The sequence below is a fragment of the Rhinolophus hipposideros genome (assembly GCF_964194185.1).
Source record: "Rhinolophus hipposideros genome assembly, chromosome: 14".
NCBI lineage: Eukaryota > Metazoa > Chordata > Mammalia > Chiroptera > Rhinolophidae > Rhinolophus > Rhinolophus hipposideros.
In genome coordinates, this window is record NC_138060.1 from 59,509,026 (window position 1) to 59,580,778 (window position 71,753).

The 71,753-nt window shown below is 43.6% G+C and overlaps 3 protein-coding genes across 10 annotated transcripts; 2 read left to right on the top strand and 1 right to left on the bottom strand.

The window, feature by feature from the left end:
* Window positions 1–3,765: 3,765 nt before the first annotated feature.
* Window positions 3,766–7,867, top strand: RTP3 (receptor transporter protein 3; the record flags this gene model as incomplete). The annotated part of the gene is made up of 2 exons (XM_081072840.1): window positions 3,766–3,908; window positions 6,418–7,867. 2 exons carry the CDS (start codon window positions 3,766–3,768, stop codon window positions 7,139–7,141), a joined length of 867 nt encoding a protein of 288 aa, XP_080928966.1. The 3' UTR covers window positions 7,142–7,867.
* A 1,256-nt stretch (window positions 7,868–9,123) lies between these two features.
* Window positions 9,124–39,457, bottom strand: LRRC2 (leucine rich repeat containing 2). 8 transcript variants are annotated; one of them, XM_081071416.1, is made up of 10 exons: window positions 39,278–39,447; window positions 28,631–28,673; window positions 28,362–28,505; window positions 25,989–26,196; window positions 23,895–24,051; window positions 21,856–21,992; window positions 20,230–20,375; window positions 18,692–18,847; window positions 14,427–14,563; window positions 9,125–12,099 (listed from the first exon to the last, which is right to left on the bottom strand). In XM_081071416.1, exons 3-10 carry the CDS (start codon window positions 28,484–28,486, stop codon window positions 12,050–12,052), a joined length of 1,116 nt encoding a protein of 371 aa, XP_080927542.1. In that variant the 5' UTR covers window positions 28,487–28,505; window positions 28,631–28,673; window positions 39,278–39,447; the 3' UTR covers window positions 9,125–12,049. The 8 variants fall into 8 exon arrangements, with proteins under 8 accessions (XP_080927537.1, XP_080927542.1, XP_080927543.1 ...); XM_081071417.1 differs by lacking the exon at window positions 28,631–28,673 and adding an exon at window positions 32,302–32,601 and having other exon boundaries at window positions 39,278–39,445; XM_081071412.1 differs by lacking the exon at window positions 28,631–28,673 and adding an exon at window positions 32,298–32,601 and having other exon boundaries at window positions 39,278–39,359.
* Window positions 39,458–49,407: 9,950 nt separating this feature from the next.
* On the top strand, window positions 49,408–52,626 carry CRIPTO (cripto, EGF-CFC family member; the record flags this gene model as incomplete). Its single annotated transcript, XM_081072383.1, has 6 exons — window positions 49,408–49,496; window positions 50,276–50,328; window positions 50,413–50,547; window positions 50,984–51,098; window positions 51,195–51,304; window positions 52,517–52,626. The coding sequence occupies 6 exons, from the start codon at window positions 49,408–49,410 to the stop codon at window positions 52,624–52,626; spliced, it is 612 nt and encodes a 203-aa protein (XP_080928509.1).
* Between the last annotated feature and the right edge of the window lie 19,127 nt (window positions 52,627–71,753).

Sequence of the window (71,753 nt, forward strand, 5' to 3'; positions counted from 1 at the left end):
AACTTTCAGCGATGGCCTCTTCCCAGCAGCAGGCCTGGGATCCAGCCCAGTGTTCGGAGTGACGGTGAGTGTCCAGCAGAGCCCTGACCCTGTCCAAGGAGAATGGACTCTGGGTTGGAAAATGAGAGTGGAGGGACGTGCCACAACCATTCCCCACGAGGAAGGGAGTGACAGAACCCTGCGGCGCCATTGCCAGGTAAGAGGCAGTGAAGCAATCTCGTGTTTATGCTTATAAATATCCATTTCCAGAGTGGATGGGTCTCTGTGAGAGTTCAAGGTATTCCAAACGAGATCCTGGAAATTGTTTTTGTCAAGCTTGAGAGACCAGCACTGGCTTACAAGCCTTTCTCTGCACTAGGCATGCAGAGCATCCCTCCACATAAGAGGGACCATTTCATCTTCAAAAAGCCTGAAGGGACTTGTCCACTGTCCCACAGCTTGTCAGAGCCCCAGACCAAAGAGCCCCTGACTTCCAGCCCAGATTCTCTCCCCTTCACCCTCATTCCCTTTAGAAATCTCTTAATCTGCCCTGAAGTTGGCAGTGGATGGAAGGAGCTGAGAGAAAGAGGTTGAAAGAAACAGATTAAGAGGGCCCCCCAGGGGAGAACGAGTGGCTCAGTTGGTTAGAGCCCAGGCTCTGGGCAACAGGGCTGCTGTTTCGATTCCCACATAGGCCAGCGAGCTGATCCCTCCACAACTAGAATGAAGTCAATTAGCTGTCGCTGAGCTCCCAGTGGTCAGATGGCTCAGTTGGTTGGAGCGCATCCTCTCAACCACAAGGTTGCCGGTTCAACTCTCGCAAGGGATGGTGGGCTGCGCCCTCTGCAACTAACAACGGTGACTGGACCTGGAGCTGAGCTGCGCCCTCCACAACTAAGATTGAAAGGACAACAACTTGACTTGGATGGAGCTGATGAGAGTCCTAGGGAAAACACACAACTGTTTTCCAATAAAAAGTCCTGGAAATACACACTGTTCCCAATAAAGTCCTGTTCCCCTTCCCCAATAAAATCTTAAAAATAGAAAAAGAGAGGGCTCCCCAAATCTAGTTAATTTATGATCTGAGCAAAATATGTTGAGAAACAAAATTGGAGGAGGGAGGGCAGACTTCCAGTTAGGGTCCCCCTCCCCCATGTAGGAGCTAAACTTGGGAGCAACAACGAGGGCAGGAAGGAGGTGGCTTGGTGAGATTGCCCAATGCTGCCCCTGCCAAGCCCTCCCTTCCTCTGACTCCTTTTCTTTTCCTCCCTCCCTGTCTTTCCTCTCTCCTATTCACTCTGCCCCCTCCCACTTCCTCCCAGACCCCTCTGGCCTTCCCTGTGGCCCACTGCTCAGACTGCCAGCATCTGACCCAGCTGGTGGACGTGACCAGGCAAATCTAGGACTGACTCGCCCCAAGAACAGCTTCTGCCACAGCCTTGCAGCGGAAGCAGACACCTCTGGCTCTGGGTCTGTCCCCCTCCTGTGTGATTGCTGACCAGGATCTCCTGGGTTTCCCTTCCCCTTAACCTCCCAGGGTGGCCTCCACCATAACCACTTGGGGGAGTTTTGTAAAAATGCTGACACTTCGAGACCAATTCAATGAGACCTTCTGGGGCTGGGACAAGTAGTGTCCCTGTGATCCCTGAGGACAGCTGCTGGGACGGATATGAGCACTGGGCTCGCTTCAGTCCTGCCCAACTGTGTGCGTTTCCCTAGGCTTTGGCATGCCCTGTCACCACCCCAGAAAGCCAGAATTCTCTGGAGAATCAGGTAAATGATGTTACTCGTGATAGTTAGAAGGAAGACAGTTTGCCTACATTAATTTAAATGTGACAAACTTTCCCATATTCTTAAACATTTGTGTTCAAATAGTTATATCCTTTAGGAACGCAGAGTTTTTCAATTAGAATATTCTTATCAGAGGAATAGGCCAAAGGTTCCCTTTACATTATTCATCAAGGCCCGGCTATTTGGGTATCTTTCAGAATCTCCTTGCTCAATTACTTCCAAGGGTGGTTTTAATTCAACAGAACAGGCTATGACATTTTCCCACAAGATTTCTTTCACAGCAGACCAGATAGTAAGACAGATTCTTTGTTTCAAATTCTCTGGTCACCACTTCCTCTGAACTGGCTCTAATATTGATGCAGGAACTGGAGGGGGAGGTTTCTTTCTCCAGCAGCAGTTAGGAGGCGGTGCAGGGCAGTGGAGTGGACAACCGAGCAACTCGCAGTTGAGAGGCAACCATGTGAGGGAGGGAGCACAGGTGCTCTGAATGAGGCAGACATGAGGACAGGCACAGGGCTGGAAGGGCAGGGATGTTCAGAGGATGGTAGGGAGTGAGGGCTGTTGTTTAGGATGTAGGTATGAATATGGGCTTGGAGGAGGATGAGCTGGGCAGGGCTGAGGCTGATAGAAAGGCAGGGGTGTCCTGTGAGGGGTCCCAAGGCCATGCTAAGCAGCACTGTGGGAGGGAAGTGGCTACAGCCGCACTGGAGGGGCCAGGAGGCCAGGACAGAGGCTACTGTGTGGCCTGAATTAAGATAAGACTGTCTATACTATTTGGCAGTAAGAAAAGATGAAATAGGAACATTTGTGACAACATGGATGGATCTTGAGAGTATAATACTAAGCGAAATAAGTCAGACAGAAAAAGCAGAGAACCCTATGATTTCACTGATATGTGGTATATAAACCAGAAACAACAAAAGAACAAGACAAACAAATGAGAAACAAAAACTCATAGACACAGACAATAGTTTAGTGGTTACCAGAGGGTAAATGGGGTGGGGGGAGGGAGATGAGGATAAGGGGGATCAAATATATGGTGATGGAAGGAGAACTGACTCTGGGTGGTGAACAGACAATGGGATTTATAGATGATGTAATACAGAATTGTACACCTGAAATTATGTAATTTTACTAACAATTGTCACCCCAATAAATTAAAAAAAAATAAGTCTGTCTGGCTGGAGGACTCACTGAGGTGGGGCTTTCCTCTTGGGAGGGAGTCATCAACACAGGTCAGTGTCTGGCTGTCCGTGGATTTGGGGCCCTGGGGCACAGACACCCAGAGTCTTGCCCACCCTCCCTGCTGCTCCTGTCTCCTTCCTCCTTCTTGAGCCTCTCCTTGAGGAAGTGGGGGACAGTGAAGCACCTTGGGACATAGCCAGTGGTCTCTCACCCACACGGGGACCTTGTAGCCTCATCTCCTGGGTGCAGGGACTGCACCAGCTTCTGTCACCTTGGACAGCTCAGTGTGAATACCCACCTACAGAGACTGGGTGCGAGAAGGAAGGAAAGAGCGTCTCTCCTCCCTGATCGTGAGCACAGCAGCTCAATGGGTAAGGATTTTCAAATGTTAGAACTAGAAAGAGCAACCATAGCCTCTCTCCACCATTTACAGGGGCGTCTGAGATTTAAAAAAGAAAAAGGTGTGTTCCAGGCTAAGGGGAGGGAACAGCAGAGCCAGACTGAGATCCACTCCTCCTGAAGGGTCTGAAGCTCTCCTTGAGTAATATTTTCATAAATAACACTATGCATTCCATGTCTTTTGAAATTCCCCATGGAGCCTGGTGCTGTCCTCTGAACGTGGAGCCAGGCTCAACTGACCTTTGTCCTTGGGCAAACGTCTGGTCCACATGCCCAGTCCGGGTATAGAGGTGAGCAGGTGTGAGCCTGAGTTCTCTAAAGTGGGAGACCTCATGACCTGCTGGAGACCAGTCAGAGCCCAGGAGACCCTGAAACAGCAAGCCCACCACAGAAGTAACAATGCATCACGACATGAAGGTGTGGCAGCAAGTGTTTCAGGAATTAATTCAGGAGGTGAAACCATGGCACACATGGACGCTGAAACTAGATGAAAGCCTCATGCCCAACACCCTGCAGCCAGGATGGACACAGTACCAGCAGTGGGTCTTTGCCAGGTGAGTGGGGAATGAAACAGGGTGTATTCCAGAAAATTCTTCATTACTGTGTATACTTGTCACTTTTCTTGTTCCATTCCATGTTTGTAAACTGAAGATTAGAGAAAGTAAAATGCCCATCACCCGAGAACTTTTAGCTTCGTTAAAGATTGTTTTCCTTAATACAATGAACCCCCCACACAATAGCAGGACTGGGCGCCGGTGTGGGCTAACACTTCGATACAGAGAAATCAGGGTGTGGGGGGTGAGGGTGAAGGGCAGTGAGGCAAAGAGAAGGGGAGGAATGACAGCACAGGAGACCTGCCTTGGGGTCCAGGAGGGAAGGGCCTTGTGAATTGAGGAGACCCCTTCAGGGATGGGGCAGCGGGCAAGGGGAGCTGACACACACAGCCATCTTAGCCTTCTCCACTCTGAGCTAATGGAATCTTTTAAAAATAGGACCCTTAGAAGTCATCCAAAGTCTCACCTTCTCTTTTCCAGGTGGGAAAGCAGAGCCTCAGGGGTGGGGTGTTGCCCACCTGCACAGAGGTTGGGGGCCTGGAACTCTATCCCAGGATGGGGGCAGGGGCTTGTTGTCTGCCCATGGCCCCCTCTCTGGGAGAGGGTCTGGGAAGAAGAAACAGAGCTCTCCTCTCCCTGCAACCTGTGGTTTTCCCAGGACAGGAGCTGGCACCAGGGGCTTCTGAGCAAAGTCTCAGCTCCTTTTTTTTTTTTTTTTTTTTTTTTTTTGAGAACTTTGAACTCTGAGCTGGCACATGAACAGAGTGGCATGATCCAGTGTGGGGGCAGAGGACTGCAGCTCAGAAGAACAGGGCCCAGGCCCCTTTACACCACTGACTCTCTGAATGACCCCCAGCAAGTTCATCTCACTCACGGTGGTCAGAGCTCCTTGGCATCTTCCCTTTATTTCATCCTCACGTTCACCCTGTGAGATGGAGGGCTAGGATCAAGATACGGGAGGGAAACCTTGACTGACTCCTTCCTAGCTCCCTCTGACTCAAAATCCCAGACTCCCGGTGCCTCTGCATCAAGCAAGGCCAGGCTAGGCTTGGATGCTGCAACAAATAAATGCTGAAATATCAGTGATTGAACCTAACACATGGCCCCAAGGTTACCAAGGCACAGGAGGAGAGAGCTGGAGGATCTTCCACAGGCTTCTGTGCCAGCTCTGGCACAGATCACTTCCACTCACATCCCATTAGCCAACTGGTCACATCTCCCCGACCTAACTGCACAGGGGCTGGGAAATGGGAGGGAGGCCATGGATAATTTGCTGAGCACTAACTGTCCCGGCCATACTGCAGCCCTCTTCATTCCCATAAGTCCTACCCTGGGTGCTGCCATGTGCCTCTCTGCCTTCTTCTCTCTTTCCATCTGTCCTGACATGTATTTGTCCAATTCTCTTAGCTCAAAAAATTGCCCTCCTCCCGGCTAAGATGAAGTGTCACTCTCCTGTATTCTGTCTGAGGCAGGGGCATGATGAATATGGAGTTTTTTAGGCTACTCTGGCAATAAATTGGGTTGGAGGGGGGCAAAAGGAGAGATCTGGACACTGATCTCTCTGTAATACTGGCACATTGGGGTGGGGTCCTGGGAAACTGAGAGCAAAGCAATGCTTTTCCCTAGGACACTGGAGCTTTTAGTGTCCCTCCCTGACCTGTGGGCCTATGACTTACTGTCTTAGTCTTTTGGGGCTGTTATAAAAAAGTTTTTTTAAACTCACAGACTGGACAGTACATCAGCAACAGAAATTTATCACTCACAGTTCTGGAGGCTGGAAGTCCAAGATCAGGGTGCCAGCTAGTCAGGTGAGGGCCCTCTTCTGGGTCACAGACATCTCATTGTATCCTCACGCAGCAGAAGGAGCTAGGGAGCTCTGTGGGATATCTTTTATAAGGGCACTTATCCCATTCATAAAGACTCCACCTTCATGACCGAATCACCTCCCAAAGGCCCCATTTTCTAACACCGTCACCTTAGGTGTTAGGATTTCAACACATGAATTTTAGGGGGACACAAGCATTCAGACTGCAGCACCAATATCCACCTGTATTCATTTGTGGATTTCGGTTCACGATTCTTGGGGGCTGATTTAATGGCTAGCACTGCACTTGTAGCCTTTGACCCACTTCACTCTGCATTTGAGGAAGCCTTGGTTTGGAGTCAGGAAACTGGAGTGCTCATGCTGCCTCTTATGCCACTGAGTCTCTGGGCATGACAAGTTCCTAGTATGTGCTCATCTCCAAAATGATCACGCTGGACTAAAGGTGCCCAAGACCCCTTTCAGCTCTGACAGCTTGTGATCTGCTATCTTCCTGATAGACACCTGTGAGTCACAGAGCCTGTGGGTGGAGATAGGAACGAGGGGTTGGTCATTTCTTCCCCCACTAATCCATGACCTCAGTCAAGTTATGTCCCTATGCTGTCAGTAGCTCCTTCTTCCCTCTGGTACAGCCCACACTTTGGCCATATTGAGCCAAGCTGAGGGTCTTGCTTTTTGTCTCCACAGGTTCCAGTGCTCCTGGTGCTCTCGCAGTTGGGCCTCTGCCCAAGTTCAGGTCCTTTTCCACATGCACTGGAGTAAGAGGAAATCCAAGGGCCAGGTAAAGATGAGAATCTTTGCCCAGAGATGTCAGAAGTGCTCCAGTCCTCCATTTGAGATTCCTGAGTTCACGGAAGAGAATATCTCAAGGATCCTGAAAAACCTGGTGTTCCGAATTCTGAAGAAATGCTATAAAGAAGAATTTAAATCAATGAAGGAGATTCGTACAGTCAAGGACAACTATGTCGAAGGACCACATGACATTGACAACTGTGAGGCATGTCTGCAGGGCTTTTGTGCTCAGAGTGGGTTAGGTCTGACCACACAGCCCCCAGTGTCCTTAACACTTCCCATAATAAGCTTACCTACTACAGTCAGGACCCCCATCCATAAGCCTTCTCCCATAAAGAGTAGCACCACAGCAGGTGTAGTGACAGGGGGCGCCAGGGTGAAGAAAAAAGAGGTACCACCCAACCCCTGGTTTCCTAAGCCCACTCAGGCTGCGAGTCTGACAGCAAACACCAATTACCACGTGGAAACGAGAATCCAGGTCCCCCACTCAAGTGGGAATATCTATTCCCACACAGCCCAGAATCCCACGCGTAGGAATGTAGGTATTTGCTGTTGTTTAATCATTCTAATCTTAATCATTGTCATGGTGGTGGTGATTGTTGTAAAAACCAATGTATGAACCTCAAAAACATGATGCTAAATTGAAAGAGTCAGACACACAAAGTCATATATTGTATGATCCTGTTGATGTGAAATAGTCTCATCATCAGTAAATCCAGAGACAGGAAGTAGATTGGTGGCTACCAGGCACTGGGGAAAAGGGAAAATGGGAGGAACTACTTAATCTGCACAGGGTTTTGGGGGGCTTGTGGGGGTAACAAAAATGTTTTGGAACAAGATAGAGGTGGTAGTTGCAGAACACTGGGAATGCACTAAATGCTATTGAATTGTTCACTTTAAAATGGTTAATCTAATGTGCATTTTAATGGTTAATGTGAATTTTTTTTCAATTAAAAAAAAGACTGCTGAAATTTTGTTCATTCTCTAGACAACTGATAGCAAAGCATTTATGGCTCACAGAACCATATCAGGAAATCTCATGAAACCTGGAGCTCTCTCACCAGAAAATTTTGCACAGACCCTCTAATGTCAGTTTGTGGAGGCATTTGCAGTCAAAAGTACTAGGCTGGAAAACTGGGTTCTAAAGTAGTGGCCTCCACATTGTGGGGATACACACAGCTGAGGGGTGAGGCAGGACCATCCACTAAGGTCGGCGAGATATCCTTACAGCTCCATTTATTTTTTCTTTATACTTTAGTATTTCTTGTTGCCTGTTTTATAATGCATGCAAATGTTAGTAGAATAGTGATATGCTGTATAAAGAAATAAATATATACCCATTTGGAGCGTCTGCTCTGTCTTTCATTGACTTAGCTGCACAGTTAAAAACACTGGGGCGTGAGGTGGGGGGCTGCTCTGAGGACCAAGTGTGGAAGTCTGTGCATGGATTCTTACCAGAATTCTGAAACCCAGTAGCTTTTTAAAAAGGTGTCTGTTCTGATTCATGAGAATAATTTTAAGATTCATTCCCACATCTTTTTTATTTTAGCCTCAGTTTATGTGGCTAAAATTAAAACAATAGTCTCTTACTGCAAATACTTCTTTTCCCCGCCCTCTCCCCAAGGACTCCAACTGTTTCCACTGGCACAGGGTTGGCCCAGCCCCTGCCTGCACCCCAGCCACTCCCTCTGGAGCACTCTCTAGAACTTTCCATTCTTCAGAACTGAAACTCTACACACACTAAACAACTTCCCTCTTTTCCCTACCCCCAGGCCCTGCTAACCACCATTCTTCTTTCTGTTTCTACAAATTTGACTACTTTCGATACCTCATGTACTTGAAGTATACAGTATTTGCCTTCTTGTAACTGGCATACTTCCCTTAGCAGTAACGTCCTCAAGGTTCATCAAGGTTGCAGCATGTGACAGAATTTTCTTCCTTTTTAAGGCTAAATAACAGTCCATTGTGTGTGTGTACATAGACCATATTCTGCTTACCCATTCATCCATCGACATACACTCAGGTTGCTTCCAACTCTTGGCTTGTGAGTAGGGCTGCTATGAACATGGTATACAAATATCTCTTTGAGACTCTGCTTTCTTTCTTTTTTGGGGGCGGGGAGAGGAATAGGACTTTATTGGGGAACAGTGTGTACTTCCAGGCCTTTTTTCCAAGTCAAGTTGTTGTCCTTTCAGTCTTTGTTGTGGAGGGCGCAGCTCAGCTCCAGGTCCAGTTGCCATTGCTAGTTGCAGGAGGTGCAGCCCACCATTCCTTGTGGGAGTCGAGAAATCGAACTGGCAACCTTGTGGTTGAGAGGACGCGCTCCAACCAACTGAGCCATCTGGGAGCTCAGCAGCAGCTCAGCTCAAGGTGCCGTGTTCAATCTTAGTTGCAGGGGGCAGAGCCCACCATCTCTTCCTGGGCGGGACTGGAGGAGTTGAACTGGCAACCTTGTGGTTGAGAGGCCACTGGCCCATGTGGGAATCGAATTGGCAGCCTTCAGAGTTAGGAGCACAGAGTTCCAACCACCTGAGCCACCAGGCCAGCCTGAGACTCTGCTTTCTTTTGAATATATACTCAGAAGTAGAATTGCGGAAGCATACGGCATTTGTATCTTTAATTTTTTGAGAACCCGCCGCACTGTTTTCCACAGAAGTTGCACCATTTTACAATCCCACCAACAGTGCACAAAAGTTCCAATTCTCCACATACTTGCCAACATTTATTTCCTGCTTTATTTTAATATATGTAATAGTCATACCAACGGATATGAGGTGATATCTGATTGTGTCTTTGATTTGCATTTCTAGAAAAAATTTTATGGTGCAAATTTACACTTTCAAGGCAATATCAGAATAACTGTACATCTCAGCACAGCGTTAACCACTGGGAACAAAACAGAAATGTGTGGGTAAATTCTTCACAGTCTTGCTATTCATTTTCAGACATCTGAGCACAGTCTGCATATCTATATTAGGCAAACTCCAGGAACTTGAAATGTAATAGTGGGACAAGACAGATACAAGCACACGCCTAAGAAGCATGTAAGTCAAATAAGCATATTCCAGGAGCCCATAAATACCTGGACACTGAGTGACCAGTGAGGTGGGGAAGACATGTTGGGTCGTTAATATAAAAGAAGTTCTTAATGAAAGGCACATCATACAATTTTAAAGATGGGATCAGCTTTAGAAATTGTCTTCTCCAACTCTATTTTTTATAGGTGAGGAAATGAGGCTTATCCAAGTTGAAGTGATTTTTTTCAAATCTCTATTTCCACGAAGATGCATATTCTACTTTAGAATCTTTCTGTATTTTTATTTACATAAATAAATTAAATAGTATATCGACAAGGATCATATTCAATAATATAGTTGGGGTATTATATAACATTAAATAGTTATATATCAATGCAGTGCTTTTTTATTTATTTATACTGGGGGTGGCAAAAGAATTATACAAGTGGACATTTTGGTCAACATTGCTCAAGCAGTAGTTCGCCGTCATCAGAAGTGTCTGGACGCTGAAGATAACACTTTGAGCACCTCTTGTAATTGCAGGAGTCAAATGTGACTTGTATTCATCTTTTGATATCGGTATATGTACTGAGTATTTCAATTTTTATAGTTTTTTTCCTATCTTAAAATGTGTATACATTTTTTGGCACCTTCTGTATGTAACACCGAGACAAGGTTTTTGCACAAAGTCTCGTTTTATTGAAACAAAATTTGCATAAGTTATGGACAGTCAATATGTCTGAGAGCCCCCATTTCCCCCCTTTTCAGATATATTTTCCAGTTGATTATAGTCAAATATAGCACAACCTTGGCATGAAATAAAATTCCAAAATTATTCAAGTAGTACAACCAATAGATATGAATCATATTTTTAAAGAGTGAAAAGAAAAATACAATTGTTTGAAGTTCAATTAAAGTGATTTCTCCCTTTCCTACTCTTTTCATCTCTTCACCTACCTCGCAGAGTTTGTCTTTAAGTTGAACCAATCTTCTACTGTGGTTTTAGAATGCACTGCCTGTTTTACATATGCATATATTGAGGATAAAATATTTGGAATTATGATTAGGCCCATGAAGACAAAATATTAGAGTGTCAGTAGTAGTTCCTCTGGGGACAGACGGGTTCTTCAGATAAGAGTAAATAAAAGTCACCCTTCATTTTTAGCCCAGATTAATTTCCAAACAACCCAACTAGCTAGACCCATGCTGTCCAATATGGTAGCCATCTGTGGCTATTTAAATTTAAATTTAATTTAAAATTTTGTTTTTCAGTCACACCAGTCATTGTTCAAGAGCTCAAGAAGCTCACGTGTCTGGTGGTTACTCTATTGGACACACAGATATAAAACATTGCCATCACTGCAGAAAGTTCTATTAGACATCACTGGGCTAGACCATATAAGAGTCGATTCACACATAAATATATGTGAATATACAGGTTTTTTTTCCGTTTTACTCACAAAAGCTTCTTGTTTAAGCTTATCTTCAATACACACACCATCCTGTTTATTTTAGCCCAAGACAGTGGTATAAAAGTCATTATTTGTACAATTTCTCCAAATCATGTGATGTAAGAGTGCAAAGCCCGCCAGTGAAGCCAATCTTTGCCAATGTAAGACACAGTCTCATAGCTCCCTCTGCACCACAGCATCTTGGCCATGGGCAGAGTTCTCGTGTGGTACCCGCGAGGGAGCCTTGCTAGAGACTCCTCACCAATGTGGACTAGTCATCACTGCTCATCTCTATGGCCCCCTTAGAGGGGATCACTAAGGGCATTGCCTTGGCTCCCCGCTCTCAAGTGGGTCCCAGCACCCCCAAGGTGCCCACTCAGGGTAAGATGACTATCCATGCAGGCCACGCAAAGCTTCCCATGACCAGCCAGACCCACACCTCCTCCACTAGGGCTGCCAGCACACCATCTGAATGTTTCGTGTCCAATGCACAGGCAGACATCCCAGCCCGTCTTTCTACCTTCAAGGCCAGCTTAGGCCTAAAGTCTCTCCTGAGACTTTAAATTACAAAATTTAATTTAAAACATATGGAAATAGAAGTTTGTATAAACCCAAGGAAAATTACTCTGAGTCAAAGAAATATTGCATTATAACTCCTTCAAAACTACAAAATAAAATAAACTCTCATCTGAGTAGTCCAATATCAAAGCCTTTTTCACAACCCTTTTATCCCTTGATTCCTGAAAACAATGCAATCAACTTCAGAATTTGGTCTAAGTTATACTTTAAAAAAATAATGTGCATTATTTGGAAACAAGTATATGCAAATGAACTTTTCAATATCAACACAGAAACCCATTTATCAATTCTCCAGTCCACAGAGAGAGGTAGTCATATATTTGAAATTTAAAAATCATTTTTCCTAACAATTATGACCATGGTGTCTAGACTTTGTCCTTAACCACAAGCTACTATGCCTCGATGACATGACTCACAATGCGAACGAAGATTGATAGCTCCACATGATAGGGAGATTCTGTAGTCTTCTGGTGGATGGTATCAAAGCTGAAGGCTAAAAGAGACTTTGGTGGTATAGCTGGGAACAGATTCTGTAAAAAAAGGAAAAATATACTCAACCATTCTCCATTTCTTTATGAAATGTAACTACATGCTTATATCAGTTCACAAATTATTGCTGCTTCATATTTTGTATGGAGATAAGTGTATTTATCATATTAAGTCAACCATCACAAATGTAGTCATACTTTAGAAATATGTAGATATAAAAAAGAATAAGATAGAATTATTAACGCTCGTTCTTTTACAACCTTTCCAACCAGCGCACACACCTGCATCAGGGTCCTGGAAACTGTATGACCCTACAACAATAAACATGGTATCCCCAGACAGGGTATATGTTGGCCAAGGGTATAGATGGCCAAGAACTTGAGACTGTGGGTACAGGTGGAAGGGAATATGGTTTATAAGAGAAGTTTGGGCTATTCCTAAACCAAGCACGACCCTAGTGAGTAGACCTGTTCTCAATCTTGCTCTTCCCACTGCTTACTTCTCTCTCTCTCTCTCTCTCTCTCTCTCTCTCTCTCTCTCTCTCTCTCTCTCTCTCCAGCCATATTTTGTCAGAGGATGGTCTATACCAATGGTTTGCAGGCCCAAGGCATCAATGTCATCTGGGAACTTGTTAGAAATGCACATTCTCAGGCCTTACCCCAGACCTGATGAGTCAAGAACTCTGAGGGTGGGGCCTAAAGGTGACCCTTATGTTCACTAGCATTTGAGCACCAGTGAGGGGTTTCACTTCCTCACCATTCTTGAATCACACAAGGTTGGAGGTCCATGTGGACTCTAAATCTTTTTGTTTTCCTTATAGCCATGGCCTCTGTGACTGACTCGGACATGAGTCGGATAGAGAAGGAGAGAAAAGAGGGAAGATGAAGAAAAGAAAACAAACTGGAAAAAATTCAAAGCGCATGCCCATCCACATATAGGTTCAACTATTTTTTAAAATTGTCATTTTTGTGGGTCAACGTCAGCTGTATATTGGCAATGTGTCATATGGTTCAACCTCATATGAATATATGAAGGATAGAATTACTATAATTATTTAGAAATAAGTAAATGAATTCAAAATCTATCATCACTAAAGTTAAATTTTAAAAGCAAATTATTTTATTACTAGCCACAATAGAGCCAAAGCTTAATACCTATTTTCTCTAATTCTTTCCTATATTTTTGTATAACAGCACTAACATATAATTATGAATAAATTAATAGAATACAACAATGTTTTTCACATGAGGAAAATTATACAACCCAAAGACAGATTTTGACAAATAAATGGTTCTGTTATTTCCGTTTTATGTTTAACATAAATTTCTAAATTATTTCATAATATTTCAGCATTTAAGATTAGGGATTATTAGATTAGTGGTAACTGTGTAGAAATTTTCTTATTTTAGTTGAAAACAAATGTAATTTGACTAATACATGGTATTTTTCATTAATGTCATGAAACCTCTTAATATCTCAATGTGATGAATTGTCTTCCGACATCTACTAACAGGGAGGATGAATGCATGTCTTCTGAGGGTGATTGAGGGAACCTGCTCTCAGATGGTCTTCAACGTCCTGGGGACCGGGGCAACCTTCTCCCTAAATCCTCATGCATGACATCTTTCTGTCAGGCACACACCTTGTTTACCAAAAGAGAGAACTGAAAACATTAAGGGATAACTCTCAGGCATCCACTCCCAGAAAGCGGGTGGTGATTAGAACAAAAACTGATTTATGTCTTTTTCCTATTTATGTATTCTTGTGACAGGAGGAAGGGGCTCTAAACGATCTGGAACACTCTGGAAATAGCCACTGGGAAAAACACTTCCTGCTTCTCCTGAGGTCCTGTGACTGCCCATCCTCCATATTATCACCATCTTGTGGAAAATCAAAACCTAATGGATCTCTTTACCAATCTGTCATCATCTTGTGTTTTTCCTTTTGTGATTTTGATATAGATGCACCCTGATTAATATAAGAGATGACTTTTTAAAAGTTTAATTTAAATGTATTTTGAAATGGAATCTTATTTTCCTATTAACGTGGATACTCTTTTCTCAATATCATTTAGTTAAAAACTCATGTACAATTAATAACGCAACCCTCACATGTTAAGTGCGTGTTTCTCTGTCAAATACTTGTTGGTGTATCAAGCATTCAAGTGCTAGGAAATTGGATATTTTAAGTAAAACTGTTTGGCTTTTTTTTCCTTTTTTTTTTTTTTTTTTTTTTTGGTAAATGAAAACATAATTTACAAAGCAACTTGCCCTTAACCCATTAACTTTTTGTCAGTTTGACATATTAATAAATGTGTTGCATGAGTTAATAGAATTCTGTATATTCATTTTAAATATGAGTAACTTACCTCTTTCTTTAAGATCTTCAATATAGGCTTTCATAAATTCTTTATCAAAGTGTTGACGATCTTGTTCACTTTCCGTCATTTCTTCACCATCTTGACACTGGGTATTATCAATAGGATTATCCATAAGATTTACAAATCTATTCAAGAAAATATGGACAATATCACATTTTCAACTGTGCATTTTTAACTGCAAAATTCCCCTCATGGGAAGTCAACCTTTGTGGTTCTAAATCCCAAATTCTTACTTGAAAGTCACAGTTGACCACATAAAATTAGGGTCACCGGTGGAATAATCCATCAGGATTATGGAATCGGTCTTAAAACAGACTGTTCAGAGGGAAATGAGAGCTATCTAGCCACAGACAGAGGGCAGTGGGCAGAAAGCCAAAGGGTGGACCACAGTACTTTCTCTCAGTCAGATCTTTAAAACTGTGTGATGTCTTACTATGTTTGATATTATTCCCGATTAGTGACATCAAATTCTAAAACAAGATGGCTTAATTAAAAAGGACTCAAAATAAAATCCCCATGAAAGAAGTAGGTATTTAGAAGACCGACTACTGCTACCAAAAAAAGAAGCTAAAGGAGAGAAACTAAAATGGCAGTTGGTTTTCTGTCTTCACAATTTTGAAAGATGTTTTGATGTGAAAGATGACACAATTATTTCCATTTAAAATAGGAAATCCCTCAATTAGTCTTTGGTTGCAACTGTAGGCCCTACAATCTTCAGTGTTAATGTCATTCTAATTGGTTTGTAGAAGAGTTAACATATATATACATATATCACACATCCACACATATTTGTCATATTTTAGCATATATATTTCCCAGTTCATTTTCCTTTTAATGTCTAAATATGGAGAAAGCAAAAAAGTTTTAATTCTTATGTAGACAGATCCATTCAACTTTTCCTTTGCGATCTCTTTCTTTGGATTGACATTGCTCCTCCCTATCCAAAAAAAAAAATTTTTTAACATAGGCCTATATTTTATCATTCTTCAGTTTTTTTTAATCATAGTAATCATTATACATATTTTAAAATTTGAATAAAGCAATGATACTTTTTATTTAAATCACTAGTCTCTCACCCTATCCTTTGTGACTCTCATATCCTAGAGGCAATCTCTTTCATTGGTCAACCACTACATTAACTTGATCTGTTTGAAATATTTTACTATAGGACAAATACTTCGATGTTGTTTAACCAAGTTGGGGTCTTCTTTCCCTTCTCTTCATTTCCCCAACACTCCCACCTCCCAATTTTTTGTTATCTATACGTTTACTTTTTCAACATTTTATTATGGAAAGTTTGAAATATTCAGAGAAGTTGAAAAAATGTTTACAGTGAATACCCCTGGACCCACCACCTCGGTTCCACATGTAACATTGTACCGCACCTACTTCATCATATACCCACCCATCTCTCCACCCCTCTATCCACCCATCAAGCCATCTTATTTTCTGATGTATCTCAAAGCACATCACAGACATCGTGTATTTTTAGGTTGTTAATGCCAGCATGATCTGCATTCTGATCCGTAACCATATTGAACTTTCCTATCTTGCCTGAAGTTTGATTCTAACATTGAAAATCAATACACAACATTTACATTTTTGTGATAAGTATCCGGCAAGGCTTGGTGAGGCCTTCGTATTTGAGAAGGGGGCAACAAAACGTTGGCTGGCCACCTGTCCATGCAGCCAGTGTTTGCCCTGGGGCCAGCCTCACTGTGAGTGACCACTCAGCAGGCAGCTAGCCAGTTCCCCAGGGCCACCCTGAAGGAAACCTGAGGGTTTGGGTCAGAAGGCTGAACTGCTGGTGCTCAGTGTTCTGCCCAATGGAATCAAGGAGGAGACTGGAGGGTGGGGGATCACCTGTTTATATGAAAATTTCCTTTTTTCCTTCTGTTTTTAGCACCATGCCTCTCCGTCTACGTCTCCCTGGAATTTCTAACCACCAAGTTTCTCCAGAGTTCTCTAAGACTCACTGGCTTAGTTTGGTGTTTTTCCTCTCAGCATCAGCCTATTTTGTCCTCATTTCATTGGTCATCACTGTTCGTCTGTTACAGTGGGTTGGTGCAAAGGCAATTGCGGTTTTTGCAATTTTTTAACCTTTTAAACCACAATTACTTTTGCACCAACCTAATATATCTCCAATAAATCTGTTGAGATTTCTCATTCTGTGAAGGCCTTCCTCTGCTTTCTCCATCTTTGTGGGTTTAGATTGTTTTTTATTATTTTTTCCTCATTTTAATGGAGACTCAAGAAGTATGGGTGTTAAATACGTGGTCAATCCATCACCATTAACACAGCATTTCTTATTCTTTTTATAGTTTCCTTTTTATATTTAATCTGTATCGTTATTTAGCTATTTTTCTACATGCTAGATATACCACATATATAGCTATATGCTAGAAAGCTTTCTTATGCTATAAAGTGAAGAACAGGCTTTTTCTAGCCAGTTTTCTTAGTGCTATATTAAGTCACTGACACCTTCCCCCACTGGTTTATGAAAATCCCTGTATCACGTATTAGTGTCAATTTCAGGACTACCTAAGAATTCATCTACAAACCATTGCCTGGTACCACACCATTTTGATTATTACACCTTTCAACCACACTGTAATTCTTGGTAAGGCAAATTCCGTCACATTACTCTTGTTTTTCACACTTATCATTGCTGTTCTTAGTTTTTTGCCTTTCAGATATACTTTCAAATCAGTTTTTCAAGTTCCAAAAAAGAAATTCCACTGGAGTCATAACTGAAATCATATTATACGTAAGTATAATTTTTAGAAGAAATCCTATCTTGACAGTCTTTACATCCAGGAAAGACACGGTATGTCTTTCCAAATATTCAAGACCTTGGATATTCTTTTGGAACACTTCTTAGTTCCCTTTGTATAACAGAACTATTTTTTTCTGGGTTTTTTCGAGATAGTCTGCATTTTGGGTGATTACTATTACTGCCATCATTTCTTCCATTATTTCTCTATAGGTTATTTCTAAGAAATCAGTAAACTATTGAATTTTTAATGCGAACTTATATCTAGTTTTTCTTACTGTACAGTGATTAACTCAAAGACCTTCTATCTGACTCTCTTAGATCTCCACGTCCTAAAGTTACATTGTTTGAAATGAATTTAGTTACCTGCACACGGGTCACAGTTTTACCCTGATCAGAGGTCCCCCTCCTGCCCTTGGATGTGGACTGCTAAGCCTGCTCCGGTTGCCCAAATGTGTAAGGGATTCTGGGGGTGGATCCTGCTGCCCCTCTCTCATGCAGACCGCATTTCTAAGCCAGCTAAGGACAGTGAAGCCCTATTCCAGTGGAAGGAGTGGGGTGGAGCAGGGGGCAGAGGACGTTATACCCCTGTTAATCCGGTGCTTATCCAGGAATGAATTTTAGTCTGTCTTTGCAAGTTAACCTCTTTATTTCTGTTTGCTATACATCTTATTGTGAGGACCAGAGGGAGGAAAGATATATGCTGATGGTGAGCATTTGCCACTGAGAGAACTGGGAGTCCCAGGGAAATACTCCCTTGAGTGGTGGTTTAAACAAGCAAATGGTGTTCAAGGCAGATGGGTCTGTGGACACAGTGAGGATGTGGTTCCCACTGTAGGGGCCTCATGTGAAGGTTCTTGGGGAGGCTTCCAGCTCCTGGGGATGGGCCAAAATGGTCTCAGGATAGAGATGATAGGAGAACCCCAAAGACCCAAATTCTGGCAGGACTCACTAACAGAGGGCTAAGGGGAGGCACCCTGGAATCAGCTTCAGGGGAAGGTGGAGCTTGGGCTTCTCAAGTCCACTTCCAAGGTAAGAAAGAGGATTCAATATCTCACCCCAGATTGGAATCTGTTTGTATCACATTTGCATGGATGATTTTCCTTGGTTGGGGTGGTCTGCAGGTTCCTTTAAGGAAACCAAAGAAGAATGAGGCAACTATGGAGGATTCAGTAGCCACTGACCCATGCGGGCCAGTGGTAATGTGAGTGCTGAGTGACAGACCCAAAGCCCTGGGCATGTGCCCCGCTGAACCTTCAACCAGCACATAGCATTTGTCCAGAAATCCTATAAGCTCTGCCTCCCATGTCATTGGCCAAAAACTTCAAAATCCTGCAAAAAGACATCAGAATTCCTGTGAGCTGGGAACAGGTGCTCAAAGTATAAAAACCATCCGATCTGGTTCCTGAGACAGGTGCCCAGACTCTAGATGTTCCTCGCTCCTTACCTGTGTCTCTACCAGGACCTCTGGTCTACTCACTTTAAAGGGGTAGATGAGTCACAAAGGGCAGTCGGGAGCTCCACCAGATGGTCCCCACTAACCACCAACAAGGTGAGCTTCTTGAGATTAAGCAACTCATAGGGAAGATAGGTCAGCTTGTTCTTATACAAGAGAAAGGTCTGCAGTTCTTCTAGCCTAAGAAGATGGAAGAGGGATCAGAACACAAGGACTTAGTAGTTAGCTTCATAGCTAAGAAAACCAGAGTGAATTACAAATAAATTATAGGAAATTCCTACTTAGTTTATTTTTTATATGTGACCCTTCTGAGAATAAACTAACTTTAAAATTTAAATAAAGTCGCACCAGGTGACACAATTTCTTTTTAAGTTTTTACTGACTTTATTGCTAATTGAAGACATAGATATAGCAGCAGCATAAGCAAATTGCACAATATACAATAGGCCGTGACCGTGCTGGGCCCTAAAAAAAAAAAGTCAATATATCCCTCCAAGCATCTGCCTCATTCCAAGGGTGAACAGGGCATGGGAAAGACATACGAAAGGTGGAGTGAAAATAAACAAATTTCGGCAACATATTTCCTTTTGCATGTCTTGAAAGCACAGTTATTATTCTCGCATTATAGTTTCTAACTTTACAATAGGAAAGAAATTGCAGAGTGAAAAGGAAATGAGCAACCTATGCTCCAAATACGTTTTACTCTCTTTCCCATTTTATTCTAACCTAGTGACTCCTCCCTCTAGATTTTTCTTTCATTCATTTGCAAAATCTTGACTGATCCCACAAGTATCTCACAAAGCTCCCCTTGTGTTTCAAACTGAAACAATTCCATTTAGTCTCACAAACCTAAAAAGCATCAGTACATATCACATGTAACAGCAGTAGAAAAAGGTCACAGGAGGTGGCCTTCGGGACTAAGCCAATTTGGGCTTCTGTATCATGACAGCTTACTTATGCTATTTTATAAAGAAGATTGTGGATTCCAGGAGGCCAGAGATTTTGTAAAACAAAATCACCACTTCAAACCCAGCCCACTCTCCGGACCTGCCATACAGGAGCCTAATAATAATGGTGGAATGAATGAATGGACCTTACATGATTCAGTGTAATAATTATTTTTTAAACATGAAACAGCTACATGGATATAATTTGAAAAGCTTACTAAGCCGATCGATTTCGTTTGAAAGATTATGTATACTAAATCAATGAAACTAGTAAAAATGATCCTTACTGATATTCTAAACATAGAGTGACCTGTTTCTATTCCATATATAATAATTTTACTTTTCTACTTCTGTGGAGTAAAGAAAGTTAATGATGCCATTCATTGGGGACTGAAGTAAATTAAAGTTTGCCACGACAATGTAGATGTATGTGTATAATGTAGACTGGAAATTGTCTTATACAACGAACCAAATTCATTTCCTGGAAACAATGAACTCTGGAACATTCATTGATTTCAATGAACATCCATGCATTGTGCATATTTGAAATGCCAGCAGTGTTTAAGACATTAGCAACTAATCCATATACCTCACCTTCAGAATGCAAGTAGCTACCTGTCTATATCTTGTGGTAGGTCATTCAGGTTATTGTTGCTGATATCCAACCACTGCAAATTAGACATCCTCAGGACGCAGATCGGGACACTGGAAAATTTGTTGGCTGAGATATCTACAAATATAACTTGCTTCAAATTACTTAACTAGAAAGGAACAACAAAATATTCTCATTATTTTTGTAAGGGTGGGAATTAAGTTCGACTACTAATTTTTAGATTGATGTTTCTTCCCAAAGGCATTTTTTTATGAATATTTGCAACACAGATGGAAGGGTATGTATTTTGGACACTGTGCAACATGCTGGGGGTGCTGTGATAAAGAGCATACGGGGTCTGCCCTTGAAGAGTTGGTGCTTTCCTAGGGAAGCAATACAATTTTATGTAGTAAATGGGCAAGACAACATTCTTAGGGGGTGATGGAAATATCCTAAAACGGAATTGGTGAAATGTACGTTTATAATGGGTGGATTTCATGGTATGTAAATTATATCTCAGTAAAGGGGGTGGGGGAGTACAAGAAAAGGCAGAGAGACCAGCCCAGAAGGCTGTTGTTCCTGTCCAGATGACAGACAACATGGGCTCGGATGAGGGTGTTGGTGGAAAGGTGTTGGGCAGTGGTCAGATAACTGAACATGTCCTGGAGGGGCCCGCCCAGCAGGAGTGACTTACAGCGTGGATATGGGTTGTGGGAGCAAGAGAGGTCAAGGATGACTTGGCTTGCTTCCAGCCTGAACATCTGAGAGAAGATTGAACCATTTTCTAAACTGGGGAGGACTGGGGACTGACACTTGTGCAGGGAGTCACGACCCCTAGAGGTGCCACTTCACCAGGACCACGATCTGGCATTTCTCGGGGTGAGATGGATGCTGATAGTAGAAGTAGCCACTCCCTCCCACCCAGAAGTTTTAAGGAAAGGCGATTAACACCCCTTCTAGGATGATCGTCAGGGGCCAGGGCCTTCTCAGTACCTCCCTCCCCAGCAATAGTATTTTTAGTCTGTTCATTACCAGCAGGATTGTGAGATTCTTATCTCTCTTCAGTACAGAAGCGTGTTCAGTTTTATTTGGCAATAAAAACCGTTCATTTTCATCTGCTCCATTTTATCAGAAAATGATTTGAAATCATTTCTCCAATGAATGCAGACCAAAAGAAATTATGAGTATTTTTTAATTAATGGACTTCTTAAATCCTATCGGTAGGACTACTTTAGTTATCTACAAGTTTTGTTGACTATAGAAAACCTTTTAAAATTTTACCCCCTTTATTTATTCCCAACTGTTTCCAATTTATTCTACCTTGTGGATAAATAAATCAGGAGCTGCGTTACAGCCAACAGGCATCATATATTAAATAGGAATTAAATTAAAAGACCTTATGTGAAAATAGGATATTTTGCCTAGTTTTCCTTCAATGGAATTTCTGAACTTTAATTTAGGTCCTGGTCTAGTGTAAGAACATTTTAAAGACTTCAAAATAGCTGATATAGCGTGATTGAAATGTCAGGAGAATGTGAAATAATAAAGATGGATTTCATCTTTTAAAATTTCTTCCCTATATTATAGACCGTTCCATGTCACAGGCCAAATAAAGGTAAATCATAGTGCAAAAATGTTTACTCTCTTACTTCAAAGGGGAGCTCAGTTAATTCTAGATTTCCAGAACAATCCAGTTTCTCTAGATTTTCACAGTCTCCCAGTTCTGGAGGAATGCTCTTCAGATGGTTGAAACTCACATTGAGTTCTTTCAAGTTCGTCAAACGGCCTGTCATCAGAAAAAAAAGAAAGAAATTAACATCCACAGTGTGGGTCCTTTAAGGTCCTTTAAGAACAAAAAATAAAACGAAGGTGTAAAACATTTGTATAAATGATGACGGGGAAGGCATCAAACATAATTGTGCATTTGTTTTTAAGCACTTTTTAAGAAATGTCTGCTCATCATTTATCCTAAGTATTTTGGTCCTGGATCAGAGCATTTTTTTCTTATTCTTTACCTATTTAACCCTTCTTGAAACTATAGGTGAGGTACGTGCAGTGGGTTTGTTCTCAACAAAGCTTGGGTCAGGCCCCAGCACAACAGAGGGCAAACCCCTTTGCAATTAGATGATGAACGAAATAACAGGCAATGGCTTTGAAGAGTGATACAGTTCCCAGAAAGCATAGTGACCAGCTATGGCCTATCTAACAAGAAGTGAGCTAGGTACCAAAATATGCACAAAGCTTTCTGTATGTGGTGAATGATTCAAACAAGTACATTGTTTATATAGAGTGCATGGGATTCATTTATCATTGGTTTCAATATCTATATTGATTTAATTATGACATATCATGCTTCCTAAATAATATGCTTTAAAAAAGAAAGTCCCTTTCACAGGCAGGAAGTGAACATGCTAAGAAAAACAGGCAACAATTGGATTGATGGAGAAATACTGCATTTATTCAATCAAGAAAATTCCAAGTCTGTCTTGACTGAATAAAGACATAACCAGTTCCAAACCAGAAACTAGCACAAGAGCAAATATAACTAATATTCCAAAAATCATGTCATGAATGTTCTAAGGCATTGAACACGTTAGCATTCTTGGCCAAATTTTTTAAATTAGGAAACCAAAATTATTGGTTACTTCTACAGAGTAGGCAGTCAAAATACAAATCTCTTGCCATTTTATAAATGAGAAAGGGAAACATACGAAGACAGTGTATTGGAGGCAGGGCCATTTCTGAGTTAATTTTGTTGGCCTCGCTGATTGTTAGAAGATAATGCCAATGCCGTTGAAGTCAGTGGCCCTCTAACATACGCACCCGATACACGCTGCGAGCCTTATAGTCATGTACTGCAGTCAAAGCCGCAGGATGGATAAAGGGGCTAATATAAAATAAAGACTGTTTCTCTTTGGGGGAAGCCTGGAGAGCACATGACCACACTAATGACTTCCACAGCCCTGTGAAAATGCCTGGAGAAGTCTGTAACCCAGAAAAGGGTCCTCACCCAACCCACTGGCATCCTGATCTTGAACTTCTAGCCTCCAAAACAGTGAGCAATAAATTTCTTTCATTTTATAACAAGCAGTAAGCAAGTGTGCTCTTCGTCGGGGTGACGTCACCTCACCCCAGCCTGGGAATAAAGGTGGTCAGGGCCTTGCAGACGTGGCACATCCAGCAAGATATGTTCGAGTGTCAGACGCCCAACAAGCCACCTTCTGCCTTACTTCTGTCCTGGCTTTTGGTGAATTTTCACATGAGTGTGGCACACCACTAGTTCTGGGCATGCGCTGTAAGAATGGGGTTCTGTGCAGCCCCTAGACCTTCACCCCTCACACCCCAAAAGGAAGAGAAGCAGTAATGATCACTGCGGCCTTCAACAACGAAATGATTGAGAATTATAAAGTGTTGATCAAAACGACATAATAAGCTAAACTTATCAAGGGACTAATGTATGGGAACAATATGTTGTATTTTATGTTTACAATAAACATCTCATTGCAAAGTTTGTAATTCTACAGCTCGGGGACACTGTGGACAAGCAGCTCTAGGAACACAGGAAACAGCCCTGTCCGGCAACTGCCTGGGACAGGAGGAAGACGGAAGCAGTTCTCACAGCATCACCTGCCCACCCGCTGCCTGCTTACCAGGACAGAGGCCTGAAGGCTCCTGCTAAGCAACATACCAATTTCAGCTGGAAGATGGGAGATTTGGTTTTTTGGCACATCCAGAATTCTCATTGCTTGGAACAGCTCAATATACGTAGGAATGATTTGAATCAGGGTATTGCTTATGTGCCATTCTTTCAGGTGCGTCTGCTTCTTCAACGAATCTGGGAGCTCCTAAAACGGATGAATTACAGCAGTCAGCGCTAGGTCCTCGAAACGATGGAGATGAGTGGCAGTGTGCACAGAGCCAAGGAAAACCGTGCATTTATTTAAAAAACCAGAAGTGAGAGAGCATCCGTGAGGGCATTAGACTTAACTGCCAGCTCTCCAGCCATTTCAAAGAGACAGCAGGGACGCTGTAGTCATCATTAATCTCACAATAGCAGATTAGCCCAATTTCAAAACTGCTGCGAAGTCATAACCTCCCTGAAACCAAACGCCTGGTGAACACAGACAACCAGGCTCATCCCCATAGCCATGACGTAACTTGTTTACTTACAAGGTACCAATTTAACATCTTCTAAAAATAAAATCTGTCCGTGCATTAGATTTTTAAATGTGTGCTGCCTTTCCCTTCCTCTCTAGCTGCATTTAAAAATATTTCATAAACGGATATTTGCTGGGCCAAATTTCTAAATGTTTTTCTGAGTCTAGAAGAGGGAGAGAACACCAGAAAGACAGCGAGCATTCCGGGCCCGGTGCACCTGGGCCTTCGCATCTGAAGTGACAGAGAGGAACTCGGTCTCCAAGGCCTCCCCTCGCTCAGGTGTTCTGGATAAAATTGTAACGGTGTTGACTTGAGAGGGGCTATCTGTCCGATGGAAGAAATTCGGTTCACCAAGTGTTTACCCAGCCCCTGCGCAAGCGAGCTGTGGTCAGCACTGAAGGGATGGAACAAAGATGAGCATGGCACATGTGTTTCCTGACCTCATGCAGCTGACCACAGTGCACCATCAGCAAAGTGTGGCAAAGAGGGGAGGTGGCCATCAGAAAGTCCACAGTGGCCCTTTTTCTTCGCTCTCAGTACTTATAATGTGCTTTGTTATTGGATACACGGGTTAAGCTTTTTACTTACAAAAGTATTTTCACCCACAATGTGCAATGTGATTCCACATTAGTCCCATAAGACAGGCAGAGTGAACATTCTTCACACCCATTGGAAAGAGGAAACCAAAACCCAAAGACATTTAAATGAGTCACTTAGGGTAAGGACCAGCCACGTAGTTTCAGGAACTAATACAAAATGAAAATGCAGGCCTGTTGCTAAAAATTATTAAGAATTTCAAGACAGTGGTAGTAGAGCACTCAACCAAGCCCAGAGCCCTGTGCAACCTGCCCCCAGCCCTGGTAAAACCATCTTGGCACCTCCTGATCTGAATGCAACCCACACCAGACCAGATGGGGTCGTACAGCTAAGAGAAAATGAAGAGCTAGGCCATCAGGGAGGTCACCCCAGGCTCATAAGAGATGGAGGGCAGGTCCCAGAGTACCCTGTCCCATTGAAATGGACACCAGCCAGAGTTTACTGGCCCATGGCACCCCCACCCAGGTACCGCTCCAACCAGGAAACGGACGGTGGTAGGCAACCCTGGACATGCCTCACCAAGCAAAGCAGCAGGTTGGGGGAGTGAGAACAGGAAGCACCTGTGAACAGGTGGAAAGAAAGAGACGACATCATTGTTCCGGCCTCAGAATCCAAGAGAAAAACCAGCTAATGGATCTGCGGAAATTCCTCTGCTACTCTATTGTGGCAAGTCAGCAAAGACACCACCCACTGAGGAGTGTTAGATAAGTGAAAGTCTACATTTGTTTTTTTAAAAAAAAAAGCAAAGAGTTATTTTAAACGTCTGGGGGAAAGGCAGCAACTTGAAGCATTTTGAAGACTGTGCCATCCTGGTGAGGCCCGCTCGAGTCCCAGCCACTCCTCTGGCCTGGGAGGGATCTAAATGGACCCCGCTGCTCTATCCAGGGCTACCCTGCCTTTCACAGAGGAGGAGACTCGAGAATCTGGTTCAGGACCCATCCTGTCAAGCTCAGCTTAGCAGTGGACATCAGCCACAGAGCTGCACTGAGTGTCCACTGGCTACAGAGACAGGAACACATCGACTCACCTTCCACTGCTCCCCCGAAAGTTCAAACACAAATGCGCTGCTCTGTTTGTCTCTCTCCTTGGAAGGTGAACTCTGCCTTATGAGAGAGTTCCTTTCGATCTTTTCCAGAATCCTCACGCTGGTGTCTATGAAGCCATTCTTGCAGTACAGAGTCTGGGGGATGCCTTTCCTCCTGCATTCTGCCACGAAGTTCCACTCCTCCTTTATCCTAAAAAGCCCAACAGAGACCGCAGTCACTCTCCGCGGCATTGCCATCACCTATCTGGAGAAGGCCACCTGTGTGCAGGCGCAGTCCTTCCCGTTGCTGGCAACTTCACCGCCCCTCACTTTCTCCCTGCCCCTCCTTTTTCCTTTCTCCTGCCAACGAGAACGTAAAGGGACCTTAAACCCTCGGAGCTGTGAATTATTAGCAACTTGACTAAAAAAAGTAGAGGAGGTGACTTAGAGGGGATTTCTGGCCAAATTTTCTCCTAAAATTACCTATGTTTTTGATTAAACACAATTTCCTTTGATAGGATATGGTGCCAACCCAAATTTTGTAAAAATGCAAGCCCACAGGAATTTGCTGATCTTTCCAGAGCATTTGGATAGAAATATATAGGCAGCCCCCGTTTATAAAATACCTAACTTTAGAATATCACCCATCAGCCATCTTGAGAAATTTCACTTCTGTAGGTGAACCTGTTATTCATAAACTCCAAGTCCAGTCAGACACTCGAGCTGGTGCAGGACTCTTCCCAGCCCCCACCACCACCATCATCATCACCACCACCACCACCACCACCACTCCTCAGTACCTTCTTGTTGCTAATTTTCTGACCTATCATTTTATAACGTTCCACATTTATGCCTTATCCCACCAACTTAATTATTAGCTCGATGAAGACGATGGACCAGGTCTTGCTGCCCTCTGATACCAGTGCAGTTGTTAGAACAGTGTTTTCACTTTTGCACGTGGTGGGCCTTTTTCCCTTTAGGGATTTGATATCTGCTTGGGGCCTTTAATAGGCTAATATTCTGTGCAGTAGAAAAATAGGATTCATTGTCGTTTTCATTCCAAGCTATCAGATATAGACTTTGTCTCAGACGAGGTAGCCAGCCCTTGATAGGAAGTTGGTGCATTCCACACTGAGGAAGGCATCCAGGCTCTACTCAGGGACGTGCTGGCAGGCAGGATGCAGGGCTGCTAGAAGGGGGCTATTCTAGAAACAGGCTGCAGTTGCAGCCCTGATCTCTACAGGGCCTGGAGCAGCACACATGCTAAATGACAAGTGAAAAGAAGTCCCAGCTACCTGTGATTCCAGCATTATGTTGGAGAAAGGGCTTGGCCAAATCCTCCACTTGCCAACTGTCTCCACTTGGGCAAGTTACTTAGGTCCCAACTCCCTGGTCTTCAAACTGGGGATAATGATAACCACCACCTGGAACAGCCGTGACGCTTACAGTAGCAGCTTAATGATCAAGCAGGAGCAGAATAGCTATTTGTCCTATCCAAATAGTTCATAAAAGTGAAGAGCCAAACATAAAGAGGCATTCACACATTTTGTTTTGAACTTAAAGCATAGGAATATATCACCATTTGCCAACTTGGTATAGGGTTATGGGCTTCCTTCAAGAATGGGTCTACCCTTCAGAATCCCATTCTGCCTTTTCCGATAAACCACACGCATAAATGCATCACCCAAGAGTTCCAGTTTTGGTTTCTTCACAGGGGATAAAAATTACAGACGTACAAAGCCACCTGGGTGTGCAACCTTCCCAGCTGGTCATACGTTCATCAGTCTTGGATGGTGTTAATTCAATGATATGGTTCATATTTATCACACAGGTCGTTTTTCCAAAGCACTCAGCTTAGTTTTCATCTACACGATCTCTCTCTTTTACTCATACTTCATGAGTTTACAGTCAAATAAAAGCAGTCAAATTACAATCCAAGTAAAAATGGCATCAACACAGTGAGTCTTATCTAGCATTCAGCTCGCCGGTGAGGGCTGCAGTGCATGACAGAGAGCAGCCATCACACAGCTCTCAGGGGCGTGGGGAGCCTCAGTCAGCCTAGGGAGCCAGCTCAGCAGTCTTCTACAGAATTGCCTGTAGAGGAATTTACCATGTCATCGCTGGCTTCCCTGTGCCTAGCATGGTGCCAGGGATGCATGCGGGTCCTTACAGCTATGGGTGTTCCTTTATAGGAATAAATGTTCGTTCTGGGCAACAGTGTGAAGACTGTGAAGTCCGGCAAGCAGGTGTAACTGACAGTGAGAAACCACAGAAGAAAGGTAACACCCCCACCCATCCCCCTCCACAAAGCAACTGTTGCCTGCCTGGGTCCCTATTCGCTAAAGAAGCTACAAGCAAGTACAGGAAAAAATATACCTTTCCAATGCGCTTTGCTCGATCCTTTCTGTCTCCTTCTTTTGCCAAGCTTTGTGCTTCTTGACACGGGTTTCCCACAAAGCTCTGACGACAGAAATGTCGAATACGACCACTTTATGTCCCATTTTGGGAGCGTGAAATTATCTATTTAAAAAACACACACAGAAGAAAACTTCATACACACACAGAAGAAAACAGTTTTACCATGAACTTTCAAATGAAACGAGAATGAATCAACTGTCATAAATAATGATGAAATGCCTTGTTACCTCCAGGATGGCAGTTTGCTAATATTCTCGAGGTCTAATAGCGCTGTGTAAGTGAAAGGGCAACACGCACCCTGGGGTCATCTCTTCTAGAAATCACACTTGTCTCCCTACCCATCAGCTGAATTGTGGGTTCCCAAAGCCCCCGGGCATTCCTCAAGCTTCATTTTCTGTTTGATGCTATTGAGTTTACTAGCACCAATCTTCCCAGTAGGTTGTCATATACTCAAGGGTAATCTTGATGAGTTAATCACGCACACACCTGGTTATCTGAGACAACACACTAGCCACCATTAAGTAACAAAAGCAAACATTGCACCAAGCCCTGCTGAGTATTTTCCTACCTGGGACTGACCACACATCCTATAGACATGTTCTGTGAGGTTCCCCTTCAACATGAACCCTGCTGACCTCTGTTCATGTGGTTTTCCAAGTACAAAGAAAGTCAGCCTCAGGTACACCTCGGCCATCACATCTTAGTGAGAAGTAGCACAGTGCCTGGCACATAGTAGGCCCTCCATAAATCTTTGTTGCCAGATTGCTTCTCCTTCAGACCACTCAATGAGCTTTCTCTCCTTTTTATTTTTGCAACTCATCTTTATTGTGTGTTTTAGGTGATTATTGACTCACTGAGAAAATTATCAGAACAAATATACATTCCAATGTTTATTCCACTAAGCTATACTTATGTCCCTTATATAAGTAAAATAACTTTCTAGAGATTGTTTTAAACTCCCCCTACCTACAGCATCGAAATCTGGCTAAATCCATTTCCTGATTTGCACAAACACACACAGAGTGTCGGTTGACAAATAGTAGGGCTGTTGAATATTCTCTGTTCCACTTCCAAATAGCAGTCAATGGGCATGCAAAACCAAATATTTAATCTTCTGACTCAAGTGTGTACTCTCCATTAATGGCTTGCCAATATGGTGGAAAACTGGCTTATGTTTGTGCAGCTGAACATTTGTGGTCCATAATTTTAGGGTAGAGACCTTAAATGTTGACCCCAATTCATTCCTCTCTTTTCTTTAATTTCTGACATCTGAGACTGTCTTTTGTCTCTCCTGAAACCCCTTCACCTGAAGATTTCTAACAAAGGAGCAAATGGTGAAAGTTTTTGTGTAGACATCTGTTTTCATTTCTCTGGGGTAAATACATGGGAGTGAAATTGGAGGATCATATGATAACTCTACATCTAACCTTTTCAGAAATTGCCAGAGTGTTTTCCAAAGCAGCTGCACCATTTTACATCCCCACCAGCAATGTATGAAGTTTCCGGTTTCTCCATATCCTCTCAACACTTTTTTTTTTTTTATATAGACACCCCAGTAGGTGTGAAGTGATATCTCATTGTGGTTTTGATTTGCATTTCCCTGACGACTAATGATGTTGAACATCTTTTCAAGTGCTTGTTGACCATCTGTATATCTTCTTGGGAGAAATGTCTATTCAGAGCCTTTGCCCATTTTTTAATTAGGCTATTTGTCTTTTTATTGTTGACTTGTAATAGTTCTTTATATATTCTGGATACAGGTTCTTTACCAGATATATGATTTGCAAAAATTTTCTCCCATTTTGTAAGTTGTCTCTTCACTTTCTTGATTCCACCCTTTTACTTTTACCATAACTATGTGGTTATGTTTGATTGAGATTTTGTAGACCGCATATTGTTGGATCATTTAACCCATTCTAACGGCATCTTTTAATTGGTATGTTAGGCAATTTATATTTAATGTAGTTACCGACAGGTTTGCATTTAGGTCGAAATTAATTTATTATTCATTTTCTGTTTGATCCCTCTTTTGTTTTTCTCTTTTATACTTTCCTGCCTTCTTTTGTGTTATCTGAACAATTTTTAGTATTCCATTTTATATTCTCTATTGTGTTTTTTACCATGTTTATTTGTGTGGCCTTTTCCTTATCATGGTTGCCCTAAGGAATATAAGATACATGCTTAACCTTTCATAGGCTACTTAGAAACAGTATTTTACCACTTTAAGTGAGATGTAGAAACCTTACTACCATATAGGGCCCCTGATGCTCTCACCTTTATGTTGTAGCTGTCCTCTGTGTTATTGTATCAGTCAATGTTATATCTTTGGCTTTCAATCATCAAACTTGTTTTAAAGAACTCAGGAGGAGAAAGTTAGCCTATGATATCTGTCCTGATACATACATCTGTTGTTCTTCCTTCATTCCTGTTGTCCCAAGTTTACCCCTGTTATCATTTCTCTTTGGTCTAAAAAGCTTCCTTTCCTTAACAACTCTTTTAGAGGAAGTTGCTGACAAATTCTCTGTTGTCTTTCATCTGAGGCTATCTTTTTTTCAACCTTCATTCCTGAAGATTATTTTTGCTGGATATAGAATCCTGAGTGGACAAAATTCTTTTCTTTAAGCATTTTAAAATGATTGTACCTCCATGGTTTCTGGTGAGAAATCTGCCGTCATTTGAATCATAATTTTCCCACAGGTGATGCATCATTTTTCTCTCAATACTTTCAAGATTTTTTTCTTTGTCTTTGGTTTTCCTCAATTTAATTATGATGAATCTGGCATGGATTTCTTTGGGTGTATTCTGTTTGGGATTTGCCTAGCTCCTCTAATCAGTAGGTTTTTATCTTTTACCAAATTTGGGGATTTTCATCAATTATTTCTTCAACTATTTTTTCTGCACTGCACTCTTTCTCTCCTTCTGAGACAACGAAAACACAAATATTAGGCCTTTTGATATTGTTCCATAGATTCTTGAGGCCCTGTTCATTTTTTATGAATCTCTTTTTTTTCAATCAGTAATATCCAGCAATCTATCTTCAAGTTTCCTAACCTTCTCTATGGCATCTCTATTTCACTTATGAGCCTATCCAGGAAGTATTTTATTTCAATTATTGTCTATTTCATGTTCTTTATATCTTCTATTACTTTGCTGATACTTCCTATCTTTCCAGTCATACCCCAGAGCAAGGGAAAGTACCCAAGAAAGAGGTTCAGACCTCATTTTAGGAGTTGTGGCTTAGGCCGCCAGATAGCAGAGAAGTCCTCTAGTTTAGTCAGGCTACTACTAGACCACTCCCCCAAGTGCAAGTGGAAGGCTAGCTGACCAGCAAGTGATGGCGTGGGCAGACAGTGGGAGTTAGATGTCGGCAGGGGAAAGAGGCCTTCAGAGCATGGACTATACAGGCACTTGCCGAAGGCGTGGCAGCTTGGTATGTGGCCCTTCAGACCACAGGAGGCTGTGTGCAGTCCACGTGGAAGCCAGCAGAGAAAGTCGGAGTACGAGCATGGGCAGGAGGCCTTTAGAGTACATGGGCTACACGAGAGCTCTATTTGAGGGTCAAGAGAGCTGCAGAAAGGCTATTGCTAGCCAAGGTTGCCAGGTTGCAAAGAGACCGTGTTATAGGCCTGTGGCTGGCGCAGGCTCCAATACCTATCTCACACTGCTGATCCCTTGCCCACAGTGGTAAAGGCAGGAAGCCTCTTCCTACCACACAGTCTTCCTACTGAGAAATTTTAACATGGTGCTCATTTTAAAAGACAAATACTTAAAGGAATTCCACTATATGTCACAGAATACATACACTGAAAGGTACATTCAGAGCTGAAAGGCAATACGTCGATAACTGACACAGTAGGTGATCAATTAGGTCAGGTTCAAACCTCACACTCTAACCTGCCTTCTGTGGGCTGTGACTCCTGGCGTCAGATCAGTTTTGACTTTGCAGTGCTGTTCCGCTGTTCCATGTGCGCCACCCAGTGGCCATTTGGGACGCGCTGACAGTCTTTCCTAGGGGTCCATTCAACAGACCGGCATGCTGGGTAGGGTCAGATTCAGGTGTGCAGCTCGGGAATGAGACCAGAAGTTCATGAACAACCTTGCAGGGTTGCTCTCCGGAGCCTCTCCCTCTCTGTGATTTCCCTGGTCCTTCCAGAAGCCTGAGGCTTTAGTTATCCTGCTTTTCTGTGCACTTCCTTCACTGAACTCAGGGTCAAGCAATAGGAAGACTGTGAGAGGAAGAAAGCAACGAGAGTTTCCTCCATCCCCTGAGAAACACAGCTCCTCTGATCAGAAAGGAAGGATCTCCTCCTCAAAGTTTAGGGTGACTGAGTTTCTCTACTCCCAACCTTCTCCAACCCCCTCACTGCTCCTACTTCAAAATCCTATGGGTCTGAGGCAGGAGAGGATCGAGAAAATAAAAAGAAACTAAGATCAGCACAGATTTACCCCTCTCTCAGCATGAGGAGTCCCCTTTCCCACCTCCTGGAGCAAAATTAGGTGCTTTCAGGCCCAGTTCTGGTTTCAGGCTGCCTTGAGTTCAGGGCAAAAACAGGAAGCACACCACAGATCCCGCAGTGCTTTGAATTCTAAAGTCCTTCCCTCATTCTCTTGCAAGCATTTGCTTTCCAGAATCTTCCTCTTGCTGCCCCATGTGTTCTGCCAAGGATTGATAGTGGCATTTTGTGGGAGAGATTGGGTGAAATGTGCCAACTCCTCTTGCCCAGACCCAGACACCCCTGAGTTTAATTTGCCTCTTACCACTTTCCTGACTGTTTTCTTCAGCTAAGGAGCACCTAAGCTGCAGAGGTCTTAAGGCTTTGACATAAAAGCCTCCATACAGGAATGCCAAGCATCAGGCTGAAAACAAGAGATGGAAGTCCATAGCCAGTAACGGAGAAAAAATTTTAAAAGAGAAAGAATCAGGCAGCCTAGCTTCTTGAAAAAAATCTCTGCACACAATCTAAGTCGGCACATAAAAGCCAACCAAGTACAGTGAACTGAGTTTCGATGCCATAAACATCCCAGACAGCCAAGAGCTGTTAAAGCTGGAAGAACGGCTCACCGTCCAGGGTGTGCGGGCTCCAGAGCAACATGATTCAGATTCTGTTGAGTTGCTTTCATTTTCTTAGGCCAGTAAACCCTTGAGAAGCAACCAGATCTGTACATTAACTGCCCCTGCATTAAAAAATCATTGCTCATTACTTTGGAGGAATGTAATTCAAGTTCTCATCTCAGAGGAACGGTCTCTCCTTGATGTCTTCCTGTTCTATTTTTAAACAGTTGTAAATCAATATTAGTCTCAGTATTTTAGTGGGAAAGAGTATATCCTGTCTGTCATCTAACCACGTTCACCATTTGCCCTGTGTTTTGCAAAGCAGGTAAGGAGATTCTATTCCTCAGGTAAGAGGGTTTTAAATGTGCCAGGATTTAAATCAGGGTCTTTGTCTGTAAGATGTTCTGTTTGCAAATGTGTGTAATAAAAACTGAAGCATCTAAGCACAGCAAGTGATGACCACATTTGCTAGGGATCTACATGTAACATCCAGAGATCCCAGAAAGCTAAGGTACCAGGTCCTAAATGCCAGTTCCTGCCCAGCTGCTGATGTCTTCTGCAGGGCAGGGCTGAGGCCAGGCCTCCCTAAGACAACCGACAGGTTCTACCTTAAGCCACGACCCAGTAGCCCCATGGGTGTGTGCTGAGATCAGGAAAGTGGTTTTACAACAAGAACCCATGAGTCACTCCAGGACAGGTAGGAGGCCCCCCGCCCCCATCCAGAAACAAAGCCACCTTAGGAAATAGAGAGGGGGCAGACTTCAGGGACAGATGCAGGTGCCAGTCACTTAGCAACTTGGAGGACAGAAGATCTCTGGCACATTTACAAAGCTATTCTCTTCTTTGTAGGGTAAACTCCAGTCAACACAATCTTTCAGCAAATGCATAAATGTGATTTCCTGAGCATGAACTTTCTCCAGCACTATGGAAATAGCACCAGGATATACTCCACCAAAGCAGAACAGAGAAGAGTTAACCTACAGGATCCAGTCTGGAGGCCCTCCACGCACGAAAGCTACCGCCTCTTCAAGGAAACTACAACCAAGTAGACTCTGCTGAACCATAAGACTGCAGAGCTTTCACCTGGGCCCTCACTGAATTTGACAGCAAAGATCCAAGAAGACATCTGAGTGCAGTTCCCTGCTGGAGACCTGGCACTGACTGATGATGGCAGAATCCCGAGGACAAACCTCCCTAGGTCTGGGTGCATGGTCCACAACCACACAGCGTCTTCCCGAGAAGAAAACAGCGAGAAGAAAACAGCGGGGGCTGTGAGAGGGGAGGAGAGCAATGACCTTGTTCACTGCCACAGAAAGGCCCCTGGGGCACAGCACGTCCTCAGGCTTGTTCTTCTCCAGGTCTTGGGTGAAAATGTCAACTATCAAAGACTAGATGGGCAGTGGAAAAGTAAATTGTAAATTCCTCCTGGAAAAAACTTTTGCTTTACTGCAGGGGTCAGCAAACTTCAGTAAAGGGCAAGATAGTAAATATTTTAGGCCTTGCAGGCCAACTAGCAAAATCAAAGGTATTATGTAGGTACCTACTTAATAGAAAACTCGTGGCCTGCCCCTCCCTGCTTACCTGGGGTGGGCCTGCCAGAGCAATGAGCATGCTTCCAAGCTTCTGCCCAGGTGCCACTGCTGGAGACATTCTCAGGACAAGAGCGACGGGGCCAAGGTAAGCAGAGGAGCCGAGGAGGAGGGACCTACTGCAGTCAGTTTGACTCTCTGCCCCAGTGACACCCAGATAGATGTCTGTGTGTCCTCCCCACCCAGTCATCTCCAGTCGGGCAGCTGGCTGGAGGCGAGGTGACTTGCTAAGTCACCATCTCCTGAGCAGAGATTCTACCACTTGCATTGCCACAGCGCGTCTCCAACACGTAGATGGCAGCCAGCCTGGGCCTTGGGCAGCCCAGGTGGACAGGCACTGAGAGCAGAGGGGGAACAGGACAGAGGGGGACATTCTGGCTTGGTCTCCATGGTTCCCAGTGCTAGCCTGTTCCAGCGGCGCCCACGGGCCATACACAAACCATGTAGGCCTGTGGGTTGTAGTTGACTAATCCTAGCTTTAGTGAACCACAAAATATGAAATATTTTGCTTTGGTGGATGTGATGGCTTTAAATTATACCCACTAATTCCTTGATATTGTTCCCATTATAAAGGTAGAGCTTAATTCCTTTCCCCTTGAGCGAGGGTTAGACTTAGTGACTGTCTTCTAATGAATAAAATATGACAGAGTGTGACTTCTTAGATTAGGTTGTACAAGGCTTCTCTCTCTCTCTCTCTTTCATTACTCGCTCTGGGGAAATCAGCCCCCATATCATAAAGATGCTCAAGCAGCCCTATGAAGAAGCAACTGAGGCCTCCGGCCCACAGCCATGTGAGCAGAAGCTCTCTCAAAAGTAGACCCTCCAGATGACTTCAGATGACTGTAGCCCTGGGGACACCTTGACTGCAACTTCATGAGAGACCCTGAGCCAGAATCACTCATAAACTGTGAGATAATAAATGTTTGTTGTTTTAAGCTGTTAAGCATCAGGGTGATTTTGTTATGCAGCAATAAATAGCTAATATGGTGGACAGTAAAATAAGAGGCACTTATATAAGTGCCTTGTTTTATAGTACATCTGGTGTCTATATCCAGCTGCTTCCTTTGACATATCCCCCTGGATATCTCACACGTATCTCAGAGAAACATGATGCCCTCCAAATTTACTTATTTAGAATCTGTCCCTCCCTGGCTGCCTTAATTCCCATCTTGAGAATGACTTCATGTTTATCTTGAAGTTGCTCCTTTATACTTTCTGTTTCCTCACTCTGCCCATCCCCTGCACGCGCGCGCGCACGCACACACACACACACACACACACACACACACACAAAATTTATCACCTAAGTCTAAGAGGACATACATCTGGCCTCAGTTGTACAAAACTCACAGCTGGTCTCCTGACTTCCGCTCACCCACATCCAATCCATCTGCCACACAATAGTGACAGTCATTTTCCAAGGAGAACTAGATTACACTGCCACCTAGCTCAAGTCATCCAGAGACTTCCCTTTGGAATGAGAGGGAGATGCCAGCTCCTCACAGGGTCCAGTAAGACCCTGCAACGATTTGCCTTGGGCCAGCCCCTCTCACTCATCCCAACCTTTCTCCTCCTCAGTGCTTGTCCAACCGCGTTTCTTCCCACCTCAGACTCTGCACACACCACTCCCTCTGCCTGGTGCTCTTGCCCCATTCATGTGGCTTCCCCCTCACACATACACCTTGAACTCAGCTCCAGCATTCTCTCCTCAGTGTTCTCCTCTCAGCGTAGCCTTCCCAGCCTCTTTATCTGAGGTAGATCGCCTGTTATTCTTTCTCTGAGACTCTTGCTTCTTTACTTCACAGAACATAATAAAAGTTGAATTAATTGATCGTTTGTTTAATTATACTTCATCTGTCCATCGACCGAGTTGAGAGGAGCCATGGTTTACTGACAGCAGCAGTGACCTGGTAGGCCCCAGATTTGGACCCTGAGCTTGGTCCCCTCAAATCAGCCCTCTCCATCCCCCACACTGAGCAGTCACCCAGTAAGAGACGGGAGGAACTGGAGAGCTGTGAGATGCCAGGCTCCTGCTTCTGAACCTCAACAAAGAAACCCTGTGCATTGTGCCGGTTTACTTGGTGTATATTTCTGTTCTTTGATTCCTGGGAACCCTACGTACCTGATATTTAAGGGCACTCATTCGGTGCAGACAGATGAATGACCTTGCCTCTGAGTTCTCAATCTAGAGGGGAGAGCAGATGCTGAAAGGGAGACATTTCAATGCGTGTGGATTCAACAACAGAGGCTCAATGAGCTGCTGTGGGAACCAAAAGAGATGAGATGCCCTTAAGTGTGTGGGGGGAGGGGGGGCGGGGAGGAATACTCCCATAGGGACCATCAAGAAGGGCAAATAATTTTCCATGCTCCCTCCATAACCCAGGCATTATCAGAAGTACTTTACAGAACCATCCACTCTCCTGCGCCAGAGGGCATGACTGGAAAAACATGTCCCCTGGCACCAGAACACTAGTCTCCACTCAGAAGTCAGATGCCAGGGTTCCAGGCAGGAGGGGGGACTTTCTGGTCACCTTGTCCTCTCCCTGCTTGTCAAATGACAAAGTGGGCTAGGGGCAGGGGGGTGGGAACAGGGCTAACATCAGAGAGAACCTAAGATGGGAAGGATCTGGGAGGAGGCCCAACCAAGTCCACAGTGTAGGTCCCAAACCCTTCTTAATGCTCCCTCCCTCTTCAAGGCTGGAAGAGGGTCAGCAGCCAGGGAGGAGGTCGGAGGAGGGGAACAGAGCTGGTGTCAGGGGTCACTTGAACCAGCTATGGGGAGAGGGGCCTGGCTCCCCTCTTCCCTGCCTGCTCCTCAGAGTCCCCAGAACCCCTCTTCTCCTTAGGCAGACCAGCTCCAGACCTTCCACAGCCTTCTTCCAGGTCTATCTGCCATGTGAAGAAGACACTTATCATCAACCTTGCTGGATCCAAGGGCATCACAGTAACCAGTAGGAACTTTTGGTGACACCAGGCACAGTGGGGGTCACATGGCACACAAAGGGTTTTAGTGACACACAAATTCCATTCTATCCTCACATAAGGCCACTGGCTGGACCCCAGGGTTGGAACGCAGAGTGACTTTTCTGATAGAAACAGTGGGGTAAATAGGGGCTAAGTGAGGTCACTTAGTATAGGGGCTACACTTAGTCACAATATTTTAGCCAAATTCTGAATTAAATTACACTTTATGTCACATGATCAGGGATTCCTTGGGCACAGCCATTATTTTTATGGTAATTTGTTAAAGTAGAAAATCCAACCAGGGGAGGCAGAGGCTGCAGATGGATTAAGAGGACTATGTCTGAGTCAGCCAGCCTGGGCTGGAGTCCTGCCGCCCCCGCTTTACTGCTGCATGTCCCTGAAATGGTTACCTAACCTTTCTGAACCTCAGGGCTCAGCACCAGTGTATCAGCACCCCGGAACTCATAGGATGGGTGAGAGGATCACGCATGAAAATTGTGTCAAATGCTTAAGATAGTACCTGGCACCTAGTAAAGTTTTTAAAAATGTGTTATTTAAAAAAAAAGAAAGAAATCAAGACAGACACTGTCACCAATTAAATGTAAGATAAAAATCAAGAGGTGCATGAGCATCTGAGGACTTCTCTCTCTCTACCAGGCATAGATAGCACCCGTCTTTTGGACAACACCCCAGTTATGTTAGAGGATGCGGTCCAGCAGGAGAGCTGCCAGCACAGCTGAGCTGCTTCCAGAGGCGGACAATTCTCCCCTGGGCATCCAATCATTTCTCCACCAGCCAGGGGCCCGACAGACTCCGGCAGGAAAGACTTCCCGAACCGCTGTCAATCATCCCTCCCGGCACTGGAGGCAACAAAAACAAACTTGATTTATGTCCCTTGGACAGCACTTCGGACCAGAAACTTTGGAGCTTGGCCTTGGGCCGCAGGGCAGTGTGCAGGGAGTAACGCACGACCCAGGAGCGGGAGTCGTGGGGACCCTGCCAGAGCAGCAGGCAGGTCTCTTTCCCCATCCAATTTCAGCCCTCGTCCTGTGACGCAGATTACTGCGTCATCCTCAGCCCCGGGTCCTGTGTCCTTCGGGGATGTTCACCCCCATCCTCCGTGGCACAGGGGGAAAGACGTAAACAAGGAGCGCGCTGCCCCACCCCCAGCCACACGGCGCCGCCCTCCACATCCTTGCGGTGCGCGGGGTTTCGGGAGCAGCCGCTCCCGCGCGCCCCCGCGCCCCATCCACCCGGCCCCGACCTACCCGGGACCGCGCCGCCGCCGAGCCCCTGCCCGCCGCCGCCGCCACACTCTGGAGCCGGAAGCGCTCCAACCGCCGGAGCTCCCTCTGCCTGTGCGCTAACAGGCTATATTTGTAAGCTGAAAACATGATCTGGGGGACATGTGCTGATAAACTAGCTATCTATTCTATGTGACTCAGACCGGCAGGAGACAAAAAGGACTTCGTAGGGGAGGGCTTGGCGCAGGGCAAACGACAAGCCGGCCAATGTGAGTCTATAACCCAGGATTACCTGCATCTCCCGGGCAGATGGCCCGGCCTTTTGACATTGGAAATCCTGAAGTGTGTTCAATACAACAGGCCAGAGAAGGGAAGGGTCCCTGTCTGGGCACTCTAATCTAGGAACCGCACAAAAAGCAGGATAAGAAAGCCCTGAGACCCAGGGATGTATGAAGCAACAGATGTGAAAGGGTTTGATTTTCTCCTTACTTTTTTTTTTCTTTTCAATTTCCTAAAACATATGTGAATTTAGTTTCTCTTCAGACATTTTACTCACTAGGCAAATATGATTTGCCGACATCCAACATTGTGACAACTTGACAATTATTTAATCATCAGGAATTGAGCCTCCCCCATAGTCCAAACAACCCCTTTCCTTCATGGCAACACTCATACCATGTTTTGCCCTAAACAGAAAAACACCTTTGTCTAATGCATGCACAATAACTCTAACTACAAAATGGTTTGCTTTTGAAAAGACAATTTGCTATGTGAAACTTTTTCTATTTTTTGACATTTATATTTGTTGATCTTTGTAGTGAAATGATCATTTAAAATTATATACTAAGTTGGTGGGGCTCAAATAAATCTTTGTGACTATATTAAATCAGACCTCTCAGGTGTTGGCTGTGTTTTTTATTACTTAGGATAGAATTTTTATATTATTTTTCTCTTTTGATAAATAACATAAATTACCTATTTAGTTATTAATGTTTAGTTTGGTTTTTGTTTTGTTTTGTTTTGTTTATGGTATTCTGAACCAAAGAATATAAATGGAAAAGGCAGTTACAGTTCAGATACTCCTTCAGTACTATTTCAATTTATGAGAGTGGACTACTCAAAAGCTTAATCATATTTAAGTAGAAAAAATATTTTTCCCCACAAATGCATTCAAAATTCAAAATGCACTGGGACGATGCCTTCACGATGCTCATGATGGAGAAGGCTCCTCACACTACAGTGTATAGCCAAATAGGATTGAGAAATGTAGCAAATAAAAATGCTTTTTAGATACATTTGAATTTCAGATAAACAAATAATTTTTTTATATGAGTATGTCTCCAATATTGCATGAATCATACTTACACTCAAAAATTATTTGTTGTTGGGGGCAGCTGGATGGCTCAGTTGGTTAGAGCAGGAGCTTTCAACAACAAGGTTGCAGGTTCAATTCCCACATGGGATGGTGGGCTGTGCAACTAAAGATTGAAAACAGTGACTGGACTTGGAGCTGAGCTGCGCCCTCCACAACTAGATTGAAGGACAACGACTTGGAGCTGATGGGCCCTGCAGAAACACACTATTCCCCAATTTAAAAAAAAATCTTAAAAAAAATTATTTGTTTTTTGTCTGAAATTTTAACATAACTGGGTGTCCTGTGTTTTATCTGGCAACCCTACACGCAAACCACCAGGGAGCGACTGCTTAATGGATCTGGGTTTAATATGTGATTTAAATATTTTGGAATTAGTGGTAGTAATTGCACAACATTGTGAATGCACTAAATGCCACTGAATTGTTCACTTTAAAATGGTTGATTTTATGACATGTGAATTTCATTTCACTTAATAAACAGATAAATAAAGTATATATAGGTATATATATTTTTATATAAAACAAATATAATTATTCACTGATAATGATTCTATATGCTGATAATCCAAAGGAATCTACAAACTGTGGCACTTGACAAGAATTATGGGCTAAATCAGACCACCCCAAAACTTACATGTTGAAGTTTTATCCTCCAGTACCTAAGAAACGACTGTTGGAGGTAGGGCCTTTAAAGAGGTATAATAATTAGGACAAAATGAGGTCATATGGGTGGACCCTAATCCAATAGGACTGGTATCATTGTAAGAAGAGGAGATGAGGACAGAGCCATGCACACACACAGGAAAGACAAAGCCAGAAGACAGCCATCTGCAAGCCAAGGAGAGAGGCCTCAGAAGAAACCAAACCTGCAGATACCTTGATCTTGGACTTGTAGCTTTCAGAACTGTGAGAAAATAAATTGCTGTTGTTTAAGCCAATCAGTCTGGGGTATTTGTCATTGCAGCTCTACCAAACTAATAGAATAAGTAAATTTCATAAGGGTATTAGATACAAGGTCAATATAGATATCAGCAACCCCAAAAAACGGAAGTAAAAGATACCATATCCTTTAACACCAGAAAAACAAATCTTTAGGAATAATGTAACAAAACTGTATCAACCTCTACACAGAAAACTATAAAAAATTATTGAAGGATGTTAAACAACACCTAAACAAATCTTTATGGACTGGAAGATTCAATATAATATAAATATTAATTCCAACTTCCCTCTGAAGAGTCAATGCACTCCAATCAAAATCCCAACAGAATTTTTTTTGAAATTTAGAAATTGATTTAAAAATTATATGGAAATATAAAAGATCAAGCATATTCAAGATAATCTTGAATATAAAGAATAAAGAGAGAGGACTTACTCTGCCAAATATCAAGGACAATTATAAAGTTACAGTAATGAAGACAGAATGGTATTGGCACAAAAAGAGACAAATAGACCAACAAAACAGAATAAGACATTAAGGAAACAAACTCACAAACATACAATCAATTGATTCCTGATGACAGTGGTATTATAGAGCAGTAATATGAGAATGATCTTTACAATAAATGGTGCTGAATAGGGAATAGAGTCAATAATATCACAATAACTATGCACAGTGGCAGATGGCTACTAGATTTATTGTGGCGATCACTTGGAAGGTATATAAATGTTAAATCGGTATGTTGTACACCTGAAACAATACTGTATGTCAACTGTAATTAAAAATAAATTTAAGTAAATAAATAAATAAGTGGTGTTGAACCTTTGTATAGATTCAATGCAATGGAATACTACATAGCAATGAACATGAGCAAACTTCTACAAACAACATGGATAGGTCTCACCAACATAAAGTCAAGCAAAAAGAAGTAGACATACACACACACACACACACACACACACACACTTGATTATATAAAGTTTGAAAACCATGGGAAAACCAATCTATGGGATTAGAAATTAGAAAAGTAACTTTAGGGAAGAGGGAAGGGGTAGTGATTATGCAGAGGTACTGTGTTTCCCCGAAAATAAGACCTAGCCGGACAATCAGCTCTAATGCATCTTTTGGAGCAAAAATTAATATAAGACCCGGTGTTATATTTTATATTATTTTATATTATATTATATTATATTTATTATATTATATTATATTATATTATATTATAATTATATTATACCTGGTCTTATTTTACTATAAGACCGGGTCTTATATTAATTTTTGCTCCAAAAGATGCAGTAGAGCTGATTGTCCGGCTAGGTCTTATTTTCAGGGAAACATGGTATGAGGAAGGCTTCTGGAGCTCTATCATCCTTTTCTTGATTTGAATAGTACGTGGTACACACTTTGGAATAATTTATTAACTTGTAACCCTTATTATCTGTACACTTTTCGGAATGTACAATACACTTTAATAAAAAAGCTTTAACGTCTTTGTGTTCATTTTATATGCTGCGTAACAAATTCTCACAAACTCAGTGCCTTAACACAACATTATTTATTATCTCACAATTGCCATAGGTCAGAAGTCCCGCCTGGCTCCCTGGAGTTTCCAGAGTGGGGCACACACACTTCAAAGTGCCTGGGTTGTTTGCATAGAGGAAATCTTCTCACTAGAGCAATTTAATTCATTTCTGATACAGCTTGGGTTTTGCACTCCCGCCTCCCTCCCTCCACTTGTGTTTAATCCATTTCAAAAACCATTAAGAGCTGTGAAGAAGGCCTGGATGTAAACAAATAGAAAATCCACTTAGGAAGCACTTTTAAATGAGACTCTCCAGGTCTTGTGAATCCAAGTGGGATCCCAGCTTGCCTTCCCAAGTTTCACTCCTAGGAGTCTGTCTGCCCATCCATCTGTCTGCTGGGGCCATTGACCTTGGAATCAGGAAGTGACTGCCTTCTCCCTTGATAACACTAACATGGCACTTGAAATAGATTACTAGGCTTGTCTTATCTGGGAAAATGGGAACAGAGTAAAAGCCCAATCTTGGAAATCTCTGTCTGCACCTCCCCATCCCCCCACCCCCCTCTGTGCTCAGCACAAGGCAGCTAGCCAGTAAATATGTATTGAATTTGATTGGAAGGAGAAAAATTGGGGTGAGAAAGAATTCTAAACCATAGTGACGTCCAAAAGTCTAAATCAGACTTTCCCTACCCTAATATGGTTTCCAGTAAGTGCCTCAAGATTATCTTGTCTTATATATGAACTCTCTTGAATAAGCTGCCCAGAATTCAGCATTACTTGGAATTCTTAGGATTCTATTTCCTTCTTGGTTGTATTTCCTGGCTCAGGACAGGGGAAGCAAGTTTTCTCATGGTGTTTCTCAAAGTTCTTGCTCTCACCTCACCCCCCATTTAGAAACTCAGGCTGAAACTTAATGTTTCCATCAGCCACAGATGGGCAGATGCAGTAAGACTTAGCAAGAGGAAACCAGCACAGGCAGACACTGCACTGACTGGGGAGGCTGTGATTTCCAGAAGATCAGGTTTCTGGACGGCCTAGACTAGGGGATAAAGGATAGGGGGTAGGGTTGGTGCAACACAAGAAAACAAGCGGTTTGGGCCGGCCAGGTGGCTCAAGCGGTTAGAGCTCCATGCTCCCAACTCCGAAGGCTGCCAGTTTGATTCCCACATGGGCCAGTGGGCTCTCAACCACAAGGTTGCCAGTTCAATTCCTAGATTCCAGCAAGGGATGGTGGGCTGCGCCCTCTGCAACTAAGATTGAACATGGACATGGCACCTTGAGCTGAGCTGCCTCCCAGATGGCTCAGTTGGTTGGAGCGCGTCCTCTCAACCACAAGGTTGCTGGTTCGACTCCCGCAGGAGATGTTGGGCTGCGCCCCCTGCAACTAGAAATGGTAACTGGACCTGGAGCTGAGCTGCGCCCTCCACAACTAAGACTGAAAGGACAACAACTTGACTTGGAAAAAAGTCTTGGAAGTACACACTGTTCCCCCAATAAAGTCCTGTTCCCCTTCCCCAATAAAATTTAAAAAAAAAAAAAAAAAGAAAGAAAGAAAGAAAAGAAAACAAGCAGTTTACAATCCAGTGTTGACAAGATAAAGTAAACTCCAGCCATGGGGGCCAGGATGGGGCAGGGGAGGGGGACACCTCTTAACTGGAAGCCAAGGAAGGGAAAATGGCGTCAGGAAGGGCTTCCCAGAGTACATGGGCGGAGTCTCCAAAAACAAGCCAGTTCAAGTTTCCTCTAAGAACTACCTGCCAAGTCAAGGAAAAAGAAATTCAGTTGACCTCTGAACACCATGGAGAATTAGGGGCACTGACCCCTGTGCAATTGAAAATCCACATATAACTTGTAACCCCCAAAAAACTTCACTACTGATAGCCTATGTTGACAGGAAGTCTTACTGATAACATAAACAATCCATTAACACATATTTTGTATGTGATATGTATTATATACTGTATTCTTACAATAAAATAAGCTAGAGAAATGTGATTAAGAAAAATCGTAAGGAAGAGAAAATAGATTTACAATATTTATTGAGAAAAAAATTTGCAACAGATATAAGTGGACCTGCACGGTTTCAACCCATGTTGTTCAAGGATCAACTGTACAAACATCCCATAAAATACCGGAAACAATGCAAATCCAACTGTTTTTCACATACTGAATTAGCAAAAATTAAGATGCTTTTGGTGCAGCCAGCTGGTAAAGACATGGGGGAGGTGTGGAGAGAGCGGAAAAGGAGGAGAGGAGACCAGAGCAGACTTCTCCGGAAAATTCATGTGAAAAGATCCACCCGTTAACCAAGCGATTCCAGTGCTAGAAATGTACTGGCTGGATATACACTCAAGCATTCACCAGAATATATGTCCAAGGGAGTTCACTGCAGAATGCAGACACACACCAAGTGTCCATTCATTGATAAAATCATTTATGATGCATCCAAGGAGGAATTCGTGTGATATACCCTCCCCACACACACACACAAAAGTGGAATCTTCTCTCACGCACTTCTCTTCCTTCCTACCCAATGTATGTAACAGTATAGCTCAAAGGTAACTCCATTAAGCTTCTCTTCCCCACTGAGATTGCAAATTTTTGAAAGCAAGAATCTATTCTTCTAAACCCCACACAGAGATCTGCGGCAAATACAGACTAGGTTTCCAGCTGTTGTTTAAGTTCACCGGTGAGAACAGAAAGTCATTAACTTGTTAATGAACTGGCTAGGTTTTATCAGAAGCTGTTGGGCGCTGAGCTTGGTGGGATTAGAGGCTGGAGAAATTCCCCAGCCTGGCTTGCCTGAATGTTTGGGGGACAGTGACAGAGAGGTAAGACAACCCCATCCCGAGGAGTTCTATGATAAAAGTATGCTTTTACCTAAAAACCTCGTCATTGTGCTACAGAAATGGCTGTCCGTTTGATTGACTCTTTAGATGGGATTTAATTCTATGTTCTCAACCACTGAAATAAGTCTGGATTGGCTTTTTAAAGCTAACATCTATCCCATCTCCAAATGTTTTCTTCCTTGAATTTTAGACAGACACTGGAAGTCTATTTTTTTTATTTTGATGTTTTTTGGTTTGACTAGTCTTGGTTGGTTGGATGGTTTTAAGTCAAATGCATATCTGTGTGATTTTTAAACACACAATTGTCTCTCTTGCCCCAGTCTTTAATACACAACTGTTGAGACGTAATACAGAAACATCCAGAGGCCAAGAGCAACTGTTTTTCACCTTCAGCCCTCAGTGCCCTCCATAAAGGAAGAGGTGAGCTGCCTGGGACTGGGGAACCCCCACTCCGCAGTGTTCCTAACCCCAGGCCTGGCACTCCATGCATCTGCCCTATAGCACTTACTGACTGGAGGCTGGGTGGCCTCTGTCAATTTCAGCAGTGACCCATCCTAGATATCCAGTGGCCATCCTAGAGTCACCGCTCAATTCCCCCACCCAGAGGCAGAAGCAACTTTTTGCAGTTACCACATTGACAATCACTGATTACTGTTCTTCTTTCTCCCCCTCTACACTGTAGGGTCACTTGTCACCACTGTGTCCCCAGAGCGCAGCCCTTGACAAGCAACATAGTGGACTCATTAAATACCTGCTGAATGAACAGCCTGTGAGTCCCCAGCACAATAGTAAATACCTGGCCCCTCAAACACCACAACCCTTCCCGTTCCCTAATTGTCCATCCCAAATCTTGACCCAGGTTCTGTCTACCCTATGTGCACTTGACTTTCTCTGCTTTCTACACCTGTGGCAAATGCAGGTCTTTTCAGTAACTTCCTGTCCTTGGCTAAAAAGGGATTTACCGTGTTTCCCCGAAAATAAGACTTAGCCGGACAATCAGCTCTAACGCGTCTTTTGGAGCAAAAATTTAATATAAGACCCAGTCTTATAGTAAAATAAGTACTTATAGTAAAATAAGTAATCTAACATAATATAAGACCAGGTCTTATGTTCATTTTTGCTCCAAAAGACGCATTAGAGCTGATTGTCTGGCTAGGTCTTATTTTCGGGGAAACACGGTAGTATGGCAGGAAGGCTGGCAGCCTCGGGTTGCAGGCTGAACTTGAAGCAGGACCCGCCTGGAACCCCCACAGTAGAGGCCTCACGATATTCCTGGCCTCACCTTTCCTTGACCTGTAGCTTAACAATAGATTATCCCCCTGCGACGTGGGCACAAAATGTCCCGTCCCAGTTCCCTGCTTTAGAAAATTACCTTGAAATTTATGATTTATGATTAATTTATGATTAATCTCAGTGGTCTAACATTCTTTCCAGGCTACTCCCATCATTGTTCCTGGGTTGCTGATGCCACTGGAGAGCCAGGTTGACAGAGGAAAGGCTTCGTGAAGCACAACAGACCCCTGGCCTCTGGAAGAATGCCCAGATTTTCCATTAAATACCCTAAGCCGGTCTAAGAATGTGAAGGCAGTTGTTGAAGGTGTTGACCTTCGGCCTTCCCAGATCGCTCGTGCTCTGACAATCAACGCTTATTCTAAATAGCCCAACTTCTGTGGCAATCTGTTGGCTGAGTGGCGCAAAAAGCACCAGCCCCAGACTCGGTTGCCCTCCAGTTTCAAACTCACCCCTACCACAGTACCATCGCCAGACTGGGGCCTCAGTTGCTTCTTCTGAAATAGGGGAGGTAATTGCCAGGGATCCTAGTGCAAGTTCTAAAACTTCAACACCACCACCTTTAGATAAGGAAGTGCCAGTGCAGGGGTGGTGTTCTGCTGCCAGTTCCTTCCCAGCCACTGTGAAGACATTTAAACCCACAAATGGGATAAGTCATCTCATCCACAGAGTGAGACTAATAATGCCCTCGCTGCTCCACTACTTGGATTTATAAGGACCGAAGTCCAGGGTGCTCTACCAAGTACTTTGTGTTCTTCAAGCTTCCTTGCAGCTCTGGGGGTTGAGAGGGTAGCTTTCTCCTACACACATCCGGCATCCAGAGCTTCAGGCCAAGTTCCCGGGGCCTCTTTGTAGGTCAGTCAGCATGCAGCTGGGAGCATTTACGGAGCTGAAAGGCCATACAGGGAATTCAAGCGCTGGACATTAAGTGGCCAGTGGCTGCAGATTTGGACATGCTGCTAGCTGTACGTAAATGGGGGGCATCCCACCATGACTCTGTTGGGACCCTACTCTCCACGTAAAATATTTTTACGTGTAACTCTGCCAACACGCTGGTGGAAAAGCAAATACTGGCCCTTCTCCGCAGCCGTGGACCCGGCGCAATCACGCAGGTAGACATTGACGCTGAAAGAGCCTTGGTGCAGCCGATTCCTTCTGCCGCGTTATAAATATAATGAACAGAGATGAGTAAAACAGGAAGGAACTACATAAAAGCTTCACACGTGGGTCTGGCAATTTTTGGTAAACTCCGAGCTTTTACTTTAGAAATTAGAATTAAATTACATTTAGGAACTACTCGTGACTTTGGACGTATTTAGTAACGAATTAAATAATCTTGAGCTCCGAGATGTGAGTTCAAGGCCGCACACTCACCCCTCGCAGCCCGCCCTCCTGCGGCTTCTCTCCAGCCTCCACTTGCAATTCAGCTCCTCCAGGAAGTTACAGGCAGTCACGTGAGGTCAGGAAGGCCTCAGGGGGCCTTCCTGACCCTGAACTTCCACAGCCTTTCCCCTCCCACACCTCACTCCCCACGGGCCGAGAGCACACTCTTCTTGTTCACCTGAGTACGCCCGGTGCCGAGCACGGGGCTCAACCCCCCTTTCTCGGAAAGACAAAGGTGAAAGCAAATTTCAAGAAATAAAACCTGGCAATAAAATATCAAACGCCATGAGAGACCCATACCCAGGGTTTCCTGATTAAAGCAATTACTTTCCACCACTCCTCCAACCTGGAATCACTAATGGGATAGTGTAATTGATCCCCCCCCCCAAGAAAGAAAATCTCGTATTTTCAACTTGCAGCTAATGACAGAGACTTGAGGCCTGATTAACCTCAGTTTTACAAGACTCCGCCCTACCCATTCTCTCTTTGTTTCGCACCTTCACCCCTGGAGAGCTAAGCATTGTAATGGGCGTGGGTCTCCTTCCTCCCCGCCCACCTATGGGGACATCCCCTCCACCCAGGGGTTTGTCGTTGAGGAGGGAGTATCCCGGGGAAGGCTGAGTGCCTGGCTAAGGATTAGGACGCCGACACTGACGAGCGCCCCAGTTTCTCCGGACGTCCTGGCTCGTGCTTCTTCTAAGACCTGGGAAAAGCACATTTCTCATCCGGAATCTTTTTCTTTTTAAATTCCCATTTCCGTTTCAGGAAATTAATTTTTTCCTTTGGTTGTTTTGGCATGACTGTGAATTATAGCCACGCTAACATTTTCCCCTTTATATTGCTAGGGGCTATGGACGGCTGGAAGATGGAGTGCTTCTCTTCCAGGTATGAACCAATCTTGAACTTTTCATTACTAGAGCTTGCCAATTTAGGAAGTAATGTTCTTCACCTCTCTGTTTGATTTCATCCTGCTCAAACTTTGAAAGAGCCGCCGACAGTGCTGCTGGTTTTCCTGAAAGACCTGGGACTTCACACTTGTAGTTACATCCAACTTTGTCACTGGTTTTTAAGATGTTTTCATCAGGTCAATGGCTCTGCCAATGACTAGTGTTTTCTACTCTTGTTTAAGAAAAGGTCAATATTACAACCAAGTTAAAAATCTGTTTCTGAGAACATTAGAGGCATAGACAGACTCACAATTTGCAAAACCATTAAGAATAATGGGAATTTTTTTAACCTGAAAATTTTTCAAAGGACTGGTTTAAATGAAATAGTTGGTAAAATGTGATTTGTCAATTACACAGAATGTTACACAGTCATTTTAAAGTTCATCTATGAAAACTATGTAAATAAGAAAAATATACGTGAAATAGAAGATAAAAAAATTATACTTAAAATTATGTGCATATGACGACAGCCTAAGAAGTAATACATATTGAAAAGAGTTGGATATTAGGTGGCTTTTATTCTCATCATTTTTCTTTGTGTTATTGCGTGTATTAGCCATTTCAAAAGAAAGGGAACAGAAAAAAAAAAAGAAAGGTGATACTCTAGAATTTCTCCTTAGTGGTCTGCGGTCTTGTCCTTGTGATGGAAGACCCAGGTGTTAACTCAGGGTTTTATTTGCTTTGTTTTACTAGCAATGTCTGATTTCCCCTTCCTAGGGTGATTTTGATCGTGGCCATTTTCACAGCCTTTGAACTGGGATTAGTTGCTGGTAAGAGGTTTTTGGTTCTTTTGATCACTAGCAATTTTCATGTGGTCTGAACTACAGACTCCATGAGTTGATTTTGTCATTAAGGGTTGGACCACCATGAACTTGCACAGCTGTCACGGGGAGACCTGGCCTTCAGAGATAACCGCCCTCAATCCCAGGAGGAGCGTGCAATTCGTCATCAGTCTTTCCAGTTTGTGCCACGCATGAGAATCCAGGATAGTAAGACCTACCTGCTTTAGATTTACAGTGTGGGTGATAACTGTCCGCGCCCTTCACCTGTTTCCTATTTTTGACACTTTCACCTGAGAGAGTGGGCACATGATTCTGGAGTTGAGTGGATGATTAGACAGGTTTCCATGATGGAGGCGAGACAGGCATTGTGTACTTCACCTACCTGGAAGTATCTGCTTCCACTTCACACTGGGTATTCTGGGCACCATCCCTAGCCTTTGCATGTAAAGGATTTCTCTGCTCAAAGACACAGGTAGCAAAAGGAACATTAAAAACCGGAGTCTTGTTCTGTGAGGTTTATAATGTTTAGACATCTACAGACACTTTGGGGAGAGTAAGTCCTTGGTACTGTATTAACCTTTGCTAATAGGAACTCGGCTTTTCTATCCCTCTACCCTCTGAGCCACCTCTTCATACATTTCAGGTAAGGAGCTCAACAAAACCTGCTGTCTGAATGGGGGAACCTGCATGCTAGGGTCCTTTTGTGCCTGCCTCCCCTCCTTCTATGGACGGAACTGTGAGCATGATAGTCGCAAAGAGTAAGCCATTAAAAGAGGGGCTGGGGTGGAGCGGAGAGGGAAAAAGAAGCGGGGGATTTAAAATACCTATGGATCACCTTATCCGTTCATTCTCAGGAACTGTGGGTCTGTGCCACATGACACCTGGCTGCCCAAGAAGTGTTCAATGTGTAAATGCTGGCATGGCCAGCTCCACTGCTTCCCTCAGACATTCCTACCCGGTTGTGGTAAGTGGCGAGTGCTCTCTTGCCCTTTCAGGTTAGTTAGTTGCCTGTGGGCGCTTAGTTACTGGGGCCTCTTTTCTCACCTCATGGCTTGTAAGAGACTTGCAGCCAAAGTTCTGCCTGTAAAAGCATCTAGGACTCCAGATGGGCTATCACCTCAGTGTCCTTGATATTTACACCCTCAAAATATCACTAGCCGTGCTACCTTTCAGATAGAGTTATTTCACGTCTATTTGACATTTTATAGTACGTAAAGTTCTATTAAGAGAAACAAACAAGGAAAAGCTTTGGCCTCTTAAAACACCAAGAGATGCTTTTCCGGTGTACCTTTCCTTAGGGCAGGGAGAACCAGACAATCTCCAGGGGGCAGCTCAGTTAGTACCCAGCCCAACAGCAGGGTGTGGGGGGCACCCAACTCCAATTAATGCCCCTAAATTCCACCAGAGGCTGGACCCCACTCTCGTTCCTTAGGAATTTCTTCATGGGTCCTAAAACGTCACTTCATAAACCTCCTGGTGATTGGTCTCCGAACCTTTTCAGCTTGTTGATTTTTACTGATTTAAGGAAAACAATGACATGAAGGGCAGGGATTTAGATGAGAACAAGAGGAGAGGTTTCTCTCCCCACCCTGACCTGAGCCAGATTTCTAGGTCCACCCAAGTTCAAAGACCTCTCATAGTTCTCACCCTGTAGATGTTAGAAATTGAAAATGTTCAAGTCCAGAAAATAAATGAAAGCAAATGCTTCACTTGAAGTACAAGATGGGACTCCCGATTCAGGAGGGGATTTTCCATTTGCATCCTTAGTGTCAGGCCCAGGACAGGCGTTTGGTAAGTGTGGGGTGATAGATTGGATAGGTGGGGACCATATTTTCTTCCTGCAACTTGGGACCCAAAATGTGCTGTCTCCTTATCATCAGAGCCCAACCAAGCTCTCCTGCACCCCTGCAATTGATTGAAGGTGTCACTGGCTGGGGTAGGTTACCAGAGGGAAGAGCAAGTTCACAGTAGAGCAGTGGCAACTTTTGTTGAAAGATTTGTTTCAGGAGAGTCTGAATTCCGTGTAGTCAATTCTGTTGATCCCATAAGCACGCTGTACTCATCAGATGTTGGGCCCCGACTGGTTTTTGGCCCATGTAGATATGCCACATGAGTGGGCAGCAGGTTCAACTGCCGGAGAGATTTCCTTTAATGACCGAGTGTGCCTACCTTCCAGATGGCGATGTGATGGATGAGCATCCTACAGCTTCCAAGACTCCAGAACTAACACCGTCTGTACGCACTATTCTTACGCTGGCTGGCATCTGCCTTGCTGTACAAAGTTAATATTAATCAACATTTGCATGTAACATTTGCTAATAAACTATACACACTTTCATTCTAATGTCCTGAGAGATGATCATTTGGTAGTTGCCTTGAAATAGTGAATCGAGTTCCATAATGGTCTCTAACATTTCCTTAAAGTCCAGGCAGACCTCAGAGACACTGCAGATTTGGTTCCAGACCACCGCAATAGAGTGAGCGTCGCAATCAATTGAGGCACACGTTTTTTGGTTTTGCAGTGCATATAAAAGTTATATTTATACTATAGTGTAGTCTATTAAGTGTGCAATAGCATTACATCTTAAAAAAACGATGTACATACCTTAAATTGAAAAATAGTTTATTGTTAAAAAATGCTAACCATCATCTGAGTCTTCAGTGAGTCCTCTTTTTGCAGGTAGAGGGTCTTGCCTTCCAATTTGTAAAAAAAAAAACAAAACACCGCAGTATCTGTGAAGTGAAATAAAGTGCAGTAAATGAGGTTTGCCTACACCAACTACTTTTCCTCTGCCCTGCCCTCGCCAAAAAACTACTTAAAAAAGAAAAATACTCAGCCATGTCTGCCTTGTGCCCAAGTCCTATTTCTTGATATATGTAACTCTACCAAGGGCTTCTTACTATAGTTTCCTTTAAACAATTGAATTTTATCTTCAGATTATTAAAAGCTAATCCTGATGTGGAATTGATAAAGCTTTGAGTGGATCAAAATCAGTTAAGACAGTATGTTGAAAAGGAAGCATCTGTAAGGGGAGCAAAGGAGAGGGGAGGGGTCAGATACTGGGGGAACGGACATGTGCATGTGTGTGCCAGGGAGACTGGGAAGGAAATGGGAGAGAGACTGGAAACAATGAAATTAATTACTTGGTTGATGATTAGAAGGGCACAGAGAAGCAAGTTAAAAAGCAAAGTTGAAGGACAAGTTTCTGTCATCTATGGAAAGCTATAAAAAAGGACACCCCTTTTTTCCTCAAGGTATTACAACGAGAATAAAGTCTCCTTGGAAAAAAACTGGATCTAAATTTCCCCAATAAGAGTGCTTAATCAGTTATGTTTTCTCCATATTATGCAATTATTTTAACTGTTATAAAAGAGAAAAATGTTCCCAATTATATTTAGTTGTGAACCAGGTGATAAAACTGTATTGTAAAGCTGTGTTTAAAATGTGTTGTGTATATGTGTATTGTCAGTAAAAATGGGAAATATACTGACCCAAATGTGAACCGTGGTTATTTCTGGGTGGTGCCCTGACTGGTGCTTGGTGGTGGTGCATTTTTTACCCTCTGTGCACTTTTGTGTTTTCCATGGCGAGGGTGTATGACATTGTTTTCTCCTGTGAAACTGAAGAAACGAAAAGCCAGGAGTTCCAGGCAGTGCCCAGCGTGTGTTCTGGTTTCAGTGTGTGTGCTCCACTGCAAGGGACAAGATTTGCTCCCATTACTGAGATACTGTTTAATCTACAGTTCGTGTTTTTCAAAACTAATGCCCTACAGATACAAAATTCCAAATGAGTGAGATTTTTTCTTTTTTTTTGCAATGCCCAATGGACAGAAGGTGAAATGGGATAAACGGGAACAGTGAGGGATAACCCCAAGAGCTCAGAGTGGAGAGGTGAGTGTCCACGTCCAGCTGGACCCAGGAGAGGCCTGGGCCAGGCACGGGTAAGGAGTAATGAAGGCCACTGGACCCTGAGCTGTGCCTGGGGAGCAGTGCCCGTCTGGCCTCTGCTGCTCCGGAGCAAAGTGACTCCAGGTAATGCTCGAGCTCCTGCTTTCACCTGCAAGGGCAAGGTCAGAAGACCTGGCCTACAGGGCATGCATGAGAATGCGCAGAAATGGGTGGAAGCGCCTGGCCAGGCAGAGATCCTCGGTAAATCAGCTGTCATTATCTTCATCTTCAGTGCACAGAAAACCAGTCTTTCACAGGCAAATGCCAAGCATAAAATTTGTGGTATCACAAATATAGAACCGGGCGTACTGCCAAGGAGGCATTCAGTCACCGAGGGGCCAGGCAATGGTGACTGGATTAGAATTTTCCGTGTGTACTGCCTTGTATGGCAACTTTGTTAACAAGGTAAGACACTGAATAATTGTGAGAAAACCCAAGGGCTCTCTGTAACCGTGGGCAGATGCTAATTCTCTAGATCTCACTTTCCTTGACTCTACAATGGGGGATGCTATCAACACCCATATTCGAAGGATCCTTGGGATAACACGAGAGCATGCAGGGGTCCTGCTGGACCGCGTCCACCTCAGGGTAAGGGCCAGCCACACAGGCCTGCCCAGTAGCTGAGCAAAATGTTTCCCTGGGGGCTGGGTGGAGCGTGCAAGACAGCTCTGCCATGTGGTCTGATGGTCTGAGTTTGGGCGGTTGTCCTGGCTCCTGGCCACCTATGTGTCAGACGAGGAACACATGCCTCATTCAGAGTTGGGACCCGGGACAGTGCACGGCATGGACTCTGCTCTGCAGTGCAAGAAACTGGGTGGCAGGAAGCCCTGACTCAGAATGAGAAAATGGGTCCGTGTCCTCTCTGTTCTTCCCGGGCCATGAGGCACTGGCCCTTCACGTCACTTCTCAGATTCTTACCAATGAATCAAGACAGGCCAACACGCTGGCTGCAAAATCCCTGCGGCTCATACTTTTTGCATTTCTCGAAGCATTTGGAACTAAGTGCAAGACAGTTTTTGACTCATAGCCTAAGACCCGAAAGCCACCGCCATGCCTGAGTGACTGCTGCATACTTTTCTCAAACCCTCTCCTTGAGTTCCTGCATCTGACAGCATTTTCTTACTGCTTCTCAACGTCCTTTTTCTGACTGTTTCCTTCCTGACTTCTTTGGCTGCTTACTTTTCTATTTGGTATGCTTTTCCCAAACTCATATTATCTCCTTCATGGCCCCAACTTCTCTCAATGGAATTTTCCATCTATATTACACTTTCCCCCTCTTTTTCAGAATGCGATCAGGATGCTGGTCTCGCCCCCAGAATGCAGCATCTCGGCTCTCCAACCGCCCCTCACTCAGAGCACCTGGCCTTTGGACTGCTGTACGACCACATTCTAGACTTCTCTGACTCCATGCCAACTCCATTAAGACGTGTCGTAAAATATGAACTAGAAGGGAGTCTGCTGGCAAGTGGATTTTATGGTTTCCTTTTCCTCTGTGGTCTAGTTTTCCCACTCACTTTTGGGTACCTGTGGGCTTGCTGAACATGAGCTGGCCAACTGTGCTGTGGGGATAGAGGAAGCACCGTAGGTGTGAAGACCAGGAACTGCTGTCCTCCCAGTGAGGTCTGGGAGCAAGTCAGCCCAGCAGTGCAGGCCCCTCCAATTCCCTTCTGGGCAGTGAATAGTCTGTCTCTTTTTAGGGACGAGACGGGATCTGGCCAGCCTTCCCCTCAGCGAGCCTTCCCCTCTGCTTCTAGCCATTTACATTTAAAAAGCCACATGTCTTATTTCTACATATGTTTGTACATATGCCTAGTAAAATGACTGGGACCCACACTAAACCTGGGAATGGTTGTAGCCTGAACAGGAAAGCAGGGTTAGGTTGATGTGAGAGGATGTGGTGGTGAAAGGGAACGTTCATGTCTAATTCTAGGTGTCTCTGTGTTGTTTCAACTTTTTACACACACACACACACACACACACACACACACACACACACACAAAGCACTCACATATTACTTATTGTAAAAATAAAGCAACTCATTAAATGAAACCCAATACATTAACATAACAGTATAGGTTTTTAGATTGACATTTCCATCAAAAGACTCTGAGAGCGCCTGTTTGCCTGTATCATTTCAGCGTAGGGTCTTAGCCCCTTTTGAATCTTCAGCAAATACAGTAACCTCGTGTTTCATTATTATTGTCATTAGCAATATATGAAAATGAAGTTGAGCATCTTTCTGTATGTTTATTGACCACCTGTGTATCTCCTTCTCTGTCCTTTGCCTAATTGTATATTAGATTATCTTTTAAGGATTTGCTGTCTGCCTTATACATAGCCTACAGACTTGCATTGTTTTTCTACTGCCTTTTTTCCCCACAATGTGATATAATAGAACAAATACTCCTCATTGTATGAATTGGGGCAATTCATTTAACCCCTCTGTTTCTTAATGTTCTCATAATAGCTTCCACTAGCCAACCATCTATGTGGGCTTACTCTGCCAGGAACTTTGCTAGAAAATTCTTACATACATGATCTCATTTGATGCTTTCAACCACAGTATTGATCTATTGTCACCACCATTTTCCAGAAAAATAAAAACAACTCAGAGACTCAGAGAGGATAATTAACCTGCCCAAGGTCACACAACTGGTAGCTGAAAATAGATTCGAAAACTGACTACACACTCCAGGCCCCTAAATCCCATGGTACATTGTAACTGCCCAGCTCCAGCCCCACCTCATCCTAAAAATGTGGATTTTGAGCAAATTAAATCAAATGTTATTGATTTTTCTTTAAGCTAACAAACATTTAGTAGAAAGAAGAAAAACATGCTTCCTATGTACAAAGCATTGTCCTAGGAGCCTGGAGCAAACGCATCAAGATGCCCAGGACAAACTCCCACAAACCACAGTGCCCACTGGTATGATATCTAGTACCATCGTACACTCAGAAATCCTCCAAGTCATATCTGTTGCCTGAATCCAAGGAATGAAGCAGCCATCCGGTAAAAGGTTTGCTTGATCTGGGTCTCCAGAATAAATATACAAAAACGTGAAGTTAAGCGAGGTTGTCAGGCTTGACTATAGAGGAATAATTTTTCTATGTTGGGTGTCCTACAGAAAAACATTTTCCAAGTAATGAGTCACCTTTGATGTCTCCCTTATCTTTTTATTCTTTTGTTGTGGTTATAGGTACATGTTTGGGTAACAACAGACCATAGGCTCATGTATTGTTACCAAAAAAAACTAATTCTCCAGTGCAAGTCTTGGGAATGCCTTTAACCATCTTTGGGAAGAATAACAACAGATTGGTTTGCACAGGACATTATGGACAATCATAGGGATCCCCTCAAATAGTGATTAGCTGAGATCAGTCACCTACTATGAAATGCAAACTGTATGAAATTCATGCATCCATCCCGTTATTCATGTACCAATCAATTTTCCCATAGCTATTAATAAAGTTTCACTATTAATTATTTAAATCATTATTATCGATTTATTGCCATGTATTCATAATTAATTTATGATTGACTTAAATTGGCACTGATGATTTAATCATTGATGATTGGAATCAACACTGATGATTTAAATCAGAAGAGAAATTCAGCCTTAAAACACTTTATTAGCTCTTATAATATGACCTCAGCTGAAGATAGAGGGTTTTGGGGTTTTCTTTCTTCAGATATTCTTGGGAAGGTCATTTCTTACTCACATGTAGTATAGTGGTCAAGAGCTTGGGCTGTAACACCCAAATGCCCACTGTATGACCATGGGTAAATTACTTGTGCTCTCTGTGCCCCCGAGGGCTAATGTGATTCATATAAAGAGTGAGATAGTGCTTGGCCTATAATGCATGCTCTAAGTGTCATTGTCAACTGAACCCTTTGAGGATTTAAGGAAGCGATGGACTCTATTCAGGAAAAAAAATGCACATATATAAAGGTACATACAAGGGCTTCATGGACCCCTTGAAGTCTCTTCATGATCAATGGAGCTCGGGTTAAGAAACCTCCCCGAAACCATTGTGTATTCAAGCTGGAGATGACCTTAAAATCCTTCCAAGGCCTGACAGAGGCAGAGCTGGGTCTTAAATCAGCCTCTGGACTCTCCCCGTCTTCTCACCCCAACCCCAGGCTGCACCCTGGTCACACCTTAACCATCGGGAGGACTCAGGGTAGAGGCCTTCCAGTCCAACTGCTGGCATTCCCCACTGTCCGGCAGCAGCCCTGGCTGGGCGCTGTGTCCCTCACAGATAACCAGCTGCAGTCCAGGCACAGGGTGTCAGTATGCTGAGACCTGCACACGTGTTCTCACTCACACGCAATCTCACTCCCCGGGTCCTAGTGGAGGAGTGGAGGAGGAGCCCCTTCTTTTTTTTTTTTTAAAGATTTTATTGGGGAAGGGAACAGGGCTTTATTGGGGAACAGTGTGTACTTCCAGGCCTTTTTTCCAAGTCAAGTTGTTGTCTTTTCAGTCTTAGTTGTGGAGGGCACAGCTCAGCTCCAGGTCCAGTTGCCGTTGCTAGTTGCAGGGGGCACAGCCCACCATCCCTTGAGGGAGTTGAACCGGCCACCTTGTGGTTGAGAGCCCACTGGCCCATGTGGGAATTGAACCGGCAGCCTTTGGAGTTAGGAGCATGGAGCTCTAACCACCTGAGCCACCAGGCCAGCCCAGGAGCCCCTTCTTACACTCACTACAGCCTGACCCCTTGTCCATGAAGCCAGCCTCAGGGCTGGCCAGAAAGCTGCTCTGGGGGCTGCCTCTGTCCTTCCTGAGCTGTACCCTTGAAACGTAAGGACGTGCTTGGCCAGACATGACTGGACTCAGCAGCTTCATTTTTAATGTTTGGAAAGACCTCAAAAAGTCCTTGCCCAAAATAATCTTCCCGTGGCTCTGCTGGAAAATCCCCCCCTTTCTCATTTTTCTTCAGAGAATGACAGGGAAGACTTTGGTGAAAATGCTGATGAAATCCAGGGCAGCTCACAAACTGCCCGGTCCCCACCTGGCCAAGCAGGAATGGTTTATCCAAAGGATCAGATTCATAGAGGAGTGGGAAAGGTCAGGGGAGAGATGCAAGCCCAGGCAGGCCCTGTCGATTTTGCAACTCTTATCTTTTACAAAGCACGATTTTAAAGGAGGTCCTTGTGACAAATCGCCAGGAGGACAGACTTCTAATTCCCTACAGATTAGTGTATCACAAAGTGGTCCAGTTCTCCTGGCCACACGAAGGCACTAGAAGCTTCAGAGGGAGGCTTCTGGCAGAGTTTACAGAAGATGTCTCTTAGAAAAGCTCCAGCTCCAGGCTCTGCATGAGTTAGGGTCTGCAGTGGGCAGAGGTCTGGCTACTTAGGAAACAGAGTCAGCAGTTCGGTCTGTCAAGTCCTGTCCTGCCTTTGCCCAGGCTGGCCGGCACTCAGGGACCTGCCCACCTACAGAACTTCACCTCACTAATCACCCTTTTACAGCAGCAGCATTGTCATCTGGGGGACTTCCCACTGTTGTCTTATGTCTTTTGTCATATTTGTCGTGCTTCTTATCCCTTTTCCTTATCCTCATTGATAACTCATTATTAGATCATCTAATGGAAAGCACTTTGTAAACAAAAATGTGTCCTACAGAATCAGCATTAAATGTTTAGCCTTGCAGGATCATAATCTCAACTCAGGACTTGACCTCTCCATCAGGTCAAGAGGACGCCAGATATAAGGAGTCGGGTCTGGGAAAGCAACTGCTGAAAAAAGGCAGAGGGAGAAGCAAGACGCTCAGCTGGCTCCTATTTAACCACCTGTGGGTCCTGGTGAAGGAGCACAGGTTTACCCAAAGTTAAAGCCACCCAGAGATGACAGAATAAGGGGCACAACCCTGCCGTAGACTACTACTACAACTTCCAGACTTCCCCCAGGTTTGGCCCAGCCATCCAGAGATCTCTTTGCTTATGGTGACCATATTTTGAAACTGAAATCAGAGACACCATGGCCTTCAAGCAGCAGCACCTCAAGGGCGAATAGGTTAGGATAATTGCTGTCAGGAATGTCCTCAAAAACTGTTACGTGGCAAGGTCATCAGACCTTTGTAATCTTGGTCATGAGCACCTTTTCACAGTCTGTGCTTGGCGGTAGGACTGTACACTCACATGAGGGTTTCTCGTTTTCCATTCAGTCCTTGGCCAAATCACAACAGAGGTTAAGCACTTGTCCTGTGTTGCACAGCTAATGATTCGAGCTGTCAAGAGTCACACGAAATAAACAGGATTCCAGAACCCACAGTCTTAGATACCAAGCCCTCCCTCTCTGTTGACCAAACCCAACAATCCCATTCTATTTGGTCATTTATTTGGTCATCTTTTATTTAACTGATCGCATTGGCCATAGTTATTTTCTATTTAAGTATCAAAGAGTTCACGTTGAATCCCCCACCTCCACCTTATTAAAAGGATCACCAGAGATGTTCACATGCCTTCTTCAAGGGTGGGCTCAATTTACCCAATGTTAATCATGTTTTATGTGGATATTTACAAGTATATTTTATGTGCCTAATATATGGGTTCATTTCAACACATAACTTCAAGAGCACTTGCATGCTTTGAATTCAGATCAATGTAGGTCTGAGTCTCAGCTCTACCATTTACAGCTGTGGGATCACAGGCATGTTATTCAGGCTTTCTCAGCCTCAGTTTTCATGTCTATAAAGCAGGGATGATAAACTCATGTGAAGACTGTTAGTGAAGAACCACAGTATAACATAAAATGCTTCACAATATAACATACATAAATATTACTTTTGTTTCCCTTCCACTCTCAGGTAGAAAATTAGTCTCCTATGCTTAAATTTAAACACTCTCCCTTTTTACTAATTTTACCCTCCTTCTGACTATGAAGCACTGGGATAACTAATATGTAATGTGTAAAGAATCGTGAACTCTTAGAGGGAATGGAGCTCACTCTTAGAATGAAAGACCATCATTATGTTAATAGGAAGGTTTGGTGCTACCAACCCTGGGAAGGCCTTTCCTGGCCCAGTCAGCCTATCCCAGAAAAGCAGCCAAATGAAAGAGAGAAACACCATGCAACCCATGTAAATATTTCAAGTGTCACAAAACTGATACGAGTAAGAGGTTGGAATTGGCTAAAGAAATGTGTTGGTTCCCTGATTTCTGCCTTATTGATCTTGCACTTGCTTATGAAAGGTCTAACATTGCTGTGGGCCAATAAATACTTGCCTTCTTGATGGAGAAGGATAATCTGATTGAGAAGACCTCTGGAAAAGTCTTTGCCCATTAAATAAGTTATAAACACAAAATGAAAATTTGGAAATTCAGAAGGTTGTCAATCCAAAATTCAGTGGTATTGAGAAAAATCATAAACATTTGTCCTTTAAATTCCATGCTAGGGGGAGTTCTGGTCAAGATAGCAGAGAAGGTAAACGCTGTGCTTACCCTCTCTCACAACCACATCAAAATTACAACTAAACTACAAAACAACCATCATTGAAAATTGCTTGAAATCTTGCTGAACTGAGCCCTACAACTAAGGACATACAGAATAAGCCACCTCAAGACTGGTAGGAGGGGCAGAGACTCTCAAGGGCTGGTCCCACACCTGCATGTGACCATAAAAATTGGGAGGGATATCTAGGCTATGGAGGTTTCCCCCAGAGGAGTGAGGGGTCCCAGCCCCACACAAGGCTCCCCAGCCCAGGGTTCCAGTGCTGGGAAGGGAAGTCCCCATGATTTCTGGTTGTGAAAACCAGCGGAGATTGTGGCTAAGTTAAAGGGAAGGCGGCTGGAGTCCCAGGCGATCCTCTTAAAGGGACTGGACACAGACTTACCCACCGATGAAATCACTGGCTCTGAGCTCCAGCGCTGGGGCAGCAGCTGGAGAGGCGACAGGAACATACGGGGGTTGGGGGCTGAGGGGGAACTGAGTTGTCTAGCTTCAGGATGAGGGTTGGAGAGGCAGCTTTCCACCAGATGTAGGAGCTGGCAGAAGCCATTGCTTCTTTGTTGAGTCCTCCCCCTTCCTGAAGTGCAGACACAGGTGGCTACCATATCTGAGCCTCCATCAAGCAGGCTAACACCATACGTTCATTCACCCTGCCTTGGTGATTCTGAGACCCTGCCTCACCCAACTTTCAGGCATACCCAAGCCACTTCCAGTGGCTTTTTTTGTACAAACTTCCTGCCTTGGCTCATGCTGCTGGCTCAGACCTTCTTAGAGTCTCCCAAAGGTTCACGGAACCAGGACAAGAGTCTGGCTTGAGCATTTCTCATACCTCTGGCTGAGCAGCCCTAGGCCCGGCGGCAGCTGGTCTTGATTCACGGCTTGGCCTCTTGAGGCACTTCCAAGCACAGCACAGGTGGTAACCATCTGCAGATTGCTTTGTGGCTCCTGCCAGGTGGCCCTAGGTGGGGCATGGGCTACAGTTGAACTTGACCTGCAGCGGGTCCCCTCCCAGGTGTGCTGGTGTGCCCAGTGGCTAGCTTTGAAATGAGCTGTAGCATCACCCCGCCACCTCCAAAGACAACACATCCAAGGGGCCAATTGGGCAGGCAGCAGAGCCCTGCTGAGACAGATCCTGCCCCTGTACCACAACGCTTCTATAGTCAAGACTTGTCCTCACAATCAATGAGCCCAAGGGTCAGTCCCTCCCATTGATGTGTAAACAGCAATCAAGGCTCAACTACAACAGGAGGGCACACACAACCCACACAAGGGACACAACAAGAGTGCATGGAAGACTGTGCCACTGGGCCCCACAGCACACCTACTACATAAGGCCACGCTACTAAGACCAGGAGACATAGCAGTCCTACCTAATACATAGAAACAAACACAGGGAGGCAGCCAAAATGGAGATACAAAGAAACCTGTCCCAAATAAAAGTACAGAACAAAGATCCAGGAAAAGAATTAAACAAAACAGAGATAAGCAATCAACCAGACTCAGAGTTCCAAACATTGGTTATGAGGATGCTCAATGATCTCAGGGAGAACCTCAACAAAGAGTTAGGAAACATAAAAATGGAGACAGAAAACATAAAAAGAACCAGTCAGAAATAAAGAATACAATAACAGAAGTGAAGAATACATTACATGGAATCAACAGTAGATTAAATGAAGCAGAAGATCAAATCAGCGATTTAGAAGATAAGGTAGCAGAAAACACCCGATCAGAACAGCAAAAAGAAAACAGAATCCAAAAAAGTAAGAATAACTTAAAGGGCTTTTGGGACAACATCAAGTGTACCAACATTTGCATTATAGGGTACCAGAAGGAGAAGAGAGAGAACAAGGAATTAAAAATCTATTTGAAGAAATAATGATGGAAAACTTCCCTAACCTGGGGAAGGAAATAGATATACAAGCCCAAGAAGTGCAGAGTCCCAAACAAGATGAACCCAAAGAGGCCTACACCAAGACACATCATAATTAAAATGCTAAAGGTTAAAAACAAAGAGACAATCGTAAAATATATATATATATGTATGTATGTATGTATATATATAATAAAATGGCAATAATTACATTCTTATCAACAATTATTTCAATGTAAATGGGTTAAATGCTCCAATCAAAAGATAGAAGGGCTGAATGGATAAGAAAACAAGATCCTTACATATGATGCCTATAACAGACTCACTTCAGATTGAAAGACACACACAAACTGAAAATAAAGTAATGGAAAAAGATATTTCAGGAAAATGGAAAGAAACAAAAAAGTTGGGGTAGCAATACTTACACCAGACAAAATAAACTTTAAAACAAAAACTATAACAAGGGTCAAAGAAGGACCCCGTTATCTCACTTCTGGGTATTTGTCCAAAGAAACTCAAAATACTACTTTGAGGGGACATGCTCATCCACATGTTTATTGCAGCATTATTTACAATAGCCAAGATACGAAGGCAACCTGGGTGTCCCTGCATGGATGAATGGATAAAGAAGAGGTGGTACATATATACAATGGAAGATTACTCAGCTGTAAAGAAGAATGAAATCTTGCCATCAGCAACAACATGGATGGACCTAGACGGTATTCTGCTGAATGTAAGACAGAGAAAGACAAATGTCATAGGATTTCACTTATAAGTGGAATCTAAAGGACAAAAAATAAATGAACGAAACAGAAACAAACTCACAGATACAGAGAACATTTTGATGGTTGCCAGATGGGAGGTGCTGTGGGGTGGGTAAGAAAGGAGAAGGGATTAAGAATTACAAATTGGTTGTTACGTGGTAGTCATGGGGATGTAGGGTATAGCAGAAGGAACACAGTCAATAACATTGTAATAACTGTGTATGGTGTCAGATGGGTACTAGATCTGTTGGGGTGATAGATGGGAGGGGGTTGGGAGCAGGGTCAAAAGGTGAAGGGATAAGAAATGCAAATTGGTTGTTATAAAATAGTCATGGGGAAGTAAAGTAAAGCATAGGGAATATAATCAATCAATAATATAGTGATAACTATGTATGGTGCCTTGTGGGTACTAGTCAGGGGGATCACTTCATAAATTATATGAATGTCTAACCACTGTGCTGTATACCTGAAATTAATATTGACTGTCAGCTGTAATTAAAAATTTTTTAAAGGGCGGGGAAGATAAAGGAGACTAAGAGCTTCAAAGTTCCAGATATAAAATAAATTAAGTCTTGGGGATGTAATATAGAGCACAGGAAATATAGTCAATAATATTGTGATAGTGTGGTATGGTGTCAGATGGTTGCTGGACTTATCATGGTGATCACTTCTTTAGCATAGGGATATAATTAATAATATGGTAATAACTATGTATAGTGTGAGGTGGGCACTGATGAATAACTATGATGTACACCTGAAACTAATATAATATTTTATGTTAGCTATACTTTAATAAAAATCTTATAAATAAATAAATAAATAAATAAATAAATAAATAAATAAATTTCCATGCTAGAGGATTAAGTAGGTTTCTCAGACCACTTGTGAGAGGGTGACTGGGGGAGCAGCAACACTTAAGCTTAATTTGATACGTTTTTCTTAAAGGACTTACTAATGGCTGCCATAAAGTGTGAGGAAATTAAAAAGGTCTTCCCAACATTTAGCATGTCAGTGCAAAACCAAAAATCTTTCAAGATAATCTTTCAGCTCTTAAATATTCAGTTCCACTGTGGATTTCGTTTAAAGAGGAAAAGGGCATTTAAAAATTCATAGAAGAAATATTTTACTACTATTTTTATCCTATCCTCTCTGCTTGCATATATAACATTTATCAGCACAAAGACACTATACGCAAAATGGGTGTTTTTCCCTTTCAATACACTTCTGCGATATCAGCATTGCTGTCAGTATCATTTTGAATCGGTCGTCCTGTGAAAAGTGGCGCCCAGATCTACCTCACCTACGTGATCTGGTTCTGCTGCTCCATTAGACACTCACCTGAGGAGGGCAAAGGCCCATTCAAATAGCGCCAGATTCAACACCAGCTTCACTGTCCTGGCTTCCCACATAGACACTTAGTGGTAAGCCATGGCCTAGCAGGGTTTGATGACAACCTGACTGTTCTCAGACAAGGGCCCATTCCAGATGTTTCACCCAAAACCACAACGCGATCTTTGAAATGACTTGAAGGCCACTTTCAACTGAGAAGCCCTTCCCGGTTTCATGCCTTCACTGGAAGACAGTCCCCATTCACTGGAAGACAGTGTCACCTGGCCAGTTCCTGCTCCCGCTGGCGGGGGGAACTGAGCAGACTGTGAAATGTCTTCATTAAGCTCCATGCGTGGATTAGCGGCTCCAAAGGACAGCAAGCCTCCCTAAGTCATCCTGTAAAGTGACCCCAAAGTGTGACTTGTCACACCATCCAAGGCTCCTTTACACCCGAGGGGTGGAGGGTGGCTTTGCCCGAGGCACAGCAGGTTCGTGCTCACGGATAATCCAGAGCATGTTCTAAACAATAACTGGTTCCAGCCAACTCATGGTCCCCACAGCTTCTGCCAGAGCAGAGCTCTCCTACTCTGGGGTGGGTAGGGAAGCAGCGCATGGGAGCAATTTCTCACCAGGAAGGAGGCCACCATGTCCCTGGAATGAGACCTCTGATTCCGATACTAATTTGGTGCATGTAACCTTGAAAAGCTAGGGCATTTCTGTGACTCCTCCACTCCACATATAAAGGGCTGCGACCCTGAGGGTGCAGGACCAGGCCCTGGCCTTCAGAGTGGCACTACTCACCCTCCTTTCCCACCAAGGCAGCAGCAGGTTCATCTCAAAGGTAAAGGGTGTTGAACTTGAGTGCCTGGGATGGGGTTCACCTTGCACTTCTCGGGGGAAGTGAGGTGGAGGAACTCCTTGTGAGCCTGTCTTTTTCAGCCTCTGGATTCACCCTTTCTCGGAAGCCCCTACCTAGTGTCTGCTTAGAAGTGACTTAGGTATCTTAATGGGGGTTTTCCGTATCTAATTTATGTATTTAGGTGATGCATTCAAAAACAAGCTAAACTCTGTGAGAAAGCCAGAAATCAGTGCGAGTGTTCACTGACTAAGGCTCTGAGTAGATGAGATACTGTGAAGAAAAGCAGGGTATATTGAGGGGAAGATGCGACACAGCCCCTACCCCACCTCCCCGGGGAACCAACAGCTTCAAGGAATGTTCAAATCCAGATGCTCACAGTAGGCTTCTCAGAAGACAGGCTTCAGAGGAGGTACTAAGTTTTGGTCTCTGTAATTCCCAAGCCAAGCTTCTTCAACTTTACTATGCAGGTGAATCAGCCGGGGATCTAGTTAAAAAGGCAGATTTTGATTCAGGTTTTGGTCCTGATAAATTCTGCATTTGTAACATCTCCCATGGGACACCAGCTCTGCTGGTTCATGGGACAATTGAGTAGCAAGGTCCAGTGCTGCTTCCGGGACAATAACTGATCTTTAGACTTTTCAAAGGCTGACTCTTATCAAATCAGCAAAAAATGAAAATACATTTTACTAAAAACATTTCTGTTACTTTTTTAAATTTTTTATTTTTATATCAACATGTGGCAAAAAATGACTCTTTTGTATGTGCTCAGTTCTGTGAATTTATCACCCATATAGCTCCGTGTAACCACCGCCACCACCAGGATACAGAACAATACCATGACCCCCCCCTCAAATTCCCTCATGCTATGCCTTTGTATTATAGTTATACTCTCCCCCTATCTCTAACCCCAAGCAGTTATTATAGTTTGTCTTTTCCAGACTGTCCTATAAATGGAATCATAGAGAACGTATAGTCTATTGAGACTGGTTCTTGCACTCAGCATGATGCCTTTGAGATTCATCCAAGTTATTGAATGTATCAATAGAGTGTTCTTTTTTATTGCTGCATAGTATTCCATAGAATGGATGTTGGATAGTTTTTTATTCATTCACTCACTGAAGAACTATTAGGTTGTTTGTCCACTTTTTGGCAATTGCAAGTAGAACTATATACAGGTTTTTGCTAGAACATATGCTTGCATTTCTCTAGGCAATATACCTAAGAGTGGGATTGCTGGGTCGTATGGTGGGTATATGTTGAGCTTTATAAGAAACTGCCCAACTGTTTTCTGAAATAATAATTGCACCATTTTGCATTCCCAGCAGCAATGTATGAGAGTTCCAACTTATCCACACCCACCCTACCTAAAAATTGATAATGGCAATAATTTTTTATTTTGGCCCTTCTTGTAGAGGTATAGTGGTATCTCTACATAGTTTTAATTTGTATTTCCCCAGGGGCTAATAATGTTCAACAGCTTTTAATGTGCTCATATGACAGCTGTGTATTCTCTTTGGTGCAGTGTCTGTTAAAGTGCTTTGCCCATCTTTTAATTGGGTTGTTTGCTTTCATATTGTTGAGTTTTGAGAGTTCTTTATATATTCTGGCTACAAATCTTTTGTCATATATGTAATTGGCAAATTTTTTTTCTTAGTTTGTATCTTGTCTTTCGTTCCCTTAACAGTGTCTTTTGCAGAGCAAAATATTCATTACGATGAAGCCCAACTTATTTTTTTCTTTTATAAGTTGTGTTTTTGGTGTCATGTCTAAGACCCCAAGCCACACAAAGAAATTTCTCTTATGTTCTCTCCTACAAGTTTTACTTTTTTACATTTTATATTAGCTCTATGATCCATTTTGACTTACTTTTTGTATAAAATGTGGGGTTTGGGTCAGGTTCTTTTCTTCCTTTCTTTCCTTCTTTCCTTCTTTCCTTCTTTCCTTCTTTCCTTCTTTCCTTCTTTCCTTCTTTCCTTCTTCCTTCCTTCCTTCCTTCCTTCCTTCCTTCCTTCCTTCCTTCCTTCCTTCCTTCCTTCCTTCCTTTCTTTCTTTCTTTTCCCTCTTATTGGCATCCTATTGTTCCAACACCATTTGTTGAGACACATCTGTGACATGTCTGTCCTTTTGCCAACACCCACCACCACATACCTTCATTATTGTAGCTTTATAGTATGTCTTAAAACTAGGCAGTGTGATTCCTTCAATTTAATTCTTAATTTGCAAATCTGCTTTAGTTACTCTAGTTTACTCTTTAGTTACTCTTTTGCCTTTCCATATAAATTTTAGAATCAGCTTGTCTTTATCTATTTAAAAAAATCCAACTTGGATTTTTATTAGAGTTGCAATAACACTATAAATTAATTTGGGGAGAACTGATATCTCTGCTATGCTGAGTCTTCTAATCATTGACATATGTCTATTTGTTGACGTTTTCTTTCATTTCATTCATCAGCATTTTGCAGTTTTTAACAAACGTATTTGGTACATGTTTTGTTAGATTTATACCTAAGTATTTCATTTTGGGGTTATTATAAATGGTATTGTGTTTTTTAGTTTCAGCAATCGTCTGTTGCTGGCATGCAACATATATTAATTTTGTGTGTTTATCTCATCCTTGCTAAACTCACTTATTCTAGGAATATTTTTGTGGTTTGCTTCATGTTTACTTGAAAAGAATCTGTATTCTGCCATCATTGGGTGAAAAGGTCCATAAATTACACTTTGATATAGTTGGCTGATGATGTTGTTCAGTTTTTCTGTATCTATGATGAGTCTCCTCTCTAATAGTTCTGCTGTTTGGGATCAGAACCACGCATGTGCAGCCAGAATGCCAGCCTCGATGCTCATAAGCAGTTTTTAAGGAGTCTCTTTCCAGAGGTCTGCCCACCTCTCTGGTATCCCTGGTCATTTCCAGTTCCCTGGACTCCCCTTTTTTCAGTCCTTTGGCCAGAAACCTGGGGCTTTAGTTACCTGTTCTGCCAGTGCACTTCTTGGGGCTGTACTCACATCTGGGGTCAAATATCCAGAGGTCTGAGAGAGAAAAAGCAGCGAGGGTCCACTACACACCATAGGACCACAGCTCCAACTATCGGAGCAAGTTTAGCGGTTCTCAGGGCTTTGTGTCTGCAGGTCCTGCTGCTGCCGTGCCAGTCAATTCCATTGCTGCTGCCTCACCTTGGAGTTCCCTGGACACCTGAGAGGATGGAGAAAGGAAAAACTAGTGATTTCCCAGATTCTCTGAGCACTAGGAGTCTCCTTTCTCCCTAGAATCAGAGGACTTCTTGGAGCTCTGTCTGGCCATGTTACCACATGTGGGTTTCCAGTTGCCTTGAGTCTCAACAGGGGAGCCAAGAATAAAAATAGAAAGTTTAGTGCCATTCTATGGTTATTGGAATTCTGGTATTTTCTGGGGCACCTGCTTCTGTCTGCTTTTCAGAGTCCGCAGTCGGCTGAAGTCTGTCTAGGCTTTGGAGCTGCAGTGTCTGGAGAGAGAGGGTGGAGTGTGCTTCCTCCATTTTATCTGAAACTGGAACGCTTTGTTCTGCTTCAAGTTGTGATCTTTATGACGCCTTTTTAAATGTTGTGAAAAATAATCACAAAAATAGTTGCTCTTCTGAGGTGTTGGATATACAAGAAATATACTGGTAGCATGCACGGTCGGCTGGTGTATAATGAGCCACTCCGGCCAAGAGTCCTAAGAACGAGCAGTTTAAGCCAAAATTCTTTTTTTTAAAAAAAAAAACCACCTCTCTCATTCCTCAATTTGGGTTTGATACTCTGAGTAACCTGAGGCTTGGAAAATTAAATGGTTGGTACAGCGTTAGGACTCACAACGGACAAATGTGCCTTTGTTTTTAGTTGCCAGGAGGAGAGGAGAGAAGAACAGCAGACCAGGGCAGCACTTTGCAGCCTAAGGCACATGGTGTGGCTTGGGGACAGGAGAGGCCAAGAGGCCCAGAGTCACTGTGTAGCAAAAGCAGACAGAGAGCTGGAGAGTTCAGGGCATCCTGAGGAAGGCTGGGAAGCAGAGGTGGGCATTTCCAGACGTAAAGATTACATGAGTTAATTGTTGTTAGAGAAGAGTAGATGTTCACTGAATGTTGGTGATGATGCCAATTCCGGGACTGCTCCCTCTTCACTGGGCATCCAGCATACAGCTGCTGCATAACTGGGTGGTGGGCGTAGCAGGCAAGTGGGTGAGGGAAAGGGTTTTGATGCTCGTGGATCAGGCACGGATGGACTCTGTGGTGTCTGCCTCCCTTGGCTCCCTGCGGGACACAGCTGCTTCACTCCCGTGTGATGCTCCCCTGGGTGCTGGGTCTGCGATTCTGCCTTAACCGCTCTGGGTGCCTCCCCTGGCCTGGAGCCCCAGAAGCTCAGCCCAGGAGGAGGCTGAAGCAGACATAGCAGGAGTGGTTTCCGGAGCTTGCTGCCTGCATTCTTCTGGGCCCACTCTGATGTGATTTTCTGCTTGGCAGGGGAGGCCGCCCTTGTTTTCAGCAATTCTCTGAGCCTGGCTCCCAATTCTGGAGCTTGGGCGGCCTCTGGATCCAAATGCAGGCAGAGCATTCAGACGAGCAGGTAGTCGTAGGCCCAATGGCGCACGCAGTCTCTGTTCAGGTTCTCGCTGCTCGTTTCTTCTGCAGTAGATGTTTCAGAGTAAAAATGAACCTGCTAAATTTTGTGGGGAAATAATCTAATGTGCACATAACTTTCCCAAATTGTCTCTCCCCCGAATGCCAGAAACTTCACATGAACTCAAAAGGACCAGGATTACTCTGCAGTAACGAACTCCAGTAAAGGACCGTGCAAACGGGAATTAATTCCTTCCTGCCATCCCTGAAAAGCATGTTCCACGGTAACATGCACCACCAGGGCCACTAGGCAGGCAAGGTGACTTGAGGGAGCCCCCACATTGTCCCTACAGACTTTCCCTCGATGCCTGCAGCACTGCCAAAGGGACCACTGCCACTTCTGGGCCAGCCTTTGAGAATTGTATAACTTGGGGGGTGGAGGGAGCATTTATTCGATTCAACAAATATTTATTGGCCATCACTACACACTTTAAGACATTTAAATAAAACATAGGGTCGTCCTCATTTCCAAAGAACTCTGCTCTGGGGTGGGGGCCTCACTGCAAAGTCAGACCTCTGCTATTTTGCCAGGAAAGTATGAGGTCACTGAGCACTTCC

What these genes read in the sequence shown, in the direction of transcription:
- LRRC2 (XM_081071411.1), bottom strand. Translation starts at nt 28,486, where the DNA reads ATGGGACATAAAGTGGTCGTATTCGACATTTCTGTCGTCAGAGCTTTG. An exon ending in CCATCTTCCAGCTGAAATTG is followed by an intron (nt 21,993 to 23,894) that starts GTATGTTGCTTA and finishes TTCTGATGACAG; the next exon opens with GCCGTTTGACGAACTTGAAA. An exon ending in CTACCACAAGATATAGACAG is followed by an intron (nt 18,848 to 20,229) that starts GTAGCTACTTGC and finishes CCATCTTCTTAG; the next exon opens with GCTAGAAGAACTGCAGACCT.